The following is a 72,089-nucleotide window of genomic DNA, read 5'->3' on the forward strand; positions in this document are numbered from 1 at the left end:
ATTTCTGGAATTTTCTATTTAACATCTCAGACCTTGGTTAACCGTGGATAACTAAAACTGTGGGAAATGAAACTGCAGCTCAGGGAGGGGAATACTGTGCTAATCCGTGAAAGACTGGAGGAATAAGGGGAGAGGGACTGCAGCTAAGCACTCACTGTCACACCAAGGCCTCGCCCACACTCAACACCGCACCCACACATATCCGGTTGCACACCACACAGTAGGGGCTGAGGCAGAGTCTGCCTCTGCCTCCAGGTCCCACCTCACCTGCTAGTGGGGAAAGAACCAGACTGAGCTCCCAATATTCAAGAAACTGGAACCAAACCTTCAATAATGACCTTTTCCTTTTTTAAGCTTTTATTTATTTATTTTTAAAGAGAGGAGAAGGGAAGGAGGAAGAGAGAGAGAGAAACACCAGTGTGTGATTGCCTCTCATGAGTCCCCACTGGGGACCTGACCCACAACCCAGGCGTGTGCCCTGACTGGGAATGGAACCGCCAATCTTTAGGTTCACAGGCCAGCACTCAATCCACTGAGCCACACCAGCCAGGGCAAGAATGACTTGTTGTGCACTCAACTGGGCTGAACGCAGCAGGCACTAACAGGCATGAAAATGATGTGAGAGGGGATGATCCTCAAGAAGGTCCCCTTTTTTGTTATCTCTAGTGATGTTCTGGTCAATGTTAAACAACCATCTCAGGGGATAGGGAGAGCCCAGATTTGTACCAGATTTATAGCCTTTGCAGATTTCCATGAAGTAAGTAACTCCCACCATGGTCACTTTTGAGCTATCGATATGATTTCAACTGACTCATAAAATTCCTGTAAATGCAATAATTGGTTTTCCTGAGCCAGTAGGAGCAGGCTCCAGCAGACCTCAACGACCCAGTGAGAGTCATGCTAGAGCACAGCAAAATCCGAGGGAACTCCACAAACCAGTGAATTTTTATCTGCACCTACTTCTACCTTGGACAATGCACAATGGTCAACACACACTGCGACCTCCAAAAGGAGGTTACATTAATAAATCAAATATTACACTGAACTCAGTAGTCGACATTTCATTCTACTAAGCAGTCTATTTTATTTGTATTTAAGCTGGTTTATCTCTAGGACATTGATTTCCCTTTAACTTAAGCTTATATTTTATAAGGTGCTTTTTCTTCAATTGCGCTATAAATTTGACAAAAACAAGATACTTTTAGCAAGTACAGAAAAGCCCTCTGCTGACTCACTCTGGAAAGTCAGCCTGTGTACGCTCCCAGGCCTTGGAGCGTTCTCTCTCCCCCGTGTTGCACACTGAGCCAAGCTTCAAGTCTGCCTTAAAATCTCATTAAGATAAGAATGGCCTAACTGTTTCTGGTAGATTTCATTGTTAAAACAGGAGACTTGCCAGCTTATAAATCATATCATACCACATTAGTCCAAAGATTAGTTATAATGGCCTAAAGAAACTTTTATAAACATCAAACTCTTTTTTTAAAAATATATTCTGAGATATAAAAGGCCGGGGGAAATGTCTACTTGCTGGGTGCATTAGAAGGACTTACATTTAAAAATATGAGATTTTTAAACACATTTTCTAAGTAGCAGGGTTAAACCAGATGCTTTTGAGAAGGGATTTGAATTGGGGGGGGGATGTAAAGGCCTTATTATCTCACTGTTATTTTAGTCTGACTCATATAATTTTATGGCTGTCATTTATACTACTTCACCAGTTTAGAGGTTTTCCCCCTCATTTCTAGTAGGAAAACAACGAAAGTTTATTTGCTTTATATAAGTTATAAGATTTAGAAAAAATCTGGGCAAAATAAATTAGTATTACTTTAATTCTAGAATGCTCTCTGGTATGATGTATAAGGAAAAACTTTCCTTATTTATTACAATAGTGTTGTCATAGCTCAAAAGATCTAAAACACGTTATTCTATTATGTTTCTGGTTGGAGCAATTAAAAAGTTATTCTTGGTAACTCAAGGTGAGTGTTGAGTTATTTGAATTTACAATAATAAAGCCTTGCTTCATTAGCAAATAGTTGGTAGTTGGTGAAATCACTTAAAGTTCCTTAATTGTAAGTATCAAGAACTAATCTGACCAACTTAAGAAAAAGGAGAGTCATTAGTAATTAAAGCTCTCACAGAACTAATAGGAAGGTTGAAAAATCATGCTTAGATTTTGCAATACGTATACATACATCAAATCATTACACTGTGTACCCTAAACTTAAACAAGGTTAGAAGTCAATTATATTTCAGTAAAGCTGGGGGAAATAAAGATCATGCTTACTAAAATGAATATTAGGTTGTCATCTCAGATAAGTAAGTTTCAGCTGTTTCAAATTTCCTTATAAAAACTCTGCCTAAGATTTTAAATCCCTCAAGTGACAGATTAGGTCACTTGTGTAACCCTTGGCGCTACAGAAGCAGTTTTGTGGGCCACCTCAGCTTCCATTCCAGGATTCCATGAGGTTGGGGAAATGTGATTCGCAAATGAACATCGGTGTTGTAAGGAAAAGGGAATGGATAACAAAGGTTTGCTACCTGCTTACTCAGTTTTGTCTGCACCACCACAAACTCCATCACTGTAAGCGAAAGGCAGCTACTTCTCTCAGTCTGTTTCTTCTTTCACAAAAAGAGAAGAACACATTGGACTACTTCAAACTTCCCTCCTATGTTTCACCACGCAATTATGACTTAGACAGTGGAGCTAAGTTTCTAACATTTCTCTATTCCTGTGAGAAATGCTTCTGTCTAGACAAAGGGACTGCTCCTCACCCTGTCCATCTCAGTCCTCACCATCCCTCCCTCTCAGTCATGCTCAAGTCTTTTAGAGAACATTTGTAGCTTTTCTTGCCCTTGCCCACGTCTCCAGAACTCAGTGGATCTCACTCGGAGAATTTAAAGTCAAATGTATTTTGCTCTAGCACGTGTGAGGATAAACCCTGTTGCCTAAAATACATTCCCTTCATCAAAGAATAGACATTCCAGGTAACATGTGCTAAGGTTAAGAACAAGGTTACTTACATTATTCTCTGTTGAAAATGAAATTTTAAATTCCTCTCACAGAGGTTAAGACATTTATCCTAACAAAGAAAAGGCCTGGTGCTCCCCCTAGAGGACATTTTGTATTTTCCAGGTTAAGGGTGTGAGAGGGTCTGTCAGAGATGTCCAGTCTTCCTCTGAACCTGGCGGCAATGATGCCACCAGTTTTCTAGAACTCTACAACATGTTCTTGAAACATTCTGAACAAACCCATGTTGTATAAGAGTGAAGAGTGCATTTTCCTGATCTTTCAGCTTCAACTGTTGATTGTCTAAGTAATATTTTATTACTATTTAAAGATTGTCTTACTTTTTATTCATAAAATATGTGGATATATACTATGTACTTACTATACTTACTTTTGGGAGTCTCATGGTTAAAAAAATTTAATATGATTTCTAACTACTAGTTTTTAGTCATTTTTATCAATTCTCAGAAGCTTTCTTTATTGACAGATATTTTCCCTAATTTAAAATATAATAATACACTGGACAAAAACATCACATTCTTCTTCACTTAGAATTACACAGCATTGTCCTTCAGAGAGACCTGCCTGTTAAGAGAACATGCTATTTTTATTCCTAGTGACGAGAGTTTCAGTTGGGTAATGCTTCAAAAAATCTTGGAGTCACTCCCTTTTTACGTAAAATCTAGGACCTTATTTTAATGAAAGCAATGTTTCCAGCATGGAAATTCACTTTTAACCAAACGGAGCACAGACACAGTCCTACTTTCCCATAAAATGCTGTGAGAACATAAGCATATGGTGGCGCAAAGGAGGGTCCAGGCCGAAGGATCCGGAAGAGAATTCTGTGGGGAATCGGTCGGCTGATCTTAGCCTATGGCCGTGTCATTCGGGGCCTCGCAGCCATCCGGGGCGGGGCAAGCAGGCCGGACCCTCACGTTCCTTCCAGGGTTTTGTCAGAGGTGAACACCAACTGCACTGCACAGTCTGTGAGAACAGAAACAAGCACCAAGGACCAAGTTTTGCTCTGGGTCTGACTTGTTAGAGTGGTCTCATCAAAAAATTTCCCATATGTCCTGAGGGTATCCAAGAGGGACAAAATAATCTATCTGAACTTCCAAGATACACAGGCCAGAGAAGTCGATTTTTCCCATAAAAGGAAAGAGCAAGCGGGTGGGGGAGGGAGACAGTGGCCGTGGGTCAGTCTTAGACCTTTTTCCCAAACAGTTCCCTGCAATCTTGAGAATAAATCATGGTTCTTCTAAAAGATGACTAATGTAATAATTTGTACACAGAAAAGAGTTTCTTGAAAACAAATCTGGAGGGAAGTTCATTTTAGAATTCCTCATTGACAAGGAGATCTTGTTTAAGTATACCACCACAGCATGTGCCCCCGCGCGCCGTGCGAACGGAGAACATCATTTGCTCCACGTCGCAGAGCCTGTAGGCAGCAGGGCTGAGATCAAGACTCATTCACCCTCGTTCACCTGAGCCAGCACTTTCTGTCACAACATAATCATTATAAAACTAATTTAACACCAAAGCCTCTACAGAACCAGTTGTCATTAAAATCTTAATATGCCATCTCAGGAAGAGGTCATCTCTTTGGATGTGGTACTCTTATTTTGAAGGAGACATAACACACAGAGCAAAACTTTACAAAGTATAACCATATTTGGTTCTTTTGAGTAAATTTGAATGCCTAAAGAAATACATTAAATGGTTTTTAAATTTTTGTTTAACATTTCCCTGCCTTGTTCCAAAACAGTATCTGGGCAGTGCCCAACAATGTTAAAGCCACAGTATGAAAACAAAGGAGAGATGCCTTATGCCAGGGCGGATCTATCCTGGAAGCTAAGAGTTAGTGGCCTCCGCTTGCAGGTGAAACCGTTTCCCCCTCCTCCCAACTACTCCCTTGTGCTAACAGAAGTCAGTGGGAGGCTGGCCTTTTCCTGTTCTCGGCAGCCTTACTAAGCCTCCGCTGCACTAGCCTGGGAAAAGCATGAACTACGAAGTAGAAAAAGAACTATATTCAAAAAAAAACAAGCACTAAGAATACTAACACTAAATACAACTTGGATTATTTCTCAAGTTGGGCTGCAAAGGTTCACTTTGCCCACGGTTTTGACAAAAAAAAAAATGAAATTCATGACTAGATTCTTCCCAAACTGCACACATTATTTTGATGCCAGTGATACCTCGATATCCAGAAGAAAAAATAGACATCAGCTTTCATTACTTTTACACTTCTTTGAACTTTTTTATTAGTTCTAAGATTAAAATATTTCAAAATTATACTAGTTGAAGTGTGTATTTTACTGGACAGGGAAGGCTTTGTTGGGGGTCATTTAAGATGCAGGATACATCGTGTTCCCAAATGAACAGCTCAGCAAGTACGTGTGCCTGCGTGGAACAGCCTAATGAGTCACATCCAAATATAATTTCAGTTAAGGTAGTTGCTATGAATGCCATTTCGTGCCAAGATCACTCGTAAAAACAACAGCAGATTTAAAAGGCAGGGTCTACAGTATTTCAGCCTGCTATTAGAATGGCGCCAGAGTTGCGTGGTTCACTCCTGTAGGAGCCACAGGCAAGGGGCCCTGTCAACCTGCATCTCCTATGTCCAACAGCTCGCGCTACCCTGTAGGTGTAGTCAACCCTCAGAGAGAAGTAGAAACAGTTTTTGGTGAGTCTCCTTTACATTCCACTGTTTTTTTTTATCCCCCCCCAAGTCTCCTCCCACATTGCTATCTGATTTCTTAGCTTCACTCAAAATTACTTCAAAGCAAAAAGATCACCCTAGAAGAAAGATGAGAAGCCATAGGCTTATGGTCCTAGTGAAATACCATATTTTTCAGACCATAAGACACACCTAGGTTTTAGAGGAGGAAAATAGGGGAAACTTTTTTGAAGCAAAAAAAATGTGGTAAAATATTTAATAACATAAATATTTCTCAACCAGCATTAACAACTATTATTCTGCCCAAATCAGGCAGAATAATCAGGTGGGGTGGGGGGTGGGGAGGTGGGGAGGTGGGAAGGTGGGGGGGTGGGCCGAGTGCGTCTTATAGTTTGACCAAACACAGTAATGTGACCCAGGTTCATCAAATAGTGATTCTCCAATCCAGCCTGACATATAGAGTTATTTTGGAGAGCCCCACCTCCCAGGCCAATAAAATGCTGTCCTCTGGGTGTGACACAGGCCTTAGCTTTGTTTTCTGCACTCCCCAAGTGATTCTGATACAACTTGGTGGATGGAGATGCTCTCTGGCCAACATTCAATGACCTGACTTTTGCAATCAATCCCTTTGGTCTTCCAGACAAACATATTGTACTTTCAGAAGCTTCCTAGAAATTTGTTTTTTCCAAGAACTGAATTAACACTAAATAAGTTTTGCTAAAGGGAGAAGGCAAGGCTAGAGAAAAAAGAAAAGCAGAAGAAAGCTAATTTTATTCTTATGAATCTTAACCAATTTCCCAGCTGCTGGGTCTTGTTTGGTCAACGGGTCAAAGTGAATTCTCTTTGTCTTACTAAGAAGCATGCTCGCTATCTATTCTTCAAAGAAAACAAACATGAAGTTGAAGATAGTGTTGAGTAAAAAGATTATTCAACTGGGAATCACATAATTTGAATCATGTTTAGCAGTTAATAGTTGTGGGACGTGGGACCTTGAACTTATTGCTCTATGTCTCATTTTCCCATCAGAAAAATGGAATAATATACTTTCTCCTTCCAAATTCTCTATTCATCTGAGTATCTATTTGTGGCTCATTCATCACAGTATCTTAAAAGACACATTGTTCTTCACATTGTACAAAGTGGCAACATTTATTTAATGTTATTAATCAGTGTTACCTCAATTGATTTGTTTTTTTAAAAAAAACATGGAAATGGAAAAAGAAAAGGTGAAGTAGAATTTTTCCTTACGTACTCACATGAAGACATTAGATTAGAAAGACCAAATTATACAATTCTTGGAAGATTTAAACAGATAAAATAATTAAAGCAATGCTGTGGGAAAGCTTTACTCAAACTAAAATACTGAAAGGTCTTTGGAGAATCCATTGTTTATGATCCTATTCTCTAGAGACTGAAAATCTTTGGATACACCAGATGGTTTTCTTTATATAGCAAAGGTTAGTTCTAGTGAAGTACTGCTGGCAAATTCACACACAATTAAAAGAAATTATACCTATGAATGTGTACATATTCTTGCTCACAAGAGGGGTTTTCCATGTTTTCTTATGGATCTTTGAATGAATTTTATCTTTATAATATTAAAGAGAAGAGCCACCACACTGAAAAGGAATGGCAGTGTCCCTATGTAGTGAAGTACTCCAAGAACCCAAAATTTCACACACGAAAGTTGCAGACTTTTGTAGATCTTCTCTCTCCAAATGCAGGACAAATCTCATTTAATTTACCCTTTGATGTCCACATACAATCCAATCTGCTCAAAGGGCATTATCAAAAATAAAAAAGAAGGTCCAACCCTCTCCCCATCTGAATATTTCAAGCTGCATCCTGTGTCGGCTCCTGGCGCTGACTCAGCCTCATCAGCCCAATTTAGAGCCCATGGCAGGGATCCAACTCATCCTGGTTGTCTGTGGTCCCTCGATCGGGTTTCAAAAATGCAGGGGCAGAAATCCGGTGACCTTCCTAAGATAATAGAGAACAGATCTGGTCATGACTGACACCTGATCTTCCTGCTAAATTAGCTCCTAGTCAAACTGATGCCAAGACTGCTTCAGACACCAGCCCACCTGTCCTCCTCCAAAAAGTGTGGGGCATCCTGTCACCCGCTAGGTTTCAGTTTTGGAATGCTTTTTTCTTTCAGATCCAGGGGAGTTTGCTTTTCTTGACATGTGAGATAAAACTCAGGTGTGCCTTAATTGTGCATACTGATTTATAGTGCCTACTTATCTGCTATTCATTGTCTTTTTTATCATTATTTTTCAATTTTATTTATTTATTTTTAGAGAGAAAGGGGGAGAGAGGAGGAGAAGGAGAAAGAGAGGGAGAGAAACATCAGTGTGTAAGAGAACCTTCAGCCAATCGCCTCTCACATGCCCCCAATAGAGGACCTGGCCCTCAACCCAGGCATGTGCCCTGACCAGGAATTGAAACGGTAACCTTTTGGTTCATAGGCCAGTGCTCAATCCACTGAGCCACGCCAGCCAGGGCTCCTGAGATTTATACCCAGTGAGGTTCAATGTGATCCATAACAAAGATATGGGTATATAGCTCTAAAATTAACAACCCTAGACTTTTATATGACGAAGAGACCTCATTCACTTGGGATCTTTTTCCTGGGTATCTCTCTCCTCTTGTCAACCTTTTTAAAAAATGTAACTATCACTCTTTCTGGGTTCCAAGTCATCCTTCCTCCCTCAATTCTGNATCCACTGAGCCACGCCAGCCAGGGCTCCTGAGATTTATACCCAGTGAGGTTCAATGTGATCCATAACAAAGATATGGGTATATAGCTCTAAAATTAACAACCCTAGACTTTTATATGACGAAGAGACCTCATTCACTTGGGATCTTTTTCCTGAGTATCTCTCTCCTCTTGTCAATCTTTTAAAAAAATGTAACTATCACTCTTTCTGGGTTCCAAGTCATCCTTCCTCCCTCAATTCTGCTGGATCATCAAGGCTGGCTCGGGTGGATTCACAAACTTGAAACCCACTAACATCTACCGAAGTCACTTCACTTTCATGGGCAGGCCTCATTATTTCTTACTTTACCAAATACCAGGTATCAGTGAGAAATAAACAATTTTGTCACTTGCCTCAATGTCCCTTTAACCAGAAGCTGTCCACAATCTTACCAGGTTTTTAAGGAGTACTTGTTCTTTAGTCATTCCCTAGGTCTTACATAAAGTTCTGCCCTGAGGCCTGAAGATCCTTGGAGCTCTGGAAGTGTGCGAAGGAACTGTCAGTCTTACCCTGGCTCTGAGTGTGCACATAATATATGATTTGAATCCGTAGAGTTCCAAGTCTTCTATACAGATTTTATCTTCTTCCTATCTCCCTAAACAAACAATCTTTGAAGCTAGATAAAACGAGAAAAGAGGATGGAATTATTTCACCCTGCCTTGTTTGTTTCCATGAGGGTTCTAACCAAAAGGAAAAGATGAGTCATTTAGCTTCATTCCCTATTTGGTGATTTAGACTCTGGGTTATTGTAACCAAAAGAGGGCAGCACTCCACGGGTTTTGAATTCACGGGAAGCAAAACCCTTTAACCCTGTTTGTAATTGGCCATATTTTGCTTGCTTGTTTGTTTTGATGTTTAAGTGCCTGTTAAAGGTGAGATCATATGGTATTTGTCTTTCACAAAATATGACCAAAGACACTGAAATTCAGAACAGGCTGACAGGGACCAGAGGGGAGAGGGGAGAGAATTTCAGGGGAAAAGAAGGATTCACAGAAACTAGTATAAAGGACACATTGAGAACAATTAAGGGGGGTGGAAACGGGAGGGAGGTAGGGAGCAGGGGGGTGGGCTGGGATGGGAGTGGGGGATGGAAAACTGTACTTGAACAAGAATTAAATTTAAGAAAACAGTTTGTAATTGAATTCTCTCCCTTAAGCAAGACACTGCAGCCTGTGTCTCAAGGGGATATGGAGATGAAGAGGGCACGCGGGTTCCAGGAAAGAAGAAAGCGCTGTGGATAGCAATTAGAACATAGCTATGTGTTGAGAAGTGGGGAAAGATAAATCTGGAAATAAGGAATGAGATTAGATTGTGCAGGTCAGGTCCCCTGAATATCAGGCATTTACCCTTTATTTGAAATGCAGCACAGAGCCACTCAATGGGTTTTGAGAAAGTGGGTAATACAATTAGAACATGTTTGGAAAAGACATGTGTGATAAGGATGGACTGACAATGTTGAAATAGGAGGAGACCAAGCATCAGAGGGAATGACAGAGAGGCAAATAATACAAGGGACATCCAAGATGTGATAAAGACTGTGGTGAGAATAGACCTATGGTGGAAAACTTAATCAAAACTAGGAAGACAGGAGAAAAGGACTTTTGGAAATTATTTTTCTCCAGGGAGAGTAAAGCATCACTGTGTTACCAAGATGCAAGGGGGCGGGGTGGAAAATCAGGAATGGCATAACCTCAGGGACTATCTTGGACAGAGGTAGCCCCAAAAGTATACCCCATTGAATACACAGCCAATGCAGCTATAGTGTTGGACATGGAAGCCTGCATTTCTGTGTTCTCTCGGTGTTTTATGACTCAACCTATCTGTCCCTTTACTCTAATTTATTTAAATATGGATCTTATGGCTGTGCTCCCTCAAATCTTTGTGTGAATAAACTGGATAAACACCAATAATCAATTTTGATTACTACATTTTTATTTTTTTAATTTTTATGTTTTAATTTTAAAGAGGTGAGGGGAAGGGGAGAGAGAGAGAGAGACCTATTGATTTCTTGGTCCACCTATTTTTGCGTTCATTGGTTGATTGGTGTATTTGCCTGGCCAGGGATCAAACCCTCAGCCTTGGTGTATTGGGATGATGCTCTAACCAACTCAGCTACCCAGCCAGGGCTGATAATTACATTTTTATACAGACTAAAGACAGCCATCTAGAACAAGAACATAGATTCCTTATGCAAAGTGCACATCACTCACAGTCACTGAAAACCGATGTGCTAGACACTAAACTCAGAGCTAGATGTGTGTGTGTGTGTATACATATGTAGAGAGAGAGATCTCAATTCATTTAATCTTATGAATAATAAAATACCCTTATGCAGTCATTGTATTATTATTCCATTGTACAGATGAGGAAGTTGATACAATGAAGTTAATTAACTTGTAATAGAATGAGAGGCAGAGCTTGTATGACACCCAGGCAGTCTTCCCTCAGAGCTCATGCACCTACTCATACTTTATACTAGTTTATAAAGTATGAGTAGTATAAACTTTATACTAGTTTCTGTGAATCCTACTGCCCCTGTCCAGACTACCCTTACCCTGCGTCATTCCCATTCTCCTGGGTTATCACTGTAGCTTTCATGCTCCACTTTAGGACGCCATTTCCTCATGTTGAAGGAACACTGGCCCGCAGAGCCAGTGTCTTCAACCAGAAAGCTCTGTTGCCTCCATGTGTAGGGTATAAATTAGCAGGTTTAAGAAGAGGCACATTCGTGTACTTCATTTTACTGAAATTGAATATAATCTGTCTCTGAGTCCCCACACATCAGGGTAGGTGAGTGACAACCCAATATCAGTCATATGAAAGACTTGATTTTTCCCTCCATGGAGTTATACAAAAATTCTGGGTTAACAAGATGTCAAGGAAAAGGGGGAGGGAAAGGGCCAGGAGCCAGGCTTACTTTTGGCTCTTTCAGCCATCAGTGTAGCTGTGATTAAGCATTAGACATGCACGTGTCTTTTACAACTGCCAATGTGCTAGTGTCTACCTAGTCTATGGCCTCAACGCACTTTTTTTTCGTTGAGCTCTGGGTAAGTATATCTAATTGCCTATAGACAAGTCCACAAACTCTACAGATTTGGCATGTCTAAAACTAAGCTAAACTCTATTTTTTTTATTGTTGACACTGTTAGAGATGTCCTCTCTTTCGCCCCCTTAACCCCATTCAGGAGCCTCCGCCCCACCCTCCCACAGCCTTCACAACATGGGTGTCTGTGTCCAGGGGCTTTGCATACATGCCTCTACATGCTTTGGCTAATCGCTTCCAGTTCCCATTTCCTCCCTTTGAGATCTGTCAGTCTGTTGTTCCGTGCATCCATGCCTCTGGTCCTATTTTGTTCATCAGTTTATTTTGTTCATTAGGATCCACATATGACTGAGATCACATGGAATTTGTCTTCAACAGCCAAAGGCGTGGATAAAAAAATGAGGTACACTTACACAGTGGAATACTATGTGGCTGTAAGAAAGAAGGAACTATTACCCTCTGCAATAGCATGGATGGACCTGGAGATTAAACTCATTATTTCTTAATATACCCTTCCAACCACCATCCTGTTTCCTTTTATTCTACACATTTTAATGGATGACATAATTATCCATCCAGTTTCCAAAGATAAAAAAGGGAACCATCTTTTCCCTTTGTTTGTTTATAATACATTTTGTTGATTATGCTGTTACAGTTATCCCAGTTTTCTTCCTTGGCCCCCATCCACTGGGTACCCCCATTCCCTCTGTCAGTCCCCCCATTAGTTCATGTCCATGGGTTGTACATATAAGTGGTTTGGCTGCTCCATTTCCTATACTGTTCTTAATATCCCCTATCTATTCTGTACCCAGCAAATTGTGCTTCTTAATGCCTGCACCTTTACTCACACTTCCCTCTCCCAACTGATAACCCTCTAAATGATCTTCACATCTATGATTCTGTTTCTGTTCTTCTTGTTCGCTTAATTTGTTTTTTAGATTCAGTTATTGATAGTTGTAAATTTATTGCCATTTTAATGTTCATAGTTTTGATCTTCTTTCTTATATATAGTTCCCTTTAACATTTCATATAATAATGGCTTGGTGGTGATGAACTCCTTTAGATTTTTTTTCTTGTCTGGGAAGCATTTTATCTGCCCTTCCATTCTAAATAACAGCTTTGCTGGATAGAGTGATCTAGGTTGTAGGTCCTTGCTTTTCATCACTCTGAATACTTCTTGCCAGTCCCTTCTACCCTGCAAAGTGTCTTTACAGATATCACATGACAGTCCCACGGGAACTCCTTTGTAGGTAACTATCTGCTTTTCTCTTGCTGCTTTTAATACTCTATTTATCTTTAACCTTTAGCATTTTCATTATGATGTGTCTTGTGTGGTTGTCTTCAGGTTCATCTTGTTTGGGACTCTCTGTGCTTCCTGGACTTGTATGTCTATTTTCTTCACCAAATTAGAAAAGTTTTTTCATTATTTTTTCAAATAAATTCCAATTTCTCACTCTTTCTCTTCTCCTGCCAACACCCCTATGATTCAAATGTTGGTGCATCTGAAGTTATCCCAGCAGCTCCTTAGCCTATCTTTGTTTTTTGGATTCTTTTTTATCCTTGCTTTTCCAATTGAATGTATTTTTCTTCTTTATGTTACAAATCATTGATTTGATTCTGGGCTTCATCCACTCCACTGTTGGTTCCCTGTAAATTTTTCTTTATTTCACTTAATGTAACTTTCATTTCTGCTTGGATCTATTTTACACTGTTGAAATACTCAATGAGGTCCTTGAGCATCCTAATAACCTGTGTTTTGATCTTTGCATCTGATAGATTGCTTATCTCCAACTTGTTTAGTTCTTTTTCTGGAGTTTTGTCCTGTTCTTTCATTTGAGCCATATTTCTTTGTCTCCTCATTTTTGGAGCTTCCCTGTGTTTGTTTCTATGTATTAGGTAGAGGTGCTCTGACTGCCTGTCTTAGTAGCATGGCCTATTGTAGAAACACATACTGGTAAGTTGGGTGAGGAAGAGCCGTAGCTAATCACCAGGGTGGTGCAACCCATGTGAACTACATTGATGGAGTCTCAGATATGGTGTTGCTTCTCTGTGGCTCTGTGTGGGGGAGGGCTCAGAAAGGAGACAGGGCTGCTGCCTGGCCTCTAGAGTTTTGTGTGGAGGAAGCTGTCCCTTGGCACTCACCCTGATGCCAGACACTTCAATTTTTCCCCATATGTCATGGGTGCCCTTCCAATTGCTTTCTCAGTGCTGAAGCCCAAAGGGAGTGAGTCTGCATAAGTCCTAAGTTCATTGTCCGCCCTTTAAGAGGAGATTCCTAAGAATCCCACAGTTCTCCCACTCACCATCAGATGCCCCATTGTATTTTCCTGAATCTTGGTGATGGTCTGAAATCTCTTCCCTTTCAAAGGTGATCTTAGCTTTCAGAAAACATATAACTTTCAGGGCACCAAATCTGGGCTATAGGGGGGCTAAGTCACTGGGTGATTTGATTTTTCACACAAAAAAACTCTGCATAAGACATGATGTATGAGCACCCATGTTGTGATGAAGATGCCAGTCACCAGTGGTCCATAGCTGCAGCCTTTAAGTCATCTGAATAGTTTCCATGGAGGAATGTTTAAGCTTCATGCAAAATTTGATAAAGATCTGTTGTTCTACGCACTTGTCATTTGGAATATAACAGCCACACGGTACACATGCTCACTCATCAGCATCTACCACTCCCACTGACTAGTACAGTGAAGTCATCATTGTTAATGCATCATATTCCAATGCATTCTCCTTAGCTGCCAGATTACACAGATGGCACACAAATTATTCTTGTTATCAATGGCTTGACTTTTTCTGAACAGGCTAGAGAGAGAGAGATAATGCATGCCTCTTTTACTGTTACCTTGCTAGGACTGTCATCTCCAATCTGAGCCATTCCATTAATTACTTCTTTGGTTTCCCTGAGGCCACCATACACATTTGCACTGTTTGGGGCCTGCACAATTACCACATTTGAGGTTCTTGATGATGGCCCCATTTACCTTTTGGGTACTATAGATGTATATATGTTTTATAAAAATTTTCTCACTTCAAAGTAAAAAGGCTATTATAAGATAATCAATAATATATATATTTTCCAATAAATAAAGTACCTTGAGAAAGTGTACATTTTTTCTAATTTTTATAAGTGTTCCACATGAGCTAATGGAAGGCTTGGATCTCCCTGCTTCTAATGTTCCCTCCAAGCTATCCACCCACTGCTGCATATTATTCTTTCCAAATGCAAGCTTTATTATGATTTCTCCTCCAGTGGAGTGCAAAGATCCTCGTTATGTGCTCCTTGGTTTAATATAACCATGTATTACTATTTAGCTTTTATTTTCCTATGGTGATGCAAATTGGCATAAAGAGAATTTGGGGGGTCATGCAACTAGCTGTCTCCCTGGCCTGCTGTCTAGCATGCTCTTTGAACTGTGCCAGTAGCCTGCCGGCAAATTTGCATGTTAGCTCTTCTGCTTTGGCTTTATTTGCTGAGCCTTACTGAAACTTTGTCATAGATTTAACTGACTCGAATAGGAAATTTTGATAACTAACATTTGGGGACAGAAATATGGGATTGGAGCCCTATATAAAGAAGCCCTTGGTCATGTATCTTGAACCAGACCTAGCTGTGGGTTTCAGACTAAATTGTGTGTCCAATTCCTGCTGGTGCTAAACTCGGGAGAATGACTCTTACCCCATGACTATTTGTCGTTTGTTTCAACCAGGCACTGGCCCTAATTCTATAAAAACCTCAGGGAAAGCCTATTAACCTGTGGAATATGCAGACTCATTTATAGTGTTTACAGATTATTTATGGCTGGTCACCTATGTGAAGAAGGGTAATCACCAGGAGGCATGGTCTGTCACACTCCTAAAATCAGATAATTCACTAGGACCCTACAAATGCATGATATTGCCCAAAATTGCCAAATCTGATGATATTGCCAAAAATTCCTAATACTCAAGGTTACACAGAAAATACCTATGATACTTCATGGAGCTAAGAGAATGTAGACACTAAGCATTGGCCAGCATGGCTTAGTTGGTTGGAGGATGGTCTCATAAACCAAAAGTTCACAGGTTCAATTCCGGGCAAGGTACTGGCCTGGCTTTTGGGTGTGGTCCCCGATCAGTGTGCATAAGGGAGGAAACCAGTCAATGTTTCTCTCTCACATCAATGCTTCTCCACTCCGTTTTTCTCCCTCCCTTTCCCTCTCTCTAAAATCAATAGGCATGTCTTCAGGTAAGAATTTAAAAAATTATACAATAAAAACATAAAAGGGTGCTGATTGGCTTTTGCATGACTACAACAGAGGACTAAATCACCTTTAACATTGGCTGATATATACCAATTGGCAAACTTTAATGACTTTAATCACTAATGAAGTTTAAATTAGTTATACCAAAGGCTAGCACTAAATTTGGACAAGGTGCCCCCTGTACTCTCAGGTCAGTTACTAAGCATAAAATAGAGAACAAATTCCTATGCCTCACTTTAACCATCAGAAAAATTGCTTTCTCTCAATTCCCCATAATTGTGGCATACCAATGACATCCTCCTCCAAGGAGATTCACTTGACACATTCATTCAAGAAATATAATTTCTCACAAAGGATCTCACAGAGAAAAAATAGGTCACTGACCCATACATTGTACAAGAGCATAGCACATATCTTAAATTCCTGAAAGTCACTGGTAAGCTGAGGACCACGCTATCCTTGATGCCATCAAAAACCAGCTATTGACCCTCTAAGCACCCGCAACATTAAAACAGGCTCAATATCTTTTAGACCTTAATGGTTTCTGAAGCTGCCTATTACTCATCTTAAAATCTTCTTAAGCCCACTTATACTGTTTCTCACAAATTGACCCACCTTAAATGGTGCTCCCTACAACAAAAAGCTCTAGAATCTGTCCAAATTCCAATATAAAAGCACTTTTCTTACTGTTCCCCCACAGACTCCTTTATTGTAGAGGCTTCAGCAACCTTCTCTAATGATTTGGAGTCTATGGACCATCCACGATGGTAAGAGCTTGCCCACAGACTACTAGTATAAAAAGGTTCTCTCTTTAGCCACACACTATATGCCACTTGAGGGGAAATTGCTGACTGTATACTGGGTTGTCCTGGAAACAAAGGTTCTCCTGGAAATAGGTTCTCCTGGAAACATGGCTTGACTCTGACTTTCCATACCCTGCTGCTAATAATGCCTTGGGTTATGAAAGCAAGTTCAGCAAGTTGCTATCCTGAAAGCTCAGCAAGTTCACCAAGCCTCCTGTGCTAGAACAGAAATAATACACACAGGGTACACTCAAACCTGGACTCCTGTTGTACCTATCCCACCTGCAGGCATGGCTGGTCTCTCCTAACATCAGTCCCTTGTTAGATGCCACAGTTCTGGAGAAACTATCTCACTGACTCCTTGGCTACCTGAGGAGCTGTTTGGGAACAACTGTATGAAGAGCAAAGATGTTAGTATGATATTTTGTGGGTGGCAGAATGGCCACACATAATGGATATTCACTGGAGAGCTGCTGCTTTAACTAGGATGTCCTGAATCATGACTGGAACCCCAGGGTGAGCAAAATTGGCCAAACTTCACACACTGGTTGCTCGCACCAAAAATCGGCACCATTTGCACATTTTTACAAATGCTTGAGCCAAGGTCATTGGTCTGCTCATCTAGTCCAGCAACAACAATTCCTTATCCAAGTCTGCCTTATTTAGGGTAAAGAACTCTGGGAATCTCTTGCCTTATAGATACTCAAAATATAAATTAAAATTTCACATATGTCTGCACATACTAAAGCCACAGTGTAAGGTCTCATTAAGACACCCCTGCAGAGTTCCAAATTTCTTTTAAGTGAGCAAGACACTCATTTTACTTCTCCAAATACATAAAGCTGGGTGCTTGTAAAAAGTATTTAATAAAGCTTTCACCTTTCTTGCTGGCTGCAGTAAACAGAACTTACAGAACGCCATAATGACTTACCTAAACAAGCTCTAATTCAGTTAAATGAAACATGGTCCATTCCAGCCATCAGTCAAATATCAGGGGTGAAAATGAAACTGCCTTTAGACCCAGCAATTCCACTGATGGGATTATACACTAAGAACTATGAAATACCAATCCATAAGAACCTATGCACCCCAATGTTCATAGCAGCACAATTTATAATAGCCAAGCACTGGAAGCAACCTAAGTGCCCATAAGTAAATGAATAGATCAAAAAACTGTGGTACATTTATACAATGGAATACTATGCAGCAGAGAGAAAAGAAGGAGCTCCTCTCCTTTGTGACAGCATGAATGAAACTGGAGAGCAATATGCTAAGTGAAATAAACCAGATGGTGAAAGACAAATACCATGTGATCTCACCTTTAAGTGGAACCTACTCAACAAAACAAACAAGCAAGTAAAATATAACCAGAGACATTGAAATTAAGAACAAACAGACAGTAACCAGAGAGGAGGTGGGAAGGGATAATGGGAGAAAAGTGGGGAAGGTTTCTAGGAACAAGTATAAAGACACATGGACAAAACCAAGGCGGGTGGAATCAGGGGAGGGAGGTGGGTATGGCTTGCGTGGGAGGAGTGGTGGGTGGAAGATGCAGACAACTATACTAGAACAACAATAAAAATAATAATAAAAATATCAGGGGTGAGAAGTAATGAAGAGTCTTACTCCCTTTGTGATGTCTGACTGCTGACAGCTTTCAGACCTCACCACTCTTACTTCCCCTTCTGTCCCGCATGTGGGCAAGCTGATAAGAAAACTCTCTCCTTTGGCTCTGGCAGGAAGTTCAAACTGTGTAAGCCTGCTCCAGTCTGTTGTTACTTTCCCAGGCCCCGTCCCCTAATCACAATGAAAGCCAAGCCAGTCTCCCTTCCCCTGCTCTCTGAAGCTATTTTTAGAGCTGCTTGAGAGCCTGCCTCATTGTGTTAGTAATAAGCCTTTTCACACCGGCTACTCTTTTCACAGTGTCTATGTTATGTCCTAGTTCTTTACACGTATTGGAGTCTTACCTGAAACTCCCACTTCAAAAGCGATAGTTGAAATAAAAAGAGTCATAATTTCCATATGAGGTAGAGTAAAGTAGTTTTTGAAATGTAAATGCACAAATGCAAAACATATAAAATGTAAAATTATACAATCATTTTGGAAAACAGTCTGACAATCACTTAAAAAGGTGAATATACACCTAGGATTCTATCTAACAATTTCATTTCAAGCTTTATACTCAAGAGATATGAAAGCATCTATCCACACAAAAATTTTATATAGATTGTCTACAAAAGGTTTGCAACAGCCAGAAACTGAAAACAACCCAAATGTTCATCAATACGTGATTGAATCAACAAATGGAGGTATATCCATAAATCCAATAAGAGGAAAAACAATTTATATGTGCAGGAATATGGATCTCAAAAAAGTTATGCTAAATGAAAGAAGCAGATAACAAAGAATACATGCTGTGTATATTCTATTTTTGTAAGACTCTAGAAAACACAGACTAATCTATAATGTCAGAAAGCAGGTCAGTGATTGCCAAGGGAGGAGAAAGGGGGTTCTTAACAGGGTAGAAAGAGAGTTATAAAAAGGCATAAGAAAACTTCTGGAAATGATGAAAATGTTCATTGTTTTGTTTTGTGGTGACGGCTTAATAAATTTATACATATGTTAAATTGAATCAAAAGTTACACTTTAAATGTGTAATTTAAAGCATGTCAATTATATCTCAATTATCTCAATAAAACTATTTTAAAATTATAACAGAGTTTGACAGAACACATTATACAAGGATGGGCAAAGGTAGGTTAACAATAATAATAAACAATACAATAATATATAAATAAGTAAAATAAGAACAATCTCTGTGTCTCATGTACCCACGGCTATAAACCTACTTTTAGTCACTCCTGTATATGTGAAAAGGGGCTTCAGAAAATGCAGTGAAGTCTAAAGATTTCTGTAACTAGGACTCTGAAATTCCTATTGGAACACATACTTTATCCATTTAACTTGGGGTAAAAATCATAGCAGATAGAAAATTGGGACTACTACATCCATGGCTAACATGTTTTTATCTCCTCTAATGAAGAGCAAGCAGTTGGCAAGTGAAGATACTATAAGCCTAAATTTACTGTTCAAAAACTCTTTAAATCACTGATAGTTTTATTTTATATCTTCAGAATCAACCTCAATTCTTCCAAAGTCTTATTTTAAAGAACACCATTCACCCATTGTTGAAATAGATACCTTATCTCAGTAGTCACAATTAAATATCTTGCTGCGGACAAGAGCTATTTCTAACTGAGCACACACCGGACACCACCTCACCCTGATATTGGTTCTGTGAGGAGCCCCCAGACAAGGATCACACCCGAAGTGAAGTTGTCAAGCCACCCAGTCTGACACAGCTTCCAAAAGAAGAACTCAGTATGGGAAAAAACTCCAAGGCAGAACCTGAGGATGCATGAAAAGAAGGGTTTGCTTTCCAGAGGAAGGAATACAAGTGCCCCTGCATAAAAATGTGAATCATGTTTATTCCTTTCAGCTCTGTAATCTCACAAAAGAGTCTTAGTCTGAAAGGTTTCTGATACAACAAGGCAATGTCCCAGGTGACTTCAGTTAAGTCCTCTTGTACAACACTGAGAGATATTTCAGCACATTTTCCTGAATAAGAGGTTTTTGTTTTACATCACTTCGGAATCATTCTAATATGCCAATACTACTGGGTTGCCTAAGTAGTTTGTTTGTTTGTTTTGGCAAAATGACTCTAAGAGCACTTAGTTGTCTTTAACTTCATTCAAAACAATTTTGTTAGATTGTATTGTGACAGCTGTCACATCAGTGTGCATTTAAAAAAACATCAAAATTGGTGAATTTTTGTGTAATCATTTTAATATTGAAAATGGAAGAAAAGAGGCAACATTTGGCATATTATGCTTTATTATTTCAAGATAGGTAAAAACACAACTGAAGCACAAAAAAGGTTTGTGCAGTGTATGGAAATGACATTGTGACTAATCCAACATGTCAAAGTGATTTGCAAAGTTTTGTACTAGAAATTTCTCAATGAGCAATGGTCCACAGTTGTGTACACCAGTTGAAGTTGAGAGCAGTAAAATTGAGGCATTAATTGAGTATAATCGGCATTATATCTCACAGGAGATAGCCAACATACTCAAAATATCCAAATCAATTAAGTTATTGTTGAAAATGAAAAATGTCTTCTGTTTTACAGAAGAAACCACACAGACACTTTGGCCAACCCAATATAATGTACTTCAAGAGCTCAAAGGGGATATCACTATCCATTATGGTGATAAAGGAAATATTTAAGGAGAATATGGCATTTGAGGAGGTAAAGACTAATGGATTAAACTAGGAAAAACATTCTTCCTAGTAAAGGGAACAGCAAAAGTAGAAAATTATGCAAGTATAGCTAGACTACAAGGTACATGAGGGAAGTCTTAGAAGATTAGTCTGCAAATAGAGGTTGGATTAGAAAATATTTTGGACTAAATAAAAATGAAAATAAATCATATTAAAGCTTATAAGATGCAGCCAAAACAGTTCTTAGAGAAAAACTTAGAGTATTAAACACCTATGTTGAAAAATAAAGGTCAAATTTCTACCTAAAGAAATAAGAAGAGCAAACTAAACCCAAAACAAGCAGAAGAAAGGAAGTAATGAAGATATAAGCAGAAAGCAATAAAATAGAGAAGAGAAAATTAATAGATGACATTTATAGAACCAAACTATGGTTCTTTGAAAAGATCAGTAAAATTGATAAACCACTAGCCAAATTGACAAAGATAAAAAATAGAAAACACAAACTATTTAAATAATAAAGAGGGCTGTCATTATTGTCCCCATTGACCTTGAGAGAATAATAAAGGAACCCTATGAACAAGCTCTATGAACTAAAATGGACAACCTAGATTCAATGGGCCAATTTCATAAAATAGGCAATCTACTAAAACTCACTCAAAAAGAAATAGATAACCTTGATAGTCATATACCTATTGAAGGAATCAAATTTAAAAACATTACAACAAAGCAAATTCCAAGTTCAAATTGTTCCCTGGCAAATTCTACCAGCTTTTGGGGAATAAATAATACCAATTCTACACAATCTTTACCAGAAAATTAAAATTGGAGATAACAATTCAAACTAATTTTAGTAAGCCAGAATTGCTTTCATACCAAACAAAATAGAAGAAAATAAAACTGCAGAACAATATTCCTCATGAATTTTGACACACAGACCTTCCAGAAAACATTAGCAAATTGAATCCTGCAATGTTCTAAAAATACAATACAAACCACCAAGTGTGGTTTATCCTGAAAATGCAATGCTCTTTCAACATTTCAACATTCAACAATAAATGTAATGTATCATATTAACACACCGAAGAAGAAAGAACATTACCATATCAATAAATACAGTAAAGGCTTCCTCAAAACTCAAAATAGACATAGGAAAAAATCCTTAGTGTTACTAATCACCAAAGAGATGCAAATTAAAATCACAATGAGATATTACCTCAAGCCTGTCACAACGGCTATTATCAATAAATCAACAAACAATAAGTGCTAATGAGGATGTGGAGAAAAGGGAAACCTCATGCACTGTTGGTGGGAATGTAGACTTGTGGGAAACAATACGGAGTTTCCTTTAAAAATTAAAAATGAGCCCTGGCTGGTGTAGCTCAGTGGATTGAGCGCGGGCCTGCAAACCACACGATCATGGTTTGATTCCCAGTCAGGGCACATGCCTGGGCTGCAGGCCAGTTCCCGGTTCCTGGCAGGGGACGCATGAGAGGCAACCATACATTGATATTTCTCTCTCTTTCTCTCTCTCTCTCTGTCCTTCCCTTCCCCTCTAAGATAAATAAATAAAATCTTTTAAAAAATTAAAAATGAAACTGCCTTTTGACCCAGTGATCCCACTTCTGGGACTATACCCTAAGAAACCTGAAACACAAATCCAAAAAAATATATTCACTTATGTTCATTACAGCATTATTCACAATAGCCAAGATCTGGCAATAGCCCAAATGCCCATCAGTGGATGAGTGGATACAAAACTGTGGTACATTCACACAATGGAATACCCCTCAGCTGTAAAAAATGGAAATAAGGAAATCTTACCTCTTGGGACAGCATGGATGTAACTGGAGACTGTTACGCTAAGTGAAATAAGCCAGGCAGTAAAAGGCAAATACCATATGATCTTACTTGCACGTGGAATTTAATGAACAAAATAAACAGATGAACAAAATAGAAACAGAGGCATGGATACATGGAACAGACTGACAGTTGTCAGAGGGAAGGAGGGTTAGGGAATTGGATGAAAGAAGGTGAAAGGATTAAGCAAAAAACATATATATATATATATATATATATATACCCACATAGATGCAGACAACAGTGTGGTGAGAGTCAAAGGGAAAGGGGGTGAGGGTAGCAGGAGGTCAGCAAAGGGGAAAAATGGGGATGGAATGAGACTTTGTCTAGTGTGATGGGTCCACAATGCAGTGTGCAGATGATGTTTTGTTGAGTTGTACACTTGAAACTTGTATGATTTTGTGAACCAGTGTCACCCCAATAAATTCTATTAAAAATATAACAGGAAAAAAGTAGAAATAGAAGAAAACTTTGACCTAATAAAGGGAATTTATAAAATACCAACAAATAGGATTTCCGGCCAAGATGGAGGCATAGGTGTAAACACTGTGCCTCCTTGCACAACCAAGTTTAAAGACAACAAAGTTTCAGTAACAAAAACACAGCCAAAACACAGAAGATTGAACTGTAAGGAAGTCTGACAACAACGAACCATTAAGCCAGACTGGTAAGAGGGGCGGAGTCAGCAGTGGAGTGGGGTCGGGCAGGAAACCTCAGCTGACTGACCCAGGAGCGCAGGCAGCAGTTGGCGGATCCCAGGTGTGGGGTGGCAATGGGTGGACCCAGTGAGGGCGCAAGGTGGCTGGCTGACCAAGGTCACACATTCGAGCGCAGATAAACCAGGCAAAGGAGCGAGCAGTGAGACAGATCATGCAGGCTAGGGCCCCAGTGACAGAAATTAGAGCCTGAAAGCACCAATTGGAAAGACTTTTGGGGTTGAGGTGCTGGGACAGTTTGTTGGAGAGACCCACAGGGTCCTGGAGGGTGCGCAACCCCACACACCCAGGAGCCGGCACCAGAAGGGCCCAATTTGCTTGTGGGAAGCGGCAGAGGGGACAGAGATCTGAGAGAGAGTGGAACAAGCACCATTGCCCCTCTCTGACCCCACCTCCACATACAGCACCACAACTCAGCAAATGGGTGGTCCCACCCTGGTGAACACCTAAGGCTCCACCCCTCACTATGTAACAGGCGTGAACAGACCAAAACGTTATGGCTCAAGAACAGCTCAAAGCCCCAGAGCCAATAATTCTAAGTGACCAAGAGATAGCCAAACTTTCAGATGCACAGTTCAAAATACTGGTGATCAGGATGCTCACATAATTGGTTGATTTTAGTCATAAATTAGAGGAACAAATGAAGGCTAACCTAATTGAAATGAAGGCAAATGCACAGGAAACCAATAGTGATGGGAAGGAAACTGGGACTCAAATCAATCAAGTGGACCAGAAGGAAGAAAAAAATGACCAAACAGAAAAGAAGGAAGAAACGAGAATTCAAAAAAAATGAGGAGAGGCTTAGGAACCTCCAAGACATCTTTAAACGTTCCAACATCTGGATTATAGGGACACCAGAGGGGAAGAGGAATAGCCACAAGTAGAAAATTATTTGAACAAATAATAAAGGAGAACTTCCCCAATCTGGCAAAGGAAATAGACTTCCAGGAAGTCCGGGAAGCTCAGAGAGTCCCAAAGAAGTTGGACCCAAGAAGGAACACACCAAGGCACATCATAATTACATTAGCTAAGATTTAAATGAAGGAGAGGATTCTAGAAGCAGCAAGAGATAAGGGGACAGTCACCTACAAAGGAGTTCCCATCAGACTGTTAGCTGATTTCTCAAAAGAGACTTTACAGGCAAGAAGGGTCTAGAAAGAAGTATTCCAAGTCATGAAATTCAAATACCTACATCCAAGATTGCTCTATTCAGCCAAGCTTTCATTTAGAATGGAAGGGCAGATAAAGTGCTTCTCAGATAAGGTCAAGTTCAAGGAGTTCATCATCACCAAGCCCTTACTATATGAAATGTTAAAGGGACTTATCTAAGAAAAAGAAGATTAAAAAATATGAAGAAAGGACAGCAAACTCACAGTTATTAACAACCACATCTAAAACAAAAGCAAACTAAGAGGACAGATAGATCAGGAGCAGAACCATAGAAATGGAGACCACATGGAGGGCTAGCAACAGGGGAGTGGGAGGAGGAGAAGGCGGGAGAAGGTACAGAGACTAAGTAGCATAGATGGATAGATAGCAAAGGTAGGTAGAAAATAGATAGGGGGAGGGCAAGAATAGTATGGGAAATGTAGAAGCTGAAGAACTAGTGACACATGGAGATGAATTAAAGGGGAGAATGTGGGGGGTGGTGCAAGGTGGAGGGAAATGAAAGGGGGAATGGGACAACTGTAATGGCATAATCAATAAAATATATTTTTTAAAATAAGAAAAATAAATAAATAAAATGTAGAAAATTTTTATTTTTAAAGTTAGAGTTATATTCTATTTATAAGACTGTGGAGATAGTTTTTTATCCAATGAAATAATGACCTGGGTACTAAAATACAAATGAGAGATAAGCCAACGTACTCGAGAGCAGTTTACAAAGCATTGATTCATTATAGGATGCTGACCATACAATCTATATTTCTGCTCTGATTTTGTAAATGTCAAAATTATATAAACGTTTGAATTTTTAAATTCTTCATAATAAAAGTTTCTGTAATGTTTTCTGATTGCACAAATAAAAAAATAAAAAATAAAATAAAATAAAATACCAACAAATAATACAATACATAATGGTGAAAAACTGAATGAGTTTCCTTTCAGATAAGGAACAAGCCTAGGATTTCTTGTTTCATCATTCTTTTTTGATATTCCTGGGGATTCTAGCCATAGCAATGAAGAGATTAAAAATCAAAAAGTGCTCTTTTGGTTTAGAAAGGAAGAAGTAAAACCACCTTTATTCAAGATGACATTACTTTCTATGTAGAATTTCCAAGGCACGTTCAAAAAGCTCCTGACACTAACTAGTGAGTTTAGCAGGGTCACAGCATGCAATATCAATAGGATAAGTCAACAATGTTTCTATATACTATGAATTTAAAAGTGAAAACTGAAAGTTTTTAAAGTACTATTTACAACAACTCCAAAAAGAATCAAAGACTGAGTGTAAATCTGACAGAATACCTGCATGAATGTGTACTGAAATCTCCAAAACACTGATGGAAGAAATCAAATACTTAAAAAGATGGGAGATATACAGTATTTGTGTATTGGAAGACAGAATATTGTTAAGATGTCAATTCTCTTCTAATCGATCTGTAAATTTAATAAAGTCCCAAACAAAAATCCAGAGAATTAGTCTTCTTCCCAGAAGACATAAACAAGCTGATTCTCTTTTTTCTATTTTATTTATAAAATAAAACAGATGAGAGTCACCCCTGCATTTATAAACAAGCTGATTCTAAATTTATGTGGAAAAGTAAAAGAACTAGAATAACCAAAAAAAATTCAAAGTCAAAGATAATCAAAGTTGGAGAACTCACAGTACTTGATTTTTCAGACTTACTGTAAAGCTACAGTGATCAAAACAGGGTGGTATTAATAAAAATGCAATTATCAATAGAACAAAATAAAGAATCAGAAAGGACATAGACACAAATATAGTTAGTTGGTACTTGACAACGGTGTGAAAGCAATTCAATGGAGAAAGGATTTCTTTTCAACAAAGGGTGCATAACAATTGGACATCCACGTGCAAAAAAAGAGGAAGGAAGGAAGGAAGGAAAAAATAAAAACTTAACCTAATCTTAATGCTTTATACAAAAACAAAAACAAAACAAAACAAAACCCTCAAAAATGGATCATAGGCCTAAGTGTAAAATGTAAAACTGTAAAAAAAAAAAAAAGGAGATAGGGAAGGATTAATTTACATCAGCTACAGATAAACTATTCATTTCCTAATTGCTTAGAGCAGGTTTTATCACCAAAATGAGGAGCTTCTCAACAATTCATTCCCTGTACACTGAAAGAAGAGATAATAACTCCCAAGATATGACACTTGGCATAGAGGTTCATGGCCAAGATGCTCCTAATAGTCATCTATAAAATGCTATTCTCACTACTAGGTTCACGCCTAATGGTGTCCCGCCGCCTGGCTGAGCTGCTGCCCCCTCAGGGTGTCATCTCTTCCGCACTATAGACAGTCTCCAGGCAGTGGACAAGAATAGTCTTGTAGGATCAGTCCAGAGAGTGGGTCTCCTGACTGTAAACCCCCCTTTTCTCCAATACCCAATGAAGCTCAACCTTGTCTCTGTGGCACTGGCCAAAATAAGATACAGTATGAGGGGCCCTGGCTGGTGTAGCTCAGTAGATTGAGCGTAGGCCTGCAAACCAAAGGATCACGGTTCGATTCCCAGTCAGGGCACATGCCTGGGTTGCAGGCCAGTTCCCAGAAGGGGACCCATGAGAGGCAACCATACACTGATATTATCTTCCTCTCCCTTTCCCTTCCCCCCTAAAGATAAATAAATAAAATATTTTTTAAAAAGATACAATATGAGGAATGGGGCATAAAGTTCAAGTGGAGCACACTCATGCTTTTGTCCTCAGATTCCCAGTTGGCACCAGCAAAGCTATAATCATCATTCAGGATGAATTCCCCTGTGAGTTGCACAGTAACAGATATACGGCTGGCATGATTGTAGGAAATGGATAAGCAACCATCGCTTCAGACTTCTTTGTAGGGCAAGAGCCATGCCAACCCTTTGGGGACCAGTCCACCTTTCAGGAGTTGTTGAAAACAAGAAATGCCAGCATTGGCCTGTAGCTCAATTGCTTGGAGCCATGTCACAAAATGTCACTGTTGAATTCCCGGTGAGCACACGTACCTAGGTGTGCCCATTGGATTCCCAGTAGGGGCTCATATAAGAAAGTAACCAATTGATGTTTCTGTTGCACATGAATGTTTCTTTGTCTCTCCATCTGTCTGTCTCCCTCTGTCTGTCTTTCTCCTCCAACTTGCACCCTCCTCTCTCTCTGAAAGCAATGAAAAAATGTCCTCGGTGAGGATAAAAATGAAAAAAGAAAAACAGGAAATGCCACAAAAGTTGATAAAGAAGTTGCTGCCTTGAGGTGTCTGAAACAATGGTGTCACTCCCAGAAAACTGGCATCCTGAGATTGTGTTGGGGAGGAGTTGCTGTTCATCACCTGACGATGAACTATCCAGAATTCATCCTCAAGGATTCTGAAAATGCATGTACTTAAAGAACCCCACGCTGAAAATGATGCTGTGATTTCTCTTGAGAAAGTTCCTTCACTTACCAGGAAGTTGAAAGAATATTGCAAAGGGGAATATCAAATTAACACATTTTCCGGGCAAAGTCATGGGTTTGTGCACCGAAAGAGAGGTTGTTTGCCTAAAGACAAGCCCTACATTGATGAGGCAAGAAGGAATTTACTCAAATGGCTGAACAAGTATGTTTTAGCAGTGACCAGTGTAAACTTTTCTCCAGATAGCTTTTGTTCAGAAACTGGTTTTGAAATACTTAGATTCTTTGATTTCCACTTTGTGTAAATTAAATCAAGGAACCCTGAAAATTAATTAATTAATTAATTAATTAATTGTGATGAACTCATGCTATTCTCCAGGAGTTATTACCAAATAAAGTTATTTACTACCTCCCAAAGTAACACATGTTTTTCCAAGACAAACGCACTATAGCCTTTGCTCTGTTCTTTTTCCTACTTTTATAGCTATGACTCTTGGCTGATGACATGGTGCAAACTGCTTAGAAACGTTAAATGCCATCAGCAGTTTACCTTTATCCTTTTCATATTTTAATTCCCTGGTATAGTTATTCTAAGACCCCTCTCCAAAAAAATGCACAATTTAATTATGAAACATGACATAACCCTGGTCGACCTATATTGGGGCAAATTGTCTCCCAGGGATGTCTACACCAAGAGTTAAATCAATGTGAACTCCTTATAGTCTATAGTTCAGAAAAAATCTTTCAGAGTCAAAGGCTGTTACTAAGTCGACAAATTAAAAAACTACAGTAGAATGAGTCGAACATTTATGTAGTGGAGGAGCTTTTGCCTTATTAGGATTGAAAAGAGTTTTTAAAGTTTTATGAGAGGCAATCCTCGAGTGACTGGAAGACACTTTCAATTGCTCAGCTTTTTGTACTTTTTTTGTTTTTTTTAAAAACTAGTTGGTGGAATACTAAACAAAATCAACTCTGAGGTTTCCTAGAAGGCAGGCAATTGTTTGTCAGATAAGGCACTGTGTAGTGGGAGTGTGAAACTGCACTTTACCATCATTTTATAGCTTAACTAGACACAAATACAATATTAAGAGGCAGAAGATCAGATTATTTTTTAAACCTTGGCCAAATGAGTATTCTTTAGAGAAAAAAATTAATTCTATAATTACCAGTAGAAAGTTTTATTTAAAATTAAGTGTAAGCCCTGGTCAGTGTGGCTCGGTTAGAGCATCGTCCTGTAACCAAAAGATTGCAGGTTCAATCCCCAGTCAGGGTGTGTGTGATCCCTGGTCTGGGCAAGTATGGGAGGCAACCAATCAATGTTGCTCTCTGATAGTGTTGCTCTCCCTTCTTCACTTTCTAAAAAGCAATGAAAAAAAAGTTCTCTGATGAGGATAAAAAAATAAAATTAAAATTACATATAAGATCATATTTCCTCTAATTAAAATCTCTTTATTGTTTTTATCTAAGTTTTCAATATTTCTTATTTCTAATCTTGAAACTAATTCTTAATTTATTGCCATTTTTAAGTCTTGCCCCCTCGACTCAGTCTTCTATAAAGAGAGCTTCCAAAAAATCAAGCCTGATTTTATCATTTTTGATACTTTAAAAAAACTTCCAAAAACCCTTTTGAAAATTCAAAACCAAAATATCTAGCATGATACCCATCCACTTCACAATCTTGCTGTTGCCCTATCTCTGGACAGTCTCCACCTCCTCACCACTACAACAAACTACATCCTTCATTCTATTAGTCAAAATTGGCACCTTCCAATGGAAAGGTTCTGTCTTCCCCAACTCCATAAGTATCACACACAAAAAGATGAGGAAGAGAAGGGCAAGGCACTCACTTCAGCACAAAGTTTAAAGGGGCACCAGGAAACTTAAAAATCGAAACAAATATGTGGACATTTAAAAAATCTAAATTAATGCCAAAAATTTATGATAAACATAATATCAATTTTAAAGACAATATCAGTTATTCCTGCCTGAATTTCATTCTGCTTAGTTATAATACTTAGTTAAGAATTTTATTCTTATAGTCAAAGACTAACTTAAATAGTAATCTCTCTGAAGGAATTCTCCTGCCTTCTCAGAGAGTACACTTTTCTCTCCCTCTAACTCAAGCACCATTTAATTTTTCTGCAACTGGTCTCATACTTATCTCAGCACTTGTATACCTTTTTCGGTGAACTGTGAGAACTTTAACCATCTCTATATCCCAGTGATTAATACATGTTAAGAGTTCCACAAATATCTGCTGTATGAATAGACAGATAGGTTACAGCAGGTAGAGAATGAGATGAAAAATTTGGAATCAGAAGTAGAAATTTCAGTTCCACCTCCACAACTCATATATTTATCAATTTAATGATGCTGAGTATATCTCTGAGTATGACCTTACTTCCATAGGACTGAGCATCTATCAATTTTTTGAAAGAGAAGGCATATAAAGAGAATTGACATTTATTTATTCATTTGAAGTGAAGAAGGTGAAGAGATAAAAGAGGGAACTTGGTTTACCCAGCTAAAAAACCTACATGTTTGGCCCTGGTATATTCCAAGTTTATGTGTTCAATACTGAGTACATACGAGGATCAACCAATTAACCCATAAATAAGTGAAAGGACAAATCATTGACTCTCTCTCTCTCTCTCTCTCTCTCTCTCTCCTCTCCCTGCCCCCACCATCAAAGTCAATCTGTAAGTTAAAAATTTTTAAAGAACTACCTGCTTAAAAATAGAGGCAGGAAAAGCACCAAGTACACTGTTTGAGGAGCACATGGTTCAGCATGTCTTCATGTAAACAGCGACTAAACATCAGAGGGCAAGACAGGAAACTAAGTGAGCAGAACCCAGACCCTGGGGGAGGCCCTTGTCTGATATTCCATCTGGGAATATATGGCATAACTGAGTTAACACTGAATTAACAAGAATGAGTTGCCAAAATTGTAAATGGAGTTCATAAGCTGTGGAATGGAGTCTGGCTGTGGAAAGAAAAATTAAACCATAATACATTCAAGTTTGTAACTATTGTCTATTTCAAATGCACCATTGAATAAGATTTTAAGAGGAATGTACAGTATGTATAGAAAAAATTCTTCAGATATTGGAGAAGTAGAATATATAAGATTTGTCAACATAGTAATAAGCAGAAGGGAGGTTATTGGTAGTGAGGTATTTCAATTAGAAGTATAAGTCATAAGAAAGTATAATGCATAAATAGAAACAGCAGCATTTAAAATTTTTCTAATATAACGTGGGCACCAAATTATCTAGACTTAATGCTCTAGTGTCTTTCCTCAAAACACCAGTTCTATAGTTTTGTCCAAACATTTCTTAGATTTCAAATGTTGTCTTACTTGTCTTCTTGTGCATAGTAAGTAACATAAAAAAGAAAGAGAGGGAGGGAGGGATGGGGAAGGGAAGGAAGAAGAAGAAGGGAGAAAGGGAGGGGAAAAGCCACTGTACTACACAGTACACACTATCTTCAGTATATCAAAGAAGACAAATAACTGTAATAAAAACATTTTGAACAAAAAGGCAAATGTACAAAAAAATAAAAAATAGAATATCAATAATGCAGCAAAGTTTGCACTTGGAAAGAAAGCACATTAGCACCACCTGTCTTTCAACGCACGTGTTGACTTTAGGGTAGGAAGGTGTATCAGTCAGGTTCCTGACAGAACGCAGATGGCATAACCAGGAGTACTCGAGGAAATTTCAGTGAAGAGCCTATCTACAAAGGTGTGGGTGGACTAAGAGAAGCCAAAAAGCACTGATGAAGTAGCCCAGGACTAGCAACATTGGGAAGATATCACCAGCTCTGGACCTAAAGAGGCAAGAACTTACCAACCTCAGAGAAGTTTAGCCGCAGTCCTAGTAAAGGGGTGCCTACAGGAGCACAATTTTTAAGAAAGTTCATTGCCAATTGTCAAATCTACAGAGTAGGAACCAAACTCTCTCACTTCCTAATCTCTAACATCCTGTAGGCACGTACCATTAACTGAACTCGCATGGAATGTCAGAAGGCAATGGAGTTCAGTTGACATTGATCATAGAGGCCAGCCTGATCCACTGTGCTGGGGAAAAGAGTGGAGATTATTGAGGGCAAGGCAAATGGAGAATACCCCACTCTCTGATAGCAGAAACCATTTGCCACACCTCTCTGTACACGCATCCCACCACCACTACCTATCACCTCCACCAAGCATTACATATAATGCTTTGCTCCTAGTTGGGCTTTGATAAACACTTAATGAATAAAAATAATAGCATATGCATTCTTAGCAAGGATTAGAATAAGCAGTGAGAAAAGATCAGAAGACAGGAGAGAAACAAAACACATCTAACTCAGCCTCCTTGGGCGCTTCCCTTTATTATTACAACCTTCTAAAAAAATCTACAAGAAGAAAAGGTAACAGACTGAAGTGAGAAAAGAAATATTTTTCAATAAAGTCACCAATAATAAGGTGGGTCCTTAGGACTCATTTGGGACAGTCCTCTAGTCTCCCACACAGGGAAAAAGCATTATTATGACACAATCTTCAAATTTTATTCATTTTTACATCATCCCCACATTTTGTTCAATCAAGCTCCACTCTTGGAATATTCTCTCCATTTCTCTCCATTAATCTTCATTAAATAACTTCTTCAGACCAAGAAATTTTTCCCTTATTTTTCTCCTCCTCTATATTAGCACATACTACCATTATGTATTTATTTGTTCTTTGCTTTGTAATTGTCTTTGTGTTGTTTAGGTATGTACACCCTGAAACAGTACCCTGAAAGATAAGAAGGAAGAAATCTAACATAATCTCAAGATACACATGACAAATGTTTTATATGTGTCATTTCTTTATTCTTCACAAATATCTAACAATACAGATATCATTAATATCTGATCATAATTGAAGAAACTGAGGGCAGTCAATTTTCTCAAAGCTATGAAGTAAACCAATATTCCATGTACTATATTCTAGGCCAAAAAAAAAAGGGCACAAATTCCCACCCTCTATTTCCTGCTCTCACTACTTGTGGTAGATTAACTGCCCCAAATCTTCATCACTCTGACCCTCATACCCATAGCCTTTGCCATGTAACTTCAGTTTCTTTTCTTGAAAAGGAAGAATATACTCTGCCCTTCATCTGGGGGTCAGCCTCTGATTTCACTAGTGGGATGTTAGAAACGATATAACCAACAGCTTGGTAAGAGCACACACCATTGAGCTTGCCCTCTTGTTTCTGTGACATTGTCATGAGAACATACTCAAGGTGGCACACTGGTGCCTGGAGAAGAATGAAAAATACAGAGAGCAAAGTCAAATCAAAGACCCGCCTACATCGGCTGACTTCCAGACATGAGGGCTGAGCCCAATCTCAACAGAGCCAAGTCCAGGTGAGAGCAGCCAATCTTCAGTTGACCTGCAGATCTGCAGAATAAATGATTATTTTTTTAAAAAAGTAAGAACAAAAACTCTGATTGCAAAGTGCTTGCACTATGCCCATTATTCTTAGGCCTGACACTAACTTGACCCTGTGGTCTCCGGAATGTTGATCTCTTTGAACCTAATTCTCCATTGCTTCTTGGAACTAAAGTTTTCTTTTTTAAATTTTTTCTCAATTACAGCTTACATTCTATAATATTTTGTATTCATTTCAGATGTACACATAGTGGTTAGATGATTATATAATTTACAAAGTGATCCCCCTGATAATTCTAGTACCCACCTGGCACCATACATTGTTATTACAATAAGATTGACTATATTCTCTGTGATGTATTTTACATCCCATGACTATTCCGTAACTACAATCTGTACTTCTCAATTCCTTCACCTTTTCACCAAGTACCCCAAACCCCTTCCCTTCTGGCAACCATGAGTCTGTTCTCTGTATCTGTGAGCCTGTTTCTGTTCTGTTTGTTGTTTATATTGTTTCTTCAGATTCCACATATAAATGAAATCATATGATATTTGTCTATCACTGGCTGATTTAGTTCACTTAACATAATACCCTCTAGGTCCATCCATGCTGTCAGAAATAGTAAGATTTTTATTCTTTTTAATGGTCAAGTGATATTCCATTGCATATATTTATCACTGCCTTTTTATCCACTCATCTACCAATGGGCACTTGGTTTGTTCCAATAACTTAGCTAATGTAAATAACACTTCAGTGAACAGAGGGGTGAATATATTCTTTCAAATTAGTATTCTGAGCTTCTTCTGATATATGCCCAGAAGTAGAATCACTGGGTCATAAGGCAGTCCTATTTTTAATTCTTTAGACCCTCCATACTCTTTTCCACAGCGGATGCACCATTCTGCATTCCCACCAACAGTGAACAAGTATGTTGATTTATTGATGGTAGCCATTCTCGCAGGTGTAAGGTGGTATTTCACTGTGGTTTTTATTTACATTTCTCTACTGATTAGTGATGCTGAACATCTTTTCATGTGTCTATTGGCCATCTCTATGTCTTCTTTTTGTAATATATTTTATTGATTATGCTATTACAGTTGTCCCTTTTTTCTCCCCTTTATTCCCCTCTGCCCTGTACCACTCCTCCCACCATCCTCTCCCACCTTAGTTCACGTCCACGGGTCACACGTATAAGTTCTTTGGTTTCTCCATGTTCCATATTATTCTTAACCTCCCCCTATTTTATACCTAACATTTATGCTTTTTATTCCCCTATTCCCCCTTCCCTGCTGATAACCCTCCAGGTGATCTCTATTTCTGTGGATCTCTTTCTGTTCTACTTGTTTGCTTAATTCATTTTTGTTTTTGTTTTGTGTTGTTGATTATTGTGAGTTGTCATTTTGCTGTTAGTATTTTTATCTTCTTCTTAGATAAGTTCCTTTAACATTTCATATAATAAGGGATTGGTGTGATGAACTTCTTTAACTTGGCCTTATCTGAGAAGCATTTTATCTTCCCTTCCATTCTAAATGATAGCTTTGCTGGATAGAATCATCTCGAATGTAGTTCCTTGCCTTTCATGACTTCAAATACTTCTTTCCAGTCCCTTCTTTCCTTCAAGGTTTCTTTTGAGAAATCAGCTGATAGTCTTATGGGAACTCCTTTGTAAGTAATGGACTCCTTTTCTCTTGCTGCTTTTAAGATTCTCTCCTTCTCTTAAATATTAGGTAATGTAATTATGATGTGCCTTTGTGTGTACTTCCTTGGGTCTACAAGAAACAAGAAAAATTCTTATTTCTTCATTATGTTCTGGTTGAACATATATTTCCTCCTTCTGCTCCAGACCATTGATTTGAGTCTGTTTCCTTCCTATCACTGGTTCCCTGTAAATTTTTCTTTATTTGATTTTGAATAACCTTCACTTCTTCCTCTATTTTCTGACCATACTCAACCATTTCTGTAAGCATCCTTATTACCATTTGATTTCTGCTTTTTATAGGTTTGATCTCTGCATCTGATAGGTTGGCTATCTCTTCATCTCTTAGTTGTATTTTTTCTAGAGCTTTGATCTGTTCTTTCATTTGAGCCATATTTCTTTTTTGTCTTGGTGTGCCTGTTATGTAGTAAGGGGTGGAGCCTTAGGTATTTTCCAGGGTGGGGCAACCTGTGTCATTGCATTGTGATGCTGACTGTATGTTGGAGAAGGATCTGAGAGGGAACAGTGCCACTTGCTCAGCTCTCAGCAGCTTTCAGTCGCTTCCCTTGCTACTTACAAGCAAATTGTGCCCTTCTGGTGCTGATTCCCAGGTGGGTGGGTTTGTGTATGTTCTAGGACCCTGTGGGTCTCTTCAATGAACTTTCCTATTAGGCTGGGAGTTTCTTCCACCTCCACAACCCTCACAGGTTTTTCAGTCAGAGGTTTTGAGGCTTTATTTCTCTACACCAGAACTCTCCCTGAGTTCCCTGGTCTGTCTTGCTCCCCAGTTGTTCCTCACAGTTTATCCTCAGGCAAATGTGGGAGTGCCTGGTTCTCCAGCCACCACCTTGCTGCAATCCTCCCCACCCCAGCTGGCCATCTATGACACTCCTACAAGTCTGAATGAATGTTTCTCCTTTAGCTCCTTGGTCATCAGACTTCCATACACTTTGCTTTTCTGGCAGTTCTGATTATTTTTTGTTTTTAAATGTGTTGTCCTTCTTCTGGTTGTGCAAGGAGGTAAAGTGTCTACCTATGCCTCCATCTTGGCCGGAAGTCCTCTATATCTTCTTTAGAGAAATGTCTATTCAGGTCTTTTACCCATTTTTAATTGAATTGTTTGGTTTTTGTTGGTGTTGAATTCTACGAGTTCTTTATAAACTTTGGATATTAACCTCTTATCAAATGTATCATTGGTGAGTATGTTCTCCTATTCAGTGGGTTGTTTTCTCATTTTGTTGACAATTTCCTTTGCTGTGAAAAAAACATATTAACTTGATGTTGTCCCATCTGCTTATTTTGTTATTGTTTTTTCTCTTGTCCAAAGACATATATTAGAAAAATATATTTTTAAGAAAAATGTCCAAGATTTTACTGCCTGTGTTTCTTCTAGGAGTTTTATGGTTTTGAGTCTTACACTTAAGACTTTACTTCATTTTGAGTTTACACTTGTATATGGTGTAAAAATGTGGTCTACTTTTATTTACTTTTTGCATCTATCTTCCCAATTTTCCCAAAATAATTTATTAAATAGAATGTGTTTTCCCCATTGTAAACTCTTGCCTCCTTTGTCAAATATTAATTGACCATATAGGCATGGATTTATTTTGGGGCTCTCAATTCTGTTCCATTGATCTATGTGTATGTGTGTGTGTGTTTCAAGTACCATGCTGGTTTAATTACTATGGCCTTGTAGTGTTTATTGATATCAGTTGTGTGATTCCTTCTTCTTTCTCATAATTACTGTGGCTATTTGGGGACTTTTGTGATTCCATATAAATTTTTGGATTATTTGTTCTAGTTCTGTGAAATACACCTCTGGCATGTTGGTAGAAATTGCTTTGAATCTAGATTGCTTTGATTGTATGGACATTTTAATGATGTTAATTCTTTCTGTTCATGAGCCCAGAATATGTTTCCATTTATTTGTATCTCCTTCAATTTCTTTCTTCAATTTCTTGTCATTTTCTGAGTACACATCTTTTACTCCTTGTTCTTAAACACATTTTAATGCAGTTGTAAATGGGGTTATTTCCTTAGTTTCCTTTTCTGTTATATCACTACTAGTCCATGAAAATGCAACTGATTTCTGAATATTTATTTTGTGTCCCATTACTTTACTGAATTTATTTATGAGTTCTAGTAGTTTGTTTTTGTTTGATGGAATGCTTAGGGTTCTCTATATATATTATCATGTCATCTGCAGATAATGACAGTTTTACTTCTTTTATTTCAACTTGGATAACTTTTATTTCTTCTCTTTGTCTGATAGCTGTGGCTAGAACTTGCAGTACTATGTTGAATAAGAGTGGTAAAAGTAGACAACCTTGTCTTGTTTCTACACTTAAGGTAAATGCTTTTAGTTTTTTCCTATCAAGTATGATGTTGCAGATTTGTCATATATGGCATTTATTATACTGAGGTACGTTGCCTCTATTCTCACCTTGCCGAGAGTTTTACCATAAATAGGTGCTAAGTCTTATCAAATGCTTTTTCTGCATCTATTGATATGATCATGGGTTTTTAGCCTTCATTTTATGTGGCTTATCATATTAACTGATTTGCAAATATTGTACCAACCTTTCATCCCAGGAATAAATCTCACTTGGTCTTGGTGTATCATCTTTTAAATGTATTCCTGGATTCAGTTTGCCAATATTTTGTTGAGGGCTGTTGCTTCTGTATTCTTCAGGGATGTTGGCCTATAATTTTTTTCATTGTAGTTTTTTTTAATCTAGTTTGAGAATTAAAATAATACTAGCTTTGTAAAGTGTGCTTGGAAGTATTCCCTTTTCTTTAATTGTTTAAATTAGTTTGAGAAGGATAGGTAGTTTTTTTTTTTTTGAATGTTAGGTAAAATTCACCTGTGAAATCATTCAGTCCAGAACTTTGGTTTGTTGGAAGTTTTTTGATTACTACTTCAATTTCACTTGCTATAATTAGTCTTTTAAGATTTTCTGTTTCTTCTTAAGTAGTTTTGGAAGATAATATGTTTCTAGGAATTTATCCGTTTCTTCCAGATTGTCCAATTCATTGGCAGACAGTTGTTCATAATATTTTTCTGTGGTGTCATTTGTTACTCCTCTTCTTTCAGTTCTGATTTTATTGATTTTGGGTCTTCTTTTTTTTTCTTCATGAATCTGGTTCAAGGTTTACCCATTAACCAGATTTTTTCTTGTTTAACTTTTCCAAGAACCAGCACTTGTTTTTTTATCTTTTCTATTGTTTTTTAACATTTTGTAGTTTTTAGTGAACTTATAAACAAAAAGCTCACATTTCAAGATTAAAAATTTTCTGATAAAATACCTGCATACATACTTCAGTTTTAAGATGTTAATTAAATTTGTGTGACAAATATGCCTTTTTAACATTGAGTACATTATAGAGTAATTGCAGGATAAGGATAATTTAGTAGTCGGTATGTTTTGCTTAAGTCTTTGCTTTTAGATGTTGGTATTTCTAGCACAGGAAAGCAGGCAGTCTTTAATACACTAAATCTTTGGTTGCTACCATAACAGTTGGCTGGCAAACAAGAAGCCAACCATTTTAAGAATGCTTTAAGTGAACAACTTGCAAACCACTGGGATGGATAAACCCTAAGAATGAACAATTGTGAGCATTTACAACCATCACAACTGTGGCTAAAAATTATTCATGCCATTCTGCTGAAATGAGCTCTCAAAGCAGAATTCAAAGTAAAAGTTTTTAACAAATAAAAAATGGTCTATGCACAATTTCTCTACCAGTTTGTGAATGTCAACCATTTAGTTAACGTTTCCACTTGATGAAATACAATAGAAAACTGGACACCATGTTTCACTACCTCAGTTACTAGTCAGGTATAGCAGCTACAACATGGGGCCCAGCATCACACGTACACTGGTTAGAATACATACGAACTAAGATTTCTAGAACTGGGGGAAAACAAGTGCCATTTCAGTCATCTGCACTGCTTCTTCTGCTTCTTCTATTTCTGCTTAGAAACCTTTCTTGTTACTCTTTGTTTTGTCAGTTTGAGTTTGCTTGCCTGGGGGGCTTTGGGCCTGCTGGCCCTGCCCTTGAAGAGCCTGCCTACTGGGCTGCTTTCTGCTTTAATATGGTCCAGTCGAATATTGTGCAGTCATATTGGTGGCTCCTGCCACAGCAAGGACTAGGGGCTACAGCAAAGAAACAAATTATGGAAAGATTAGTTAAAAAAATATTTGCTCCTGTTGATGTTTTATGTAAGAGGTTTCTTAAAGAATTTTCCATGTACTTAAACTATTGTCATGGACTGTGCACTGAGGAAGTTCCCCAAGTTCCGAATTACATGTATCTGAGGCTGTGATCTTTATTATTTCCTTTCTTCTACTCACATTGGACTTGCTTTGTTGTTCTTTTTCTAGTTCCTTGAAGTATAAGGGTAGATTGTTTATTCAGAATTTTTCTTATTTATTGAGATAGGCCTGTAATACTATGGATTTCTCTCTCAAGACTGCCTTATTGCGTCCCATAAATTTTGGGTTGTGATTTTCCCATTTCCATTAGTCTTGAGGTATCTTTTGATTTCTTTGTTAATCTCACTGTTAACCCAGTCACTGTTTAGTAACATGTCTTAGCCTCCATGTGTTTGTGTGTTTTTCAGTTTTCTTCTTACAATTGATTTCTATTTTGTACCATTGTGGTCAGAGAGCATGCTTGATATAATTTCAATTTTCCTAAATTCCTTGGCACTTGCTTTGCATCCTGACATGTGGTCTATCTTAGAAAATTGACCATGTGCACTTAAAAAGAATGTAGATTCTATTGCCTTGGGGTGAAATGCTTAGAAGATATTGAGTAAATCAACCTGATTTAAGGAATCATTTAAGGCTACTCCTTCTTTGTTGATTTTCGTCTGAGACATCTATCCATTAATGTTAATGGGGTGTTAAAATCCCCTACTAAGACTATATTACTGTTAATCTTTCCCTTTATGTCCATCAAGATTTGCTTTATAAATTTAGATGTTTTTTATGCTCAGTGTATTAATCTTTACAAGGGTTATATTCTCTTATTGGATTGATCACTTTATCATTTTGTAGTGTTCTTCTTCATCTCTTATGATAGCCTTTGTTTTAAAGTCTATATTTTTTGCCATAAATATTGATACCCCAGCTTTATTTTTATTTCTATTTCTATGAAATACCTTTAGTCTGTACATATCTTTCATTCTGAGTGGGTCTCTTGTAGACAGCACATACACAGGTTTTGTATTCTTATCCATTCTGCTATCCTATGTCTTTTTTAATTATATTTTATTGATTATGCTATTACAGTTGTCCCAATTTTTCCCACTTCACCCTCCTCTATCCGGTACCTGCTACTGCCTCAGGCAATCACCACAACATTGCTCATATCCATGGGTCAGGCATATAAATTCTTTAGCTACTCCATTTCCTAGACTGTACTTCACATCCACATGGTTATTCCATAACTACATATTTGTACTTTTTAATCCTCTCACCTCTTCACCCATGCCCCAGACCCCCTTCCCACCTGGCAAACATCAAAACACTCTCTGAATCCATGATTCTATCTCTGTTCTTCTTGTTTTCTTAGTTTGTTTTTTAGATTCAATCATTGATAGATATGTAATTATTGCCATTTTATTGTTCATAGTTTTGATTTTCTTTTTCTTAAAAAAGGGCTTTAATATTTCATATAATAATGGTTTGGTGATGATGAACTCCTTTAGTTTTTTCTTCTCTGGGAAGCTCTTTAGCTGCTCTTTGATTCTAAATAAAAGCTTTGCTGCATAGAGCAGTCTTGCCTGTGGATCCCTGCTTTTAATAACTCTGAATATTTCTTGCCAATCCCTTCTAGCCTGCAAAGTTTCTTTTCAGAAATCAGCTGACAGTCTTATGGGAACTCCCTTGTAGGTAACTAACTGCTTTTCACTTGCTACTTTTAAGATTTTCTCTTTATCTTTAGCCTTTGGTATTTTAATTATGATGTGTCTTGGAGTGGGCCTCTTGCATTCATCTTGTTTGGAACTCTTTGTATTCTGGGCTTGCATGTCTATTTCCTTCACCGAGTTAGGGAAGTTTTCTTTCATTATTTTTTAAAATAGATTTCCAATTTCTTGCTCTTTCTCTTCTCCTTGTGGCGCTCCTATAATGTGAATATTGGAATGTTTGAAGTTGCCCCAGAGGCTGCTTTCACTATCCTCATTTGGCGGGGGGGGGGGGGGGGGNGGGGGGGGGGGGTGTCTTTTTTCTTCTTTTTCTTCTGATTGGTTGGGTTTTTTTTTACTTTCTTATGGTCCAAATCATTGATTGATTCTCAGTTTCATCTACTCTACAGTTGTTTCCCTGTAAATTGCTCTTTATTTCAATAGTGTATCCTTCATTTCTGACTGGATCTTTTTTATGCTGTTGAGGTCCTCACTAAGTTCCTTGGGCATCCTTATAACCAGTGTTTAGAACTCTACATCTGAGAGCTTCCTTACTTCCATAACTCTTTTTTTTTTTTAGTTTTGATCTGTTCTTTCATGTGGGCCATGTTTCTTTGTCTCTTTGTTTTTGCAGCCTCCCTGTGTTTATTTCTATGTACGAGGTAGAGCTGCTATGACTCCCTGTTTTGGTAGTGTGACCTAAAGTAGGAGGTGTCCTGTAGGGTCAGTGGGGCACAGCCTCCCCTATCGCCCAAGCTGAGTACTCAAGGTGTACCCTTTGTGGAGGCAGAATGTACCCTCCTCTTACAGTTGAGCATTGATTGCTGTTGGCAGGATCATGGGAGAGATTTACCCAGACCAGTCAGCTGCAATGACTGGCTGTGACCATGGACCGCTGACCTCTGCCCTCCAAGGAGGATCAGCTGTGTGGGGGTAGGCTGGTGCTGTTCTGACATGGTCTATAGCTGTCCACTGGGCAGGCAGGCTCTGGATTTTCCCAGATGGTGCAGGCCAAGGTAAGCCCACTCCTTTGTTTTTCCCAGAGTCATAGCTATATTAGCTATATTGCTGTATTAGCTATAAAACAATATGAGATGGCTGCTACTTGTGCTGGGCTTGGAGATTCCCAACTGAAGCCAAGCTGTGAATCTAGGCTGGCTGCTGCTAGTGATGGGACTGGACCACTTAGCAAGGGATACAGAGGCTGGGGGCTTACTAAGGCCAGCTGTTACTTATTTGATAGGAGTTAGGGAATTGTGAAACATGAGCCACGACCTACCAATCATGTGAGAAAGTTATGGTTAATAGTTTAGGAGGGCCCATAAGTTAGGTGGAATAGTCTCAGGGGATTACCAGGGTGGGGCAAACAGTGTTTACCAGGTTGATGGAATCTCAGATATGGCTCCTGCCTTCCAGTTCTATGGGTATGTGGATAGAGGGCTCAGTAAAGGAACAATGGCCTCTGCCTGCCTTTCTGTCTGGGAGAAAGCTGTCCCCAACTCCTGCCTTGATGCCAGCCACTTCTGTTCCTCCCTATGTGCTACTGGTGACTTTCAAGTTGCTACCCTGGTTTTAGAGCTCAGAGGGAGTGAGCCTGAGTAAGTCTGTGTGTGGGTTATTTAAGGGGAACTGCTTGGAACTCTAGAAGCTTCTTCCACCCTCTCAATCCCCACTAGTTTTTGCAGCCAGATGTTATGGGGACTTATATTCCTGATATGGGAACTATGGGCTAGTGGACCTGATGTGCAGCTGAAACACCTTACTCCCAAGATATCCCTCCTGAATTTTTATCTACTATACGTGGATGTGGGACCAGCCAGTTCCGTATCTCCATCCTTCCTACAAGCCTGGATGGATGTGGTTTCTTTAATTCCATACTTGTCAGACTTCCATTCAACTCAATTTCTGATGGTTCTAAGTGATGGTTGTTCTATATTTTATTTGTAATTTGGGTGTGGTTGTGCAAGGAGGCAGGCTGTGTTTACCTATGCCACTGTCTTTACTCTATGTCTTTTGATTGGAGCCTTTAAGCCAAATACATATAAATCAATTAGTGATAGGTATGTATGTATTGCCATTTTACTCTTCATAACTATGTTTCTCTTCTTCTTCTTCTTAAAAAATATTGTTTAGAATTTTTTGTAATACTCTTTTGATGGTAATGAGCTCCTTTAGGTTTGTTTGTTCATTTGTTTGTTTTTGTCTGAAAAGCTCTTTATTTTCCTTCAGTTTTAAATGATAGCCTTGCCAAGTAAGAGGTATTAGTTTTGGGTTCTTGCTTTTCATTACTTTGAATATTTAATAACAATCCTTTCTGGCCTGAAAACCTCTGTTGGAAACCAGCTGACAGTGTTATGGGAGCTTCCTTGTAGGTCTTTCTCTTGCTACTTTTTAGATTCTCTATTTGTCTTTAACCTTTTACACTTGAATTATGATGTGTCTTGGTGTAGGCCTCTGGAGTTCACCTTGTTTGGGACTCTTTGCACTTTCTCAACCTGTATGTCTTTTTCCTTTACAAGGTTAGAAAACTTGCAGTCATTATTTCTCCAAATAGGCTCTCAGTCCCTCGCTCTCTCTCTTCTCTTTCTGCTTTCCCTTTATACTTCATGTTGTCCCAGATGTCCCTTAAACTAACCTCATTTTTTATTTTATTTTATTTTTTGCTGCTCTAACTGGGTGTTTTCTACTACCTTGTCTTCCAACTCACTGATTTAATCCTCTGTTTCATCCAACATGCTGTTTATTTTTTCTAGTTTATTTTTAATTTCAGATATTGTATTCTTTAATTCTAATGGATACTTTTTTGTGATTTTTATGTCCTTTTTTCATGCTGTTGAAGTTCATTCTGAGGTCCTTAAGTATCCTTATAACTATTGTTTTGAACTCTGTATCTTATAGATTGCTTGCCTCCATTTCATTAAGCTATTTTCCTGGAGATTTCTCCTATTCTTTCGTTTGTGGCATGTTTCTTTGTCTCCCATTTTGGCTGCCTCTCTGTGTTCGTTTCTATGCATTAGGTAGATCTACTATGTCTCCCAGTCTTGGCAGTGTGGCCTTATGTAGTAAGTGTCCTTTGAGACAGAGTGGCACAGTCTTCTTGACCACCTGATCTGGGTGTTCCAGGAATGTCCCTTGTGTGTATTATGTGAGCCTTCTTGCTGTAGTCCAGACTCAACTGCTATTGGCCTATCTATGCATCAGGTAAAACCTTAGCCTGGCTGACTGTAAAGACTGACCCCAACCGTGGCATAGAGAGCTACTGTGCAGATGCTCACCACATGAAACAGAATTCTCCTTAGCAGGGCCTGGTGCCTACCTAGATCTCCCTTTGGATGTTCTGCTTAAGGAGCTAACTGGATCCTGTTCTGTTGTTGTCTAACATTTGCTACTGGGGGTATTGGTTTGGGGGCCTCTTGGGAGTGACTATGGTGCAGATCAATGTCAGATACTGCTTGTGACTGGCCCTGGGCAACCTGTTTGGAGCTACAAGGCAATCCACAATTTGTGGCTGCTTTTGTTGGGCCTTAATGCCTGTGGGAAGGGTTCTGTTGTCACCAAGGCCAGCTTCCACCAGCATTGGGCCCAGGGAAGTTCAGCAAAAGGTTCAAGATACCCCAAGATCCACCTCTACCTGCTATCTCTTGCCAGTTTCCTGTTAGGCTCAGCCACTGAAAGAGCTGCTGGCAGTATGTGAGTTGGGTGAGGTAGGTTCTCAATGAGTCACCAGGTAGAGGCTAGCAGTGTTCACCAAGCTGATACAGTTTCAAGCTTGGTGCCAGTGCTGGGTCTGAGGCCACTCAGCCTGAGTTCCATGATTCACCAAAGTCAGTTGCCCCCTTCCAGGTCCCTGCAGATCTTGTGGTTGGTCGAGGTCTCAGGGAATTGTCAGGAGGAGGCCAAAAGAGTTTTCAGACCCAATAGGCTGGTCATGTGAAGATAGGGCTCTGCAACAACCATGCATGCAAAGAAAAAATGGCCCCTAGCCTAGGGCTTCACAACTCAATGTATCCCAGATTTCTACCCAGACCTCATGGAGAGCTAAAGCTCAGCAGGGCAGGGTTGCCAGGAGTTAAAAGGATGGAGCTAGTGGATCTCCATGAGGGGAAGACACCAGTCAAGCTACAGGTTTGGGGCAGGGGCCACCATCCCAGAGCCACGTAACTCAGTCTGTGATACCCCTTGGGTCCACTGGGACATCTAAACCTCAGGAGCCCAGGCAGCTGGCTCCTACCAAGGGCATGAGCTTTGTGGGATGGGTCACAGGGATTCAGGAAGGTGGGGCTATTGCATTCCCCAAGGTTTATGTCATATGGAGGGGGTGCTCTACCTAAGAAAGATGCATCTGAGATGTGGAAGAGGGAGCCACACAGGAACCCTGGCAGCTGTCCCTTCAACTCTTTCCCCAGAGCCATAAAACTCAGTCTCTGCTCACAGGACTCTACTCTTTTTTGAACAACCCTCCCTTCTCAGGAGCCTAGGGTGAGTGGCTGAAAACAGGATTTTGTGCACTGGCTCTTTAAGAGGACTCCAAGTTTTCTAGCCAACTCTAGTCTCTCCCTGTCAGATAGAATCCCCACTAATTTTCACAGCCAGGTGTTATGTGACCCCCCTCTTCTGGGCACTGGTGTTTCTGGCTAGGGATCCCAATGTGAGGTTGAGACCCCTTGCTCCTCAGGTGGGACCTTGGAAGCTGAGCTATCCCTCTGAATTCTCAGCTGCTGCATGTGGGAGTAGGACTAGTCCTTTTTTCATCTGTGCCTTTCCTACCAGTCTCCACGTGATCTCTTCTGTAATCCTTGGTTTTAAGACCTGTTCAGCTAGTCTTCAGTTAGTTATTTGGGTTGATTGTTCTACATTTTAGTCATAATTCCTGTTTGGTCTTGGAAAGAAGTGAGTATACCTTCCACCCACTTCACCACTATCTTGGATCCCTAGAACTAAACTTGTCTTACAAGGGTCTACAAAATCTCTAAGTTACAATGTTCTATATTTTAATTTTATCTACAGGGCATTCTATCATTCTCTTATTTGTTGCCTCTTCCTTATTCTTCTCCACAAATGGTAAGGCAATTTAATTTGTTCATCAGTTTATTCTTTCATTTGAAAAAAATTACTATGCTGGATATAAAACAAAGCCCTGTCAATAGAAATGTGTAAGTAAATAAAAGCTAATTAGGACAAATATTTAAATAAAATATAAGTGCTTCTCTTGAAAAATTTTCCATAACAAAGTTATTGCTTTTACTCATAGGTAGACAATTATGATATATCCAGGCTTTTTTTGGAGAGAATATCTTTAGTCTAAAAGTAAAGAGGACTCAGTGAACAATTAGTCATCTTTCAATTGATTGTCAATTTTCCTTTTTGATTGGGCTGTCTATGCCAGCATCCCAGGCAGGAGGTCTATCGCATCTCCTTGGCAGCCAGCGCTCTACCCAGTAGTCAAGGCACTCCTCAGTGTTTCCCTGCATTGTAATGGGGCCTGGGGATTCCTGAGTCATGGGAACAGACTTTACGAGGAAGTGTTGTTGTGGACTGAGCTCCATCCTCCCCCCAAAATGTTTGGAGTCCTAAACCCCAGTACCTCAGAATGTGACTTTATTTGTAGATAGGGTCCTTAAGAAAAAATCAAGTTAAAATGAGATTATCAGAGCAGGCTCTAACTCATTATGACTTATGTCCTTATAAAAGGGGAAATCTGCACACAGAGACAGAGATGCATAAAGGGAAGACAGCGTGAAGAGACACAGAGAGACAGCCATATACGAGCCAAGAAAAGAGGCGTGGAACAAATCCTTTCTTCACAGACCTCTAAAACTAAAAATTTAAAAATTTAAAAAATAAAACCCAACCCTGCTGACACCTTGATTTTGGACCGCTAACCTCCAAAACTGTGAAGTATTATAGAATTTGGTTATGGTGCAAACTAGTGCAGGTGTCTTAGCACATGGAATCCCTCTCAGTCCACAAGGAGAGCCACTTAAAAGGGACTAGTCATAAGAGCTAAAACTGTGTTTGCCTTTTAAGCAAGAAACTTTCTCTATAATTAAAGGAGTGCATCTGTTTGTATGATACTGCATTTTCCATGGTGCTTGAACACCATGAAAAATGTGATTGACATATCACAAAGGAAGGAGATAAATGTCTATTTAATCAACTACTTTGGAAGAATGATAATTTTTGTATCACTTTAAAATGGTAATTCCAGATTCACAAGAAGTCAAAACCATAAAATTAAGTTTAGAATTTTGTTGTAATTATGCATTCATTGAATTTAGAATTCTGGAACTGTGGCATATGTGCTGAGGAAATGAGTAGTTAATATGAATGTAGGAATTTCTGGTATTCGTTAAAAGATATTTATTTAAATTCTAGCATTGGCAAGGCTTTTGTTTTGAAGAGCTTCACCAAAGCAAATTCATCAGTTCTGAAGTTAGATCTTTAGATGTTAATTTCAAATGAGGAACAGACTTGAAATTGCTTTTCTCACAATCTCATAAACCCGTGAATGGCTATAGCAAAGATGATATTTATTTACCATCTTTATAAACATTGCATCAGTTCCTGATGGTTTTAGTTTTTGAGCCTCTTGGTTTGTCATAACTGAAGCAAAGCATCTTCTGCCAAACTTGCTCTTCCTCCTGCCGTGCATTCTTCCCGCTAATAGTAGCACTGTTCTTTCAACTGCACAGGTAAGAACTCAATTATTCTAGATACCCTTCTGTATCCGTCAGGATTCTCCAGGGGAACAGCGCAAAGAGGAGAGATTTAGGAAGAGATTTAGTATGAGGGATTGGTTCATGTAATTATAAAGACTGAGAAGTCCCACAATCTGCTGGCTGCTACGTGGAAGCCCAGGAAAGTCAGTGGTATAGTCCTAATTCAATCCCAAAGGTCTGAGAATCAATGGAGCAGGAAAGTCTTGGTCCAAGTTTGAAGGCCCTAGGACCAGGAGCACAAATGCCCAAAGACAGGGGGAGATGGATGTTCTAGATCAAGCAGAGAACGAATTTGTCCCTCCTCTGCCTTTATGGCAATATTCAGGCTCTCAGTGGATTGGATGATGCCTGCCCACATCAGTGAGGACAATCTTCTACACTCAGGGTGCTGATTCATATGCTAAACTCCTCTGGACACATCTTCACAGGCATGTCTGGAGATAATATTTTACCAGTTCTCTGAGCATTCCTCAGTCCAGTCAAGTAGAGACATAGAATTGGCCATCGCACTTCCTCGTCTGCCTATCCAATCAATTATCGACTCCCGTAGATTCCGTAACCATAAGTGTTTGGCATACCACCACTTCACTTCTATTGTGCTTTGCTATTGAAGCAACCTGTTAGATACATCTCCATCTCCAAGAGTTTGTTCTTCATGCCAGACTACCTAGTTTAATGTCCCTTAAAGGGAATTAGGTAAGTTAGGTAAGTTACTCCTCTGCTCAAAATTCTCCAAGGATTCTTCATTTCTGACCAATAAATCCAACATTTGGAGATTTTTTTGTTTCTATCTTATTTTCTCTTCTGTCCCTTCTATGACTTCTACTTACTATTTTCTACCTCCACCTCCTTTTCCCTTTTTTCATATTTTTCTACATAACTTCTTTAAAATTCAGAATGCCCCTCCTATCTATGCCATTCTACCAGTTCTGCACGGCCTATTTCAAAAGCAACTGTTTCTTTTTCTAAAACATAATACAGCTGTACAATCCCCCAGCTCCAAATCCTGGGTCCAGTGGATTTCTGAATTCAGACCCTTCTGAAGTTTATACAGAAACTATGCACACATTCTGTTATTGTGTAACATCCCCAAGGGAGTCTGATCAGTCTCTTGAAATCAAGCACATCAATTTTTACACAATAAGGCATAAATAAAGTCACATGAAGTGGGATAAATAAATACTCTATGTAGGTTCATACCAGTTCATGTCAGAATTTGCAGTCAAATGAGTTTGCCACAAACTTCTTTTTGAAAAACTCCAGTTTTCAGAGAGCTTTATAGATTTTGGAATTGTTAATAAGTGTTTGTAAGCCTGTTTTTTCCCCTTATACTTAAAATGTCTACAGATTTACTAATTTCTACTTGCTTTATATTTGTTAATACCTATTACACAAGGAGAACCTATTATACTAAATATTTTATATAGATGAATCTACAAGAAACCTACCAGGAAAACAGAAACCACTCTAAGAATTGACAACAGAGATATTAATTTTGGAACCTGGTCATACAAGTGACTGGAGGAACAGAGTGCCAAACAGGGAAGAGTGGGTTGGCCAGAGAGTAGCAGTGGCAGGAAGCCGGTGTCACCCCTGGATTGGGGAGTCGGGAGTCCAGGGGCTTAGGGACACCTGAAGGAAGTAGGAAAGTGGACGAGTCTCCTCAGTAACTGTTCCTGTGTACTCACTACCCGAGAATATCCCTAAAGCTGAGAGGGAGGGGGAAATGCCCAAATTTCTTCCTTCTTTTCACCCTCTGGATCTTCTTCCACCCAGTGACACAGGAGCCTGGGGAATGCACCCTGAAGGAGTCAGGCCCCTCTGTGATACAAAGTAGGCTAGGTAAAGGCAAGGAATTGATTGAACACAAACAATCCCAAGACCAGCTTGATACATTGTGTTTCCAAAGTGTTTCACCTCTATAAGAAAGGCGCTAATGCTATCTTTTACAAACAAAGGAACTAAGAGGCAAAGAGGTTAAGAACTTGCACAGCTAGTTAGCAAGAAAAGCGCAGTGCCAACCCAGTTCCATATTTAGAGTCTGTTCTAAAGATTCCATTGTCCTGGAACTTAGTAGATTCTCAAGAGGCTTCTTTATTGAGCACTGCCTTAGGTAAGGTCTGGGGATGCTGATACAATGAAAGCCTGAAGTTTTTAACTATTTAATCCAACACTATTCATCTCAATCAATGCTGTAGAGAGCAGGAAAAAAAAATAACTGTGGGCCCTCTATAATTGTGACAGCAGTTCTGGTTAATAGCATTCATAACCTCTGTCTTCATGCTGTATTTAGACATAATGCCAATTCTTCATTCCAAGCGAGAAAACTTGCTAGATAAGTAGCAGCAACTGCTGAGAAACCTGGTAATTCCTCACTCAAAAGCCTGCATTTGTTTATGGGTAGAACTGAAAAAAACCTTTTTATTGACTGCCTATAAAGCGCAAGTTTCTGAGAATAAATAAGATTTAGGAAGGTCAAGCAAGCCCTCCTCTAATCTCTTGAGGTCTAATTTCCTTCTCTTCACAATAAAAAGGGTGGAAGAAAAAGTGCCCATTAGAAAAAGAATCAAGAGAAATATAAATTCATTCCTTGAAAGAGACAATATTCATAATGAAAGAGATAAGATAGAATGGAACTTTACAAGTATATGGCCCACTATTACATGAAAGTTTTCTAGAATGCACAGTGTTCCATGTGGTCCTAAAGTTAAAAGATATACAAATATGATGCTGATGCTGAAAGTTATGGCTGTTGTTATCTTGGTCCCAGAAACAATAGGGAGGCCATTCACTCAACTAACATGAAGAATTCCCAAGTGTGACTCTTTCTTTTCTTCTTCACCATGGGTCCTCTATCTTTTTGTGCTGTTTATTTTTCTTAAGATTTTATTTATTTCCTTTAGAGAGAGTGGAAGGAAGATCACATCAATGTGTGGTTGCCTCTCCCACATACCGCACTGGGGACCTGGCCCACAGCCCAAGAATGTGCCCTGACTGGGAATCAGACTGGCAACCCTTTGGTTTGCAGGCCAGCACCCAGTTCACTGAGCCACACCAGCCAGGGATTGTCCTGATGTTTGATAGAAAAGGTAGACAGAGCAGGGACCAGAAATCCAGCTTTCCTGTATAGGTCAGTGCTATTTCAAGAGAAAAAAAATGTTTATAATTTCTATAGTTGTGAAAGCACATTGCCTCAATTGTTGCATTTTTACAACTATCAGCAAAAAAGACTTTTCACCTACAGACTGCTTTTCTTTTAGGGAATGTCTCTATTGTTAAATATTCTACCAAAAATTATTTTCTGATTCTGCTAGCTTTGTAGGCTGACTGAAAACTATGAAAAAACAGAACTTAAGTTTGTGTACTTAAAGGTTTCAATTCAAAGCCATTCCACCCTCCTACAGAAATTATAGGTAACTATTTCCAGTTTAGCAGAACAGAAAAGAAATAAACATAAACTTTCCTGTAAATTTCACTAGAAAACCATCATTCCTAATTAGAATAAGTCAACAAAACATCACCTCTTAAATTATCTGGAAGAGCAAACCAGACTAATTTGGAGGAGAAGCCTGAGAATCTGCTCCCTTGCCGGCTCTCTGAGGGCACCGACTGAGCCTCGCGAAAGGCGTTCATCGTGGGCCCAGTTGTGAGTAACCTGGGCCATGTTTCTGCTCTTTTGCTTTCAAATATAGGCTAATTTTCCTAAGTGGTGCTGTTTGCCAGCTGTATTGTGGGTTTTGGATATTGACGTGTGGTTTTATTCCTTAAACGGGTGGTGTTAGCTTGTATCAAAGTCCCGAAGAGACAGGCTGCTAGTCTGTAACGGTTCCTGCGGAGACTCGGAGTGTTGGTTGGGCTTTCTGGAAATCTATTAAAACTATTTTGAAAATTCAAAAACATAATAATACCATGTTTTATACTTGACACTCAAAGAATATCTGTGAATTATTTTTAAAATAAAAGTGTACACGGCCCTGACTGGTGTGGCTCGCTTGTTTGGCCGTCGTCCAGCAAAGGCAGGGTTGCGGGTTGGATTCCTGGTCGCGGCACATGCTGTGTTGTGGGCTCAGTCTGTGGTCGGGTTGCATCCGAGAGACAACCAACTGATGTTTCTCACTCATGCTGATGTTTCTCTCCCTCTCTTTGTTCTTCCCTTCCCCTCTCTCTAGAGATAAAATAAAAAATTTTAAACCTTTTTAAAGAACTGAAAAATAAAAGTCAAAACAAACGGATGGTAAGTGTTGGATTTTCGTAACAGGGTGTTGGATCTGTCACCTGTCATCAGATCGCAGGGGCATCTGTGACTGTAAATTGTCTTACACTCACAGACTCTTCCTCTTGGGTTCTCTCAGGTCTCTCGGATGAGCGCCCTCCAGTTGCAGCTATTTGTTTGCACCCACATTGCGATTAGTGTTAGAACGGACTGTGCCTTTGTCACTATCCCTTCTGTACCTCTGACCTTTTCAGCTTCCAGCTGGAATTTGCGAGGGAAAAACCTTCTTAGCATCTTTCTTAGCAAAGAGTGAAGTGCAAAGTTGGTTGGACCTCTGGTTTTGTTGTTTTTGTTTTTGTTTTTACTTCATTCCTAAAGACCTCTTTTACTTCCTCATCAAATTGTGCTGCACGATTCAGCTCGGACAGAACTGAGAAGGAAGGGAGTCTCTTTTTTATGTTACTTGCTACCAAACTCCCAACCCCCAGAACTCCTCCCCACTACTCTTCGCCTCGCCTCTGTCGGGCTCCTCTCTGAGGAAGAGCTTACCCCGCCCAGGCAACCTCAGCTCTTCCTGCCCGAGGTGGAGCCAGTCTGGGTTCACAGGTTTTCCCTGACAGTGATGGCCGGATGGAGACTCCAAAGTGCCAGGCGACTCTGACATGAACTGTACAGTGCTTGCCTGAGTAACAGGAGAGAAATCACAGATCTGAAGCCCCAGATCTACCACAGCTGGGATCTGAGGTCCAGTTACTTGACCTCTCTGACCTTAATTTCCACCTTCAAAAAATAAGAATGGTAATAACTACCATAGATGGTTGTAAAAAGAATTAAACATGATAATATCTGTGAAAATGTCTGTAAAGTGAATTGCAAGACACTAGAAAGTTGACGTTCAGATATTATTATCGGATTCTTCAAGGCACGAAAATCACAATGTTTTTTGGGTTGATGGTAATTTTTAGATGTCCTATAAGTTGATGATATTAGTGACTACTTAGCTGCTTCCCCACCTCTGGCCCCCTTGTCCCCTTCACTCTGGAGCATTTTCAGTTCCCAAGAAGTCCATCCAAAAGAGGCAACGAATGGCTAAAAGTACCAGTTCATGCTCTGGAATAGCCATACTAATTCATGTACTTAAAATAAGATGGCCCTACTCCCACAGATTTTTTTGTATATATTTTTTACCATTTCCAGATAAACTGATCATTTAGACCTTGGAGAAATCTCAAAATGGTTTATTTTGTTCTAACTTGTCTCACCAGAATTTTAAAATTAATGTTGTTGTGATTCCGATCATCTATTATTTCAGTCATGTACAATTCCAGAATTAAATAAATGGACATTATTTTGTCTTTTTCTTTGTAACCTTTAAAAAATACAGACACAGCAAAGCATATCTTTCTAGAAAAAGCTTTTAAAAGTAAAAATATAAAGAGAAGCTATTTATACTGATTTATATAACTTTCTTTTTTGACTGGAGTAGAGATGGGGGCTTCAGAGAATCCACTTCCCTCAAGTATATAAAAGTGTTGTGTGTGGGTCCATCTTCTAGGGAAGGAGCCTCACTCCTCAGTGCTGATCCGTGACTCAGCCAAAGTGAATAATGACAGCTCTATATGGCCCCTGACCAGAAACTAATCCCAATGAGTGTCTGTGAACTTACTTTTGAAGACTTACTTTTGAAGTTTTTTTTTTTAATCTACCACACAGCTACAGGTCTTTTCTTCAGTAATTGTAGTATTTGTTTGCTGCCTTAGTAACAGCAAAAAGCCAATGACTGGCACATCACACACTGCTAAAGAATAAATACGAATGGATGAGTTCTGAATGTTACCCTTTGATCTTCCAGCTCTCTAGGGTATCTCTCTGGAGTATTTTCTGCAGGGCAATTTAGAAACTTCTTTTGAACAGCTCCATTTTTTTCATTTTTATTGGACAAGAAATTACTCTGCATTCTGTTCAGCAAGGAACACATTATTCCATCATAGCTGCATTGAAAGAGAAGCATTTTCAAAATGAATATGACATAGAGGAAACATATAATTCTTGAACAAAGTTTGGCTCAGTAAGATCAACAGACAAAATTGTTCTGGAGAGATTTATGGGGAACAATGACCTTGGGTGGTGCAGGACTTTCTATTTCAGGAAGAGCAACTCCTTTCTATAGGTGCTGACATTCAATTTTGTGTTTGAAATGGACATTATACTAAGAGAGATACAAAAGCATTGTAGATGCCTCTGAACACGCAGAAGAAACACAAACTTCTTTCACTCTCTAAGTAAGTCACTCTCTAAGTGTAAATTAGCTCCATCTGAAGTGCCATTAACTATTTTAGATGAAACAATCTCTAGATGAAGGTAGCCCAGCTGCACTGCATACTACATGAGCATTCTACTCTTCCAATAAGATCAGAATCACCATTCTATAAACAAAATAAAATAGTGACTGGTGCATAACTTTGGGCACAGATTTACCACCCATGTTCTCTTTTCTTTATGCCTTTGCAAGCAGGCAACACACTCAATTAAACACAATCAGCCTAAGTTAAACAAATCTCCTCCTCTGGTCCAAAAAACTCTGAAGTGAACATCAGATTAAAAGCACCCCTCAATGACTTTCTCCCAACTACTCAAAAATGCTAGAGTTTCATGCGGGGAACTATACACAACCCTATGGAACTCCAGGAAGTAGGTGGCAGTAAAGAAATGAGGACTGGTAAGGGAAGGAGAGAAAGAATACTTGCTGAGTTAATGGGAAACAAGAGAGATTTGTCTATCATCAGAGGTCACTTTAAATACAGGCAAGTCAAGCACTGACCTGTAGGTTGTGATTCGGGGTGAGCTACAAAAGCTGTCCCTGTTCATCCTCCTCTAACCCCCACCCACCTCTTATCCAAATTCTGGTCCACAGTCCCTTACTGGAACCCCATGGGACCAGCTGGAATTTGGAATTCTGATTGTTTGGGACTTCAAATAGTTAATAGAATATAAATATCTTATATCACATAGCTCTCCATAGGGGAGCCTGGTGGGACTCCATTATCAAATACATTAATATTCTTCTGCAACATGTATGAATATTCATACATATGAAAATAAAGACTGTAAATAACCTAAGGTCAAGCTCAATTCATGCTGGGTTTGTATCCAGTTAGGCCAGGTTAGTTTTTGCCACTAAATTATTTTCTGAAGGTGAAATATTGCTACATTAATTCATCCCAGAGAGTCTTTCCCACTTCTTATATCTATGCCTTCCCAAGAAAATCACTAATTGCTTGAGTGGTCCCAAATTCTACAAATTTCACTGTAGTACTTGAGTTAAAATTTTAATACTTGAAAAAAAAAAGTTCCATCTAATATAAAGTGGGAAACTCCTGCTCTGTCACCCGCCGTGTTTCCCAGTTTTCTCTGATTTGTCCTTTCTTTGGGGTTTCCATCACAGCTGGCTTTTGATGCCTATTTTATTTTCTCTGCTTTCTGTGACCCGAGTATGGAACGCAGTTGCTCTTCCTTTGAGTGTTCAATGCAAACAAGGCAAAGTGAGGAGACAGAGGAGGAGAAAGACACAGGAGATGCTAAGACTGCAAAGTGAATGAGATGGCTTTACTGGGCTGCCAGAAATGAGGGAAAGAAATTATATTCCTGGCTTGGGTGAACACTTAAGGCCAATATAAATACAAAGAAGTTTCACTGAAAATATCTTATGTCCAACAACATTTCTTATGTCCAGAATTTTATTGGAGATATAAGAATAGTACAGAGGAGATTATATCTTAGCAAAATAGAAAAATAAATTAAAATTTTAAATTTATAAACCCTCATCTATTCCTACCACTAAAATCTTTCAACTTAACTACCTGTCTCTTCTTAGAACTCCAGCCTCTGGCCCTGATGCCAGGATTCCTCCCACTACCTCTGTGGTGACCAGTACAGTCATGACTAGCCACATGTGGCCACTTGAAATTTGGCTAGTCCAAATTAGGACATGTGTGAATATAAAATATATTACTAAAATTTATTTCACCTGTTTCCTTTTTTGCCTCATTACTAGAAAATTAAAAATTATATGTGTGTGTGTGACTCACATTATGTTATTATTCAAAAGTGCTGATCTAAGTCTTTCTCATATCTTCCTCTCTTTCAGGAGTCTGTCTCTATCAGTCTTCTTTCAGAAATCCAAAAGTTCTCCCACTCATATGCTAAACGAGCAATGCGGCTCCCTCTCAATCTCAGTCTCTCCAATCTTGGCCAAGCCTAGCTGAGAATGAGAGAGGAGAGGGTGAGGAGGGAGTGTGGGGGAACAGTTTCTTATTTGATCCTCAGAGTGGCTATTAGGGTACTTTCTTAAACACATTCTATTCTTACTTAAAGAAAATTCAGCTGCCGATATTAAAATATAAAAATATTATTTCTACTACAAACATACATAGAAAAACATTTATTAGTCATTAACTTCAAAAACTGCATGTAGAACATGAGCAATGTGAAATTCTTGACTTTGTCGCTTTGTTGAAAAAAATCTTGAATAGCAGCTAATTCTTTATCTGAGTCTCAGAGAACTCGGGAACAAGACTGGGAAGAAAAGCAAAAAGAAGTTGACATTCTTTAGGGAGATTTCACCCATGACATGGCAAAGCCTGATGAAACAAGTCTGCCTGTTACTAGAGAATGTCTCTCTCTTTCCTCAGAGAATATGCATTGAGCTCCTACTAAGGTTGAACAGTTTGAGTGATGAGCAGTAGGTACTCTTTATGACTAAGTTCTCTGGAGGCAGTATTCTCTCACGGACACCAAGTGCCAATAGATAAGTGCCTTAATTCCCATATTTCCGCACCTGAACACATCGCCTTCTCATGATATATTTTGAATATTAAAAAATGAGTCATTAATATTCACCTTTCCATTAGAGGAGAAAAGTAAAGATAAGATACTGTATACAGATGTTAAGTTAATCTAAAAGACTAATTAGGCTAAAAGTCAAGAGAAAAGAAAGATCATTCTTTAGCCTCTTTTTATTTCTATAGGTAATAAAACAATATCTTGCCTTTTTCCCATGAAATCACCAACCAACTTTACACAATTTAAACACTTAGGAATGTGAAAGAGTATAATTACTTACTCCTTCCTTTTAAAAAAAAGGTACAAGAATAAAAGTATCATCAGTGGCAATAAACATCTCCAAGAGCTATAGAAATATCATTGTTTCTTTATGACTTGCAGAACAGCTACTTTTTATTAAAAATTATCAGAGCAATTCAATTTCATACATCTTTTTTAAATGTAAATTTAGTAAGTTACATAAACTTTATGAAGTTATCTATGTATGCTTATTGCACAAAGACAAAGAAAAATCACTCAATTACTGAAATCACTGATGTCCATACATATTTCCAGAGATATCAGTTCTTCTCTTCTAATTAGTTGGAATTTTACATCATTGAGATATTTTAAAACCTCAAATTCACATTTAATAAATAGGAAAGATAATAGCCAACACCATATGTGTACTTTAAGCTAGGCACCATTCCAAGCACTTTTCATGTATTGACTTATTCAGTCCTTACAACAACATTCAGAGATAAATATTATTAACCACATATAACAAACAAGGAAGCAGAGAGATGGAGAAACTAATTCAAGTTCATTAGGCTGCTAGTGGTAGTGCCTCAGTGATCCCAGCACATTTGTAGGAGTCCCAAGGCCTCATTCTTCAACAATGTGCTCTGCTTCCTGGTAAAATAACAACAAAAAATGGCATTTGATGTGGTTATCTGTTCAATTAATGATGGTGAGGCTGCCTAAAACTGCACCTTCTGACAAAAACGATCACATGGGAACAAAGCAGACATCAAAACCAGTCTGCCTTAAAACTACATTCAAAGTACAGTCATATGTCAGTCGTTTACCTATGAACAGCCCATACAGCTGCATTGTTCCTAGAGTTGAACTAAAGAGAACTGTTGAGAAGGCTAAAAAAAACAAAACAATAACAACTAAAAAGTGATAGATTTGCCCCACAAAGACCTGCCTGTAGTAGTATGAAGGAGATCGGTGCCATAATCCACATGGACCAAAAATGTCAGTCACAGAGGGAATGGAGAAAAGGGAACAGGTGAGGTAGATGGAACTAGAATGGATGTGATTTGGTTACTACTTGAAAGTAACAAGAGAAAGAAACAGTATTTGGGATTGCTGCTCAGGGACCTGGCTTGAATGATGGGTAAGAGAATGAGGTCTGCCATTCATTAGCATAGAGGGCAGGGAAGGAAAGGCAGGTTTGAGGGTGTAGATAATGAATTCTGCTTGGGAAATATTTGGCTCAGAGTGTGAGTAGAACGTCAAATGGGAAATGTCCTGGAGCGGTTGGAAGGATAGGTCTAAAGCTCAGGAGAGAGAGGTCTAATTTGAAGATGGAGTGGCCATCAGCATGTACATTGAAGTTTGAACTGCAGGCACACTGCCCCTAGGCAGTGTTTCAAAAGGCAACCTAATTAAAGTGAATATATTTAATTCATCTGATATATGTTAAGTGTCTATGCCAACTATACCTATGGCAATGTGATAAGTGCTGTGGGAATTCAAAAAGGCTTTTAAGTATGTTTTAATTTTACACTCCTTCAAAGAACTCACATTTGAAAGGCTACAAAGAATAACTCAAAATCAAGGCATAATATGGCAAAAATCATAAACAGAAACAAAAAAATCTTCCAATGGACCAAACAAAGCCCATTAGTTGGGGTGATAGGGAATAGTTAAGGAAGGAAGCGGCATTTGACCAAAGCAGGAGAAGATGTGTTATGAGGGACGCAGCTGTGGCATGGAGGTAGGAGGAACCACTGTGTCAGGAAAGGCTTAACTGAACGGTCAAGGCTTTTTTAAACAGAAAGGGATACATGGACAACAACTGAGAAGGGTGGAAAAGGGAGGGAGGGGGGAGCACGCAGGTGGGATGGGATGGGAGTAATAGACAGAAAACTGTACTTGAAAAATAATTAAATTTAAAAAATTGGAAAAAATATGTACATATAAAAAAAAAAGAAAGGGATTGCTATAATTCCCAGGTGTTGAAATGTTTACAGAGTAAGTGGGAGAACTAAACTCTGGGCAGAGTCTGGGGACAACTCCCAAGTTCCCACTACAGGAATGGGCTTCTGAGACAGCTGGCTCACCTGCCACAGTCAAGGCGCTGCCCCCACTGAGGCCACCTCGGTGCCATCCACCTCCCAGCATCTGCACCAGCAGAATGGACACTTCTTGTTCTTCCTCTCTTGACTGGGTAACTCAGGTCGAAATTCAAGTCTCATGTGAGTTCATTTGACTAAGCAGGCCTAAATTACATCTGGCACCCTTGCTACAAGACAGAGTCTGGGAGATGTGGTTTTTAATCTTTCTAAATGTGGAAGTACAAATGGACAAGATGAAAGAAAATGGGAAAAGATGAGTGAGATAATCTATGTATCTGCCACACTGGACATGTGCAGACACTCGTGACTAGGCTATGAATCAACCATCTACCTACCAATTCAGTTACTCATTTACTCAAAAACAGTTGAGTGTTAACGATGTGTCGATAATCAATATTAATTTTACATTTCTACCTTCATCCAACTGCTATTCTCTGAGAACATATCAATTCACTATTCAATCACAGTCTGTTATTGTACTCCTGCCACTCTTTAAAGTATGACGTTATATTTTCTTGACATTTGTTTTATTGCTTCACAATGCTAATTCAGCTGTTGGATTTCTGTGTTGGAATCATTTAGCTACTAAAGCAATTAATGTTCTTATCTTGCCTTTGGTAGCAAAAGCCAGTCTTTGAAATACAGGAGATGGAAAAAATTCTCCACTATCCTGTTCCTATTCATAGGAACATCATATGTTCTCATCTTCACTTAATAATTATCATCATTTAATAATGACAATAATGGGAAGGAAAAAGAAGATGAGAGGCATAACACCAATGATCATGTAGTGCTTACTGTGTACCAAACACTGTGCTATACAGTCAACTTCACTTATTTCACTTAATTTTTATGATAACTCAATTAGAGAGATTCTATAATGATCACTATTTTACAAATAATAAAACTAAGGAAAGAATAAGAAAATAATCTTATCAACCAAGTAGCAGTTTTAACTAAGAATAATTACATGCATACTTCTAAGCCCTTCTTTCTAACATAAAGGAATACTTCTAAGGGGAAGATTCAGTAAAAATTCCCAATAACCTATATTTTGATTCACAACAAGCTGCTCCAAAAGCAACCATATAATTAAAGTGTGGGTGTATAGAAAAGTGACATCTAACCTAACTCTACCCTCTTTAAGATGAGAATTCTAACTCTAAATTGATTTATAAACCATAATGCTTTATTGTACTAACATGAGAACGTGAAGCTCTTCATCACTGGGCCTATTATTTTAGCCCCTCAATCTAAAATGTGGAGGACATTAAAGTGATGCAATTTTCCCAAATAACAGAAACATAGATTACAGTTCCATTTTTTAAATCGATGTAAAACAGGTCTCATTCCAGACCCTGGATTTTAATGGGGGAGTCTTCAGTCATCATGGCAGCACCCCAGAGATAAACTAAATTCTGTGGACCTGGATTCCAGGGATTAACCTGGCATCCGAAAAGGACATTAACAAGCTTAGAAATACGAGGCAAGAATGCCTGGCACAGAGTTCCAGCCTGCTGTGAGTTTGTGATGTGGCTTTAAATAAGCCGTTTAACTTCTTCCCCATTTGCTTCCTCATCTGTAAAATCAGGATTAAAAATAAACTCTCAGGATTTGGTCAGCATCAATTAGTGTTTTGAAAGCATATTAAGTTCTGAGCACTGAGTAGAATAATGGTAAAATATCCAAACAAGTGTCCTGTTGTGTCCTCAGGTCTAATTTGGAAAGAGATTTTGCTCAATTCCATTTCTCACAAGTTCATCAAAGTACTGTCCAGGCAGGTTAGAGTGATGCATTTGAAAGACCACATCAACGTCTTTCATAAATATTCACATTGTGCTGAAAGCATATAGAATTAGATGGCAATTAAGTTTTTAGTAAAATATCAATTCAGTGACATTTTTTCTTTGCTGCCCAGAAATTCCTTTATAACATGAAATTATAGTAATCACTGACATTTCACTATAAATACCACACAGAGCTTTTAGACAGCTATAGTTGATTTAGGAAAATAAAGTTTGAGATATTACATATTTCTTGCTGATTATATTTTAAATAATCCTGGCTCTTTGCCTTAAAGAAAAATAGCCTTTTTGCATTAAAATCTCATTTCTGAAACAACCAAAATATGAGCTTTTTTCTATGAATGGGAGCATTCACCAGACAGCAAATACTTATTTAACATTATCACATGCCAACAACATTCCTGGTATTGAAACTACAAGAGTAAACAAAAAAAAGATCAAAATCCTTATCCTTATGAAATTTATATTTGAGTGGGATGGGAACAAAGGCAGAAAATAATAAATAAACATAAATATACACAGTGGAATACTCACAGCAGAAAGAAAGAAGGAGCTCCTACTCTTTGTGACAGCATGGATGGAACTGGAAAGCATTATGCTAAGTGAAATAAGCCAGGCAGTGAAAGACAAATACCATATGATCTCACCTCTAAGTGGAACCTAATCAACAAAACAATCAAGCAAACTATAACCAGAGACATTGAAATAAAGACCAGACTGACAGTAACCAGAGGAGATGGGGAGAGGGATAATGGGGGAAAATAGGGGAAGGGCCATCAAGGAACATGTATAAAGGACACATGGACAAAGTCAAAGGTGGGTAAGATCAAGGGTAGAAGGTAGGAAAGAGTGGGGCGGGGGGCAGGCAGAATTCAGACAACTATACTTGAACACCAATAAATAAATAAAAGATATTTGTTAAAAAAATACTTAGCATGTCAGATGTGATTAAATGCTGTTTTTTAAAAAATACAGGACCCCTGGTGGGTGTGGCTCAGTGGATTGAGTGCTGGCCTGTGAACCTAAAGGTTGCCAGTTCAATTCCCAGTCAGGGCACATGCCTGGGTTGCAGGCCAGGTCCCCAGTAGGAGGCATGCAAGAGGCAATCACACATTGATATTTTTCTCCCTCTCTTTTCTCCTCCCTTCTATTCTGTCTAAAAATAAATAAATAGAATGTTTTTAAAAATAAATAAAGTAGGAAAAAATACAGAGAATGATGAGACACCTCGAAGGATTGGAATAAGATGAAGATAGCAATTATAAACTGTGGTCAGAAAATGCCTCTCTGGTAGAGGGGACATTTGAAAAAAGACTCATGGCTTTGTTTGCCTGTGGCCATCTGAAGAAAATACATTCCTGGTAGAGGGAACAAGTCTAGAGGCCTGAGACATTCTGGAAAGTTTGAAAATGAGCAAAGAAGCTAAGATGAAAGGAGTAGAGAGAACTAGAAATGGAGTAGTAGAAGAGGTCAAAAAATACATTATGAGGTATACCTCTTGGAAGTCTAAGAGACATATTCCATATGTGGAGAATAAATTGTATGAGGGCAAAGGTGATGGTAGGGATACGTGGTAGGAGGTTTATTATACTAATCCAGGTAAAGGGGAGGGTGGCCAGGACCAGAACCATCATGTTGAAGGTGACTGAACTCTCAGTATATTTTTAAGTGTAAAGCTGAAAGGATTTCCACACACCCCCCAAAAAATAATTCATGTAGAATGTTAAAAAAACACAGAGAAGTTCAAGGATGGTATTAACATTGTTAGATTGAGTGTACAGGATAGAATTGCCATACACAGAGATGGAGAAGACTTTCATAAAGTTCCCTTGGGAAGGAACAAAAGTTTATTTTCAGGCAGGTTTAATTTGAAGATGTTATTAAATATCCCATTCAGACAGAGAAGACAGGTTATTCAAGATTGGAATTTAAGGGAGAAGCTCAAGTTGAAGAACCAAATTCAAGTCTCATCAATAGACACAAAGAGAATATTTAGAGCCTTGAGCCACTATGAAATTACATCTGAATAAAAATAGCAAAATAGTAGATGAGACAATTCAGAAAAATTCTTTTGCTAAAAAAATGTAAATGCTTACCTAAATATAAAAACACTCACAACTTGAGAAAAGCATCAAAGATTATTCAGCTTCACATCATCTGAATAGTCCAGAAAATCTCAAACCTGACACTGAATTACAGTGATACTGGACTACTGGTGCTCCCAGGAACTTGGTAGAAACTGTCAGAGTTCCTTATTGAGCAGTATAATATATACAGACTTCAAAGTATTTCTACAAACATTTTCAAATGTAGTATCTGACACACTAAGATAGGACAAATAAGGAGATCTGGCAGAAACAGCAGACAAAGGACTAGACCCACAGGAGCTTTAGATATTGGAATTTCCAAAATTAGACTTTAAGACAACCATGTTTACTTTATTCATGGAAAGCAGACAACTGGAAACTAAAAAGAGGTATCATAGCAAATTTGAGAAGAGCTAAAAGTATAATTACCTAAATTAAGAAATTATGAAAGGATTTGAAAGTAAATTATATCTGGTTAAGGGAGAAATGGTGAACTGGAAAAACTTGAAAAAATAATCTAGAAAACAAAAATCAAAGCATGTGGTGAGAGAGCATACTGTGAAGTCTAACGGATTCTGAAAATAAGGGGACAGAAGCAATATTTGAAGAGATAACTAATAATAATTTTTTTAACTAATAAAACATGTTGATCCCTAGATCCAAGAAAACCAGTAAGTTCTAAGCAAAATAAACAAAAACAAAGAGAATATTTTTATGGAGTGAAACCTGAAGAATTTCCATATTTAGAAGTTGGAGATTCAGAGATGGATGCATAGAGAAGATGTAGTTTATAAATACAATGGAATATTATTCAGCCATGAAAAAGAAAATTCTGACATTTGCAGCAACATGGATGGACCTTGAGGGTATTATGCTTAGTGAAATAAGCCATACAGGGAAAGGCAAATATTGTACATGGTATGTACATTCCATGTATATTCATACATGGAATCCCAAAGAACTGAATTCATAGAAACAGAAAGTAGAACAGTGGTTACCCAGGGTTGTCGGTTGAGGAAATTGGGAAGGTGTTGTTAAAATCCATAGGAAAATGGGAGCTCACCAGCTGGGAAGATGATACCAAGTTTCTAAAGAAGGCAGCATTTGAGATGAACATTGAAGGATGGATATCATTTCAATAAGTGGAGATAGACTACTTATGCAAAGTTTATTTGGAATTAATATGAAACCATTGAATATTTTAGAGTAGGAAGATTAAGTAATCTGATGTGGTACATAAAATTAGTTAGAAAAAAAAAGAAACTAAAGGTTGGAATACTTGTCAGTGGTCTACAGCAATAGCTCAAGTGAATAACAAAAAAATAGGATGGCTTTGTAAAGTATATGATCATTTAACCACAATGTTGTATATCTGAAACTAATACAAAATAATACTGAATGTAAACTGTAATTGAAAAATTTAAAAATAAATATAAGTAAATAAATAATAAAAAGAAAAAATAGGATGGTAGCATTGAGAATGAATGATCAAGAAAGACTGGAAAATTGGTTGCATCAGTCAACAACTGCTGTAAAAGTGCTCTTTAACAAACAATGTTGAAATTTAGTGGCTCTGATAAAGAATATTTTGTTCTTGGTCACACATCTGTGCCTTGTTTAGGGGCTGGCTGACCTAGGGGCTGGCTGACCTAGTCTAGGCTTGACTAGGTTCAACTGGACTTTAGCTCAAGCTGTAGTTTGGTTTCAAAGATGTTCCATATAACTCTCATCTTCCTTGAATTAATGAAATGTGAAGAAATGGCAAATATTTAAAATACTTTGTGTTTGGTAACAAAAAATAAATAAAAGAAAAAAATAATAAACCAGTTGAAAAGTTGATTGAATGAAGGTTATGAAGGTTATGAAGGTTATTGAATGAAGGTTAGGTTATGAAGAGACTGGTGACAAGTGATCACAAATTCTGTGATGCTACATTTATTTTCAAGTATATTCCAATATTAATTGACTATAAAAGTATGGGTTCATTTCTGGGCTCTCTGTTCTGTTCCATTGATCTATGTGTCTGTTTTTATGACAGTACCAGGCTGTTTTGATTGCTATGGCTTTGTAGTATCATTTGATATTAGGTAGCGTGATTCGCCCAACTTTGTTCTTCTTCCTCAGGGTTGCTGTTACTATATGGGGCCTTTTGTGGTTTTCTATAAATTTTTGAAATATGTGTTCTGCTTCTTTGAAATATGACATTGTAATCTTGATATGAATTCTGTTGACTCTATAGATTGCTATGGGTTGTGTGGACATTTTAATGAGGTTAATTCTGTTTTTTATAATTTCCTGTATTCTTTTTTTTTTATATTTATTTATTTATCGTTAGAGGGGAAGGGAAGGAGAGAGGAAGAGAAACATCAATGTATGGTTGCTTCTCATGCATCCCCTGCTGGGAACTGGCCCCTGCCGGGAACTGGCCTACAACCCAAGCATGTGCCCTGACTGGGAATTGAACAGCAATCGTCTGGTTCACAGGCCTGCGCTCAATCCACTGAGCTACACCAGCCAGGGCTTAATGAGGTTAATTCTTCCTATCCATGAACATGGTATATGCTTCCATTTATATCCTCTTCAAATTTCTCTTCAATGTCTTATAATTTTCCAAGTATGGGACTTTTGGTTAGTTTATCCCTAGGTATTTATTCTTTTTGAAGTAGTTGTGAATAGGATTGTTTCCTTAATTTCCCTTTCTGTTAGTTCATTATTGGCATATAAAAATGAAACTGATTTCTGGATATTAATTGTGTATCCTGCTACTTTTCTGAATTTATTGATCAGTTCTTGTAGTTTCTTGATGGAATCTTTGGGATTTTCTATATACAGTATCATGTCATCTGCAATTAAAGGCAGTTTTACTTCTTTCTTTCCAAGTTGGATGCAGTGTGTTTGGCATATATGGCCTTTATTATGTTTAGGTATGTTCATTCTAATGTCACTTTGCTGAGAGTTTTTATCATAAATTTTTTGAATCTGTGGCATCACATGGAGATAGAGATGTGCCTGCAACAAACAAATGCTGGCAAGGATATGGAGAAAGGGTTCCTTTTGCACTGTTGGTAGGAATACAGATTGGTGCAGCCACTGTGGGAAACAATATAGAAACACCTCAAAAACTTAAAATTTATATGTCTTTTGACCCAGTAATCCTACTTCTGGGCATATATCCAAAGGAACCCAAAACACTAATTCAAAAGAACACAAGCACACCTATGTTCATTTCAGCGTTATGTGCAGTTACCAAGATGTGGAAGTAGCCCAAGTGTCTATCAGTAGATGGGTGGATAAAACAACCATATGACATTTACACAATGGAATTCTACTCAGCCATAAAAAGGAAGACAATTTTACCCTTTGTGGCAATATGGATGGACCTGAAGAACATAATACTAAGTGAAATAAGCCAATCAGAAGAAGACAAACACCATATGATTTCACTCATATGTGGAATCTAATGAATAAACTGAACTAACAAGGAAAATAGAGACAGGCTCATAGATGGAGAAGAGATGACAGTTATTTCAGAGTGGGGAGGTGAGTGGGTGGAGGGTTTGAGCAAAAAGTTAAAAGGACTCACAGACATGGACAATAGTGTGGTGATTGCAGGGGGTAAGGTGCTATAAGGGGATAAATGGTCATGGAAAAATATAGTAAATACTTTAAAACATTTAACTATATCCCAAGTATAAGCATCACCAATATGTATTTCAAACTGGACAATGCAAATATTCAGAAGAAATGTAATGTTATTTTATTGATTTAGAAGGCCTTCTTTTATTCATTTATTGAATAAACATTGATTAAACACTTTCTATATCTCAAGGACTAGCATAGGTACTTCCACTAAAATAAGTAAAATGGTGAACCTTCTTTGAGAAGTCCATAATCTGAAAGAAAAGATAGACATGCAAATAAATAAGTACAATGTAATATGACAATGTAGCTAAGGAGGAAATATTGCTGTCACACAAAAACTAGAATAATAACTTTGACCTGGGTGGGGAGTGGGAGTGGAAGAGACATAAAATTCTTGAAAAAGTGCTTTGGGTGGTTTAGGTATGTGGGATGAGTGATTGAGATCAGGTTGAAGAGCAAAGACATTCCTGGAAGAAGAATCATCATGAACAAGTAAAAAAGAACATAAGAGTATATGTTTCAAAATCAATAGCATGGGGTGGTGGGAGTGGGGTGAGCACCTGGTGATAGAATTGTAAGGTAGGAAAGAGCCACCTTATAGAGGTAAGAGCAAGTTATGTTGATATTTGATTTTTATCCTGGAAATAATGAGAAATCATTCATGGGTTTTAAGCATGAGGAGTAATATCTATGTCATGCCCAAGTTGGAACTTATCTGAAGAGTCATCCTTGATTCTCTGTTCTCACAAAAAAAAACCAGCCATTAATCAATCACTATATCCTAAAGATTTTAATTCCCATGAGTTTCTTAAGTCTGTTTAAGAAAGTTTCTTAAGTCTCCATCTCTACAGCTACAAATACAATTCAGATTCTCTTTGTACTATTTCTGTAAATAGCCCTTCAATCCCTACATTAGTTGTCTCTTGCTGCATAATAAATTATCCCAAAGCAGCAATATACATTAATTTCTTTAATTCAGGAAACATTGAGCTGTTTCTTTCTTTGCTGCTTCTGCTTAAAATTATGATTGTGTTCTAAACATCCTTTTCCTCCAGCACCCATGCCCAGCTCTATCTTCATCTTCCTCCTTAACTAGCTTCTACTAACTCATCTTTCAAAACACATTTTGAGAGTTATTTTGCCCAGAAAGCCTTTTATAAATCTTTCCAGCTCCTGCCACAGATTCATACTTTTCCCTCATGCTTCATTAATATCGTGTGTATTTATATTCTAGTACATATCATAGTCTGTAATTATTATTCAATTACATATCTGTTTCCTCCACCAAATAGGGAACAATTTTGAGGCTTAAATCCTCTCATATTTATACAAGTATTCATAGCACAAAGTTTCTGAAAAAAATCATAGGCACTCAATAAAAGTTCATTGAGTGAATCATTGACTAGATTTACATGTTGGAAGTATTATTTTGATAGTGATAAAAATATCACTGGAGTCTGAAGAAAACAGGGCCAGGTAAACCATTTAAGAAGTCTTTTACATAGGCTGAAAGATGAGTAGGTCAGTGATGATAGGGTAATAAGGACAGATTTAAGAGTTGTTTATGAAGTTAAATCAATAGAAGTAGGTAACAAATTAAGGAAAGGGAGGGGATTAAAGCCTTATTAGAGAGGTAATAGTTAAACCAGTGGGCATAGAAAAATATTACCAACAACAAAATAGATTGAGAAAAAAATATCTGAAATAATACAGTTCTTAAAACATAGTAAGTGCACAGCTATTAATAAATTTCTGTTGGCTTTTCTGTTATTTTTACATTTTTTAATTTTATTTATTCATTTTAGTGATAAAGAGAGAGACATCAATTTGTTGTTCCACTTAGTTATCATCTACTGTTTAATTTTTGAATGTGCTCACATGGGGAGCCCACAACCTTGGCCTATTTGGACAATGTTCTAACCAACCAAGCTACCTAGCCAGGACTTCTTTTCTTCTATTCATTCCTTTTTTTTTAAATCTTCACCCAAGGATATGTTTACTGATTTTGGAGACAGAAGAAGAGAGAGAGAGAGAAACATCGATCAGTTGCCTCTCACAAGCACACCTGTCACAGATCAAACCCACAGCCTAGGCATGTGCCCTGACTAAAGATCAAACCAGCAAACTCCTAGTGCACGAGACAACACTCCTCCAACCAACTGCGCCACTTGGTCAGTGTTCTTTTCTTTTTGTTCTCTTCTTTTTTAATAATAAAGGTAGAACAAGGGAGATGGGAGTAGGCAGAGAGGGGAAAAGGGAAGGAAGAGGAGTAGAAGAGAAAAGAGATGAAAGAATAAAGGATAAGGGCAAGTAGGAGAGAAACATGTTGAGGTGACAGAAAGAAGATAAAAAAAAGGAAAACTTTTATCAAGCAAAGTTTAAATACAGCAGCAAAATCCTAGTATAAACATTAAGGTTGCTTTCCTTAAAGATACAGAAAAATGAAGTCAGTAAAACCTAATCTTGGCATTTAAACAAATTTAGTTGCTTTACTTGTATTTTAATTCAAATATCAGAATAACTGAGCTGAATTAAAAAATCAAGTAAGAGGTTCTGGTAAGTCCGACTTCATGTACAGTGGAGGGCACAGGGGCTACCCCAAGGCCCCTGCACAGCTGATCCTCCACAATATCCACAGCCAGTCCTTGCAGCTGATCCACCTAGGGTTAGATTCTTCTCACTGATGCACCAATGGCAATCAAGTTTCAACTACAACAACAGAGTGTGCATAGCTCAAACAGTGGGGGAAGTGGAGGACATAGACACACATGGAGGGCCTAGCTCAGGTAAACAGGCTATGCCGCTAGACCCTACAGGACACCTACTACACTAGGCCACTTTACCAAACCTGGGAGATGTAGCAACTCCACTTAATACATAGAAAAAGAACACCAGGAGGCTACCAAAATGAGGAGACAAAGAAACATGTCCCAATGAAAAAAAACAGAACAAAATTCCAGAACAAGAACTAAACAAAATGGAGACAAGCAATGTACTAGATGCAAAGCTTAAAACACTGCCTATAAGTATGCTCAATAAACTTGGAGGAAGAGTAGAGGAACTTAGTGAGAATTTTGACAAAGAGATAGAAAAGATGTAAACTGAGATAGAAAACATTTTAAAAGGTCAGAAATGAAGAATGCATTAACTGAAATGAAGAATACATTACAGGGATAAACAGTGGAGTAGATGAAGCAGAGAAATCATATATTTGAAAGATAAGAAAGAAGAAAACACTCTATCAGAAGAGTTTGCCATCAAAACAGCAAAAATAAAAAAGAGTTTTAAAAATTAGAGTAATATAAGTAGCTTCTGGGACAACTTTAAGTACACCAACATTTGAATCATGAGGGTGCCAGGAAAAGAGAGAGAGTAAGAGACTGACAACCTATTTGAAGAAATAATAATGAAAACTTTCTTAACCTGGTGAAAGAGTAAAACATACAAGTCCAGGAAGTGCATAGAATCCCAAAGAAGTTGAATCCAAAGACATCTACACCAAGACATATTCATTATTAAAATGCCAAAGGATAAAAACAAAGAGAGAATCCTAAAAACAGCAAAAGAAATATACTTACCTACAAGGAAGCTCCCATAAGACTCAGCTGATTTCTTAACAGAAGTGTTGTAGGCCAGAAGGGACTTGCAGAAAACATTCAAAGTACTGAAAAGCAAGGATCTACAATCAAAATTACTCTGCTCAGCAAAGCTATAATTTAGAACTGAAGAACAAATAAAGAGCTTCCCAGACAAGAAAAAGCTAAAGTAGTTCATCACCGCCAAACTCATATTAAGGAATATTAAAGGGGAGGAGGAGAAGGAGGAGGAAGGGGAGGAGGGGGAGGAAGAAGAAGAAGGAGAAGGAGAAGGAGGAGGAGGAGGAGGAGGAGGAAGGGAGGAGGGGGGACAGAGAAGGATCACAGGTAGGAATAAAAAATGGCAATAGATATATATCTACCAACAATTACTTCAAAAGCAAATGGATTAACTGCTCCAATCAAAAGACATATGGAGGATGAATGTATAACAAAACAAGTCCCTTACATATACTGTCTACAAGAAACTCACTTCAGATGGAAAGACACAGACATAGACAGAAAGGGATAGAAAAAAATATTCCATGAAAAGAAGAAAATTAACTATTCACCTTGTTCTTTCTGATTTATTCCTCTGCTGAAATATTGAGAAAACATTTATGTATTTTTAAATACAGTTTACTGATTATACAATTATAGTTGTCCCATTTCCCCCCATCACTCCCCTCCACCCTGCACATCCTCCCCCACCCACCTTCACCTGCTTTAGTTCATGTCCATGTGTCATACTTATAAGTTATTTAGCGTTTACATTACCCATACTATTCTTACCCTCCCCCTGTCTATTTTCTACCTACCACCTATGCTACTTATTCTCTGTACCTTCTCCCCCTTTCTCCTCCTCCCACTTCTCTGTTGCTAACCCTCCATGTGATCTCCATTTCTGTGGTTCTGTTCCTGATCTAGCTGTCCTCTTAGTTTGCTTTTGTTTTAGGTGTGGTTGTTAATAATTGTGAGCTTGCTGTCATTTTATTGTACATGCTTTTTTATCTTCTTTTTCTTAGATAAGTCCCTTTAACATTTCAGATAACAAGGGCTTGGTGATGAACTCCTTGAACTTGACCTCATCTGAGAAGCACTTTATCTGCCCTTCCATTCTAAATGAAAGCTTTGCTGAATAGAACAATCTTGGATGTAGGTCCTTGCATTTCATGACTTGGAATACTTCTTTCTAGCCCCTTCTTGCCTGCAAGGTCTCTTTTGAGAAATCAGCTGACAGTCTGATGGGAACTCCTTTGTAGATAACTGTCCCATATCTCTTGCTGCTTTTAGGATTCTCTCCTTCATTTTAATCTTGGCTAATGTAATTATGATGTGCTTTGGTGTGTTCCTCCTTGGGTCCACCTTCTTTGGGAATCTTTGATCTTCTTGGACTTCTTGGAAGTCTATTTCCTTTGCCAGACTGGGGAAGTTCTCCTTTATTATTTGTTCAAATAAGTTTTCCACTTGTTGCTCTTGTTCTTCCCCTTCTGGTACCCCTATAATTCGGATGTTGGAACATTTAACAATGTCCTGGGGGTTCCTAAGCCTCTCCTCATTTTTTTGAAATGTTGTTTCTTCCTTCTTTTCTGTTTGGTTGTTTCTTTTTTCCTTCTGGTCCACTCCATTGACTTGAGTCCCAGTTTCCTTCCCGTCACTATTGGTTCCCTGTACATTTTTCTTTATTTTGCTTAGCATAGCCTTCATTTTTTCATCTAATTTGCAACAAAATTCAACCAATTCTGTGAGCATCCTGATCCCCAGTGTTTTGAACTGTGCATCTGATAGGTTGGCTATCTCTTTGTCACTTAGTTGTGGTTATTCTGGAGCTTCGATCTGTTCTTTCATTTGTGCCATTTTTTGTCTTGTTGCACCTGTTAG

At 38.4% G+C, this 72,089-nt stretch overlaps 1 protein-coding gene across 1 annotated transcript; it reads left to right on the plus strand.

The window, feature by feature from the left end:
* The first annotated feature begins 5,623 nt into the window (after nucleotides 1-5,623).
* Nucleotides 5,624-28,255, plus strand: LOC118984770 (carboxymethylenebutenolidase homolog). Its single transcript, XM_037042938.1, is given in 6 exon segments — nucleotides 5,624-5,690; nucleotides 16,440-16,506; nucleotides 26,917-27,023; nucleotides 27,239-27,493; nucleotides 27,773-27,929; nucleotides 27,931-28,255. Coding segments are annotated over 6 exon segments (978 nt in total).
* The last annotated feature ends 43,834 nt before the right edge of the window (nucleotides 28,256-72,089 follow it).

This window comes from Sturnira hondurensis, unplaced genomic scaffold (assembly GCF_014824575.4).
Source record: "Sturnira hondurensis isolate 20B ecotype Veracruz unplaced genomic scaffold, ASM1482457v3 Scaffold0003801, whole genome shotgun sequence".
In the NCBI taxonomy this organism is placed as follows: domain Eukaryota; kingdom Metazoa; phylum Chordata; class Mammalia; order Chiroptera; family Phyllostomidae; genus Sturnira; species Sturnira hondurensis.